Source organism: Physcomitrium patens, chromosome 9 (genome assembly GCF_059467195.1).
Source record: "Physcomitrium patens ecotype Gransden chromosome 9, ASM5946719v1, whole genome shotgun sequence".
Lineage (NCBI taxonomy): Eukaryota > Viridiplantae > Streptophyta > Bryopsida > Funariales > Funariaceae > Physcomitrium > Physcomitrium patens.
The window spans coordinates 3,964,426-4,036,514 of record NC_143418.1 but is presented as its reverse complement, the minus strand read 5'-3'; the positions used below and the strand labels follow the sequence as shown (position 1 = coordinate 4,036,514).

Below are 72,089 nucleotides of genomic sequence, written 5' to 3'. Positions count from 1 at the left end.
GTGGTATAGCTTGGAATGGGGTGACATTAACTGGCCCTTGAATATTGGTATTGGAATTGGCCCTTGTTTCTAACATCCATGGATAATTACCCACTGATTTGTTCCAAGTCGGATTTTGATATCTACCTTGAACTGGAATCATCGTGGCTCCCGCAATTAAAAATTGATCATAATGGCATTCCTTTAAAACCTTGGCTCTATTAAGGGACGTAGCCACCATAACGGTTTGAGCTTTATTTATAAATATTTTTAGCTCTGGTGGGTGCAAACCATTGATTAATATGGATAAGATAAATGCCTCCAGCATTTGGTGATTCGGCCACTTATTGAGTCTATCAGCCACTCGGCCATAGTATAATTCCACCCCCTCTCCTAGGATCATTTTGCTGTTCATTAACCTCTCTCGAAGGCGGTCCTCAAAACCAATTGGCCGAAAATGAGATAAAAATGCATTCTTCAATACTTCCCAATTCGGAAATTGACCCACTGGTTGGCAGTTGTACCATTCAAACGTCGTGTCTTTTAAGGTTGCTGGCAGCCATCGCAACCAAATATCTTCAGTTCTGCCATTATTAGCTACACATGCTATAAGAAACTGAGACAAATGTTGATCGGGATCCCCATTCAAAAATCCCCAAAAAATAGGTAGTGGCACGATACTAGTCGTACGATCGCCTATTGCACCCATTTGTATTGCAATCAAAACGGTTGGTCCTCCTAACGCCATTGAATTTCTTGTTTCACTAAACTCTATTTTAAAATAATCTCTGCTTTCCCTTATTCTAATTTCTGAGCTCTCAGTGCTATTATTTTTTGTAAATAGTTTTATTGGTTGAATTGTAAGTGAAAACGTCAGATTTTAAAATACAATATAATTATCTTTATTGGCGACCAATTTGTGCCAATCTAAAGAGCCACTATTGCTCGTTTCAGCAATACCCCCTACTGAAAAAATATCTAATGGACTACCAAATTCTTCTACGCCTCCTTCTCTTTTAGTTAACGGCCTCAAGATTTCCACTGGAATGTTAACAAAATTTCTCGAAAGTGTTCTTGGCAGTTTTTCTAATGGTACCTGCGATTGCAAAATTAACAGTCTGTCCAATTTTTGATATGTTCGGATGCGACGACAAGCTTGCAACCATGGTTTAATCTAATTCTGTCCATGCTTCCTTTTAAGATTACGTTCTTGCTCCTCTCTAAGCAAGTTCCTTCCTTGTGCTCTTCCCTGTCTTTCTCTCAACCGATTTATTTTCCTCGATGTAATGCTCTCATTCTTATTAATCATAATCTTGCTTCAAACACTATTGAAATCATCTTCTATTACTAATTTTTTCACATGCTTAGTAATTAATTCCTAAGACTCAAAGCTATTATCACTCCCCGAAAGTGGCGCCAAAATGTGATTGCTCGTTTTATTTATTCTAAACTAATCTAATGGGAATAAACCCGTATAGGGGGATTCGAACACAAAGAATGACTAGTTGCTTAAGCATTCACGTTAGGGTCACACAATCAATTACCTCTAGAATGTATCGTCTCTATTTCCAATATCTGAACACACCAGGAAACTATAATCTCCTCCTTCACCTTATCGGTCTCTTCCTTATAGTAATTCAATCATACCAATAACTGCTATTTCCACCAATATATTCACCCTCATAATCTCCAACTATAATACTGCGCCCTCACAACTTTCAGCACACAATTACCTTCATTTCAATCACTGGAATTCTTCACACAGAACTGCCATTCAAATTACGGTGTTTCACACAAACATAGACTCATTCTCTTTGCTGAACTACAATTAGATTTCAGCATTCAATCTTTCTTCTTCTCAAATAATACCAATCACATTTCCATTCCATAATTCACTTCACAATATTCAGGAACTCTCAATCCTTTTATTCAAAGAAAATAACAAACAAAAGAAAAGAGGTAGCACTAAGCTTACCCCAGCTCACACTATCATAGCGATGGCCCTCGGCTCATGACTATCACAATCTGGCCCCCTAATTAACTTCTACAACTCCTATATACTTTCTCCTGATTCTCCAGATTTTAATCGTAATTCTGTAATTAACCGCTTTTAAGAACTAAATCACTCATCCGTCCTCCTGAATTTCCTATTATATGGACTATTAATATATTTTACCAATATCTTTCAAAAACAAATTAATATCTATTCTACACTCACTCACTCACTCACTCTCACCAGTATTGAAATCATCCATGTCACACCATATTATAGAACTTGCACACAAATGTTGCAATGAGAAGCCACTAACAATCTTGGAAGAAAACTAAGAAGAATCGGAAGCAGGTCGGCAGAGCAACGATCTGCTGCAATAAACACGCACTCCAGCCCCCGAATTGGAGAGATCGAACACCACCGAATCAGGAGTCTCCAAATCGCTGATTTCCCAACAGCAGCATGCCGGATCTGGGTTTTCGACCTCATGCCAAGGTGACTTTGCTTGCTTACTTGCACGCGTCCACCAACCCTTCGTCAGGAGAGTGCAATCTTGGATTTGTAGCTTTTTTTCGCCGCTGCGCATGTTGCGTCCTGCTCACATCACCCACCGTGTCGCAGAGCGGCCATTTACAGCCTAGTTGGTGGTGGTCGTGGTGGGACAAGAGGAGGAAGAGGATGGATGGGGTTGAAGAATGGGACAAAGTAGGCCCGACTCTCAAGGCCGGACTTGTGTGCCTGTCCCATTATTTCTGGGACGCGTGGGACGAACAGTCGCTTGCGGTTACTGACAGCCAAGGAGAGATCAGGGTGGGGCGGCTCCCGCCCCCACGACAGATTCTAGGTTGTGAGTGTTTTTTGTTTTTTGTTTTTTTTTTTGCACCTTGTTCTACTCCAATTCCCGACCTCCCGAAACCGGCTGGGATTCTCACGGGGCCCAAAATTAACTGAGCTTATTTGGAATTGAAATGTGGTGTGGATGAAGATGGTTGTGGGTTTGACGAACTGGACAGGGTGGGCGAGAATATTCTGGAATCACTTTGTTCGAACTTTTCCTATAATTAGTGATGGTTGATACGAAGGAGGAAGGGGAACCAATTGTGGTGGGGAGGTGGTTGCAACTTGTGTGGATCATTACGAAGTTATGATGGCACGTTGTGTTTTTTTCTTCGACATGAGGATGCTTCGGAGTCGCATTCGCGTACAGGGCACGGAGTGTGTTGATAAAATGATACGGATGTTCTGGAACCCTGGGTGGGGCAACTCTCTGATTTTTTCGAATTTAAAAAAAACACGTTAAGTTCAAATTTAGTCACGAGCAGGAGTTAAAAACGACCAGAATTCAGGCGGTGGAAGAAGTCGTGCTCGGCATCTAGAAGAAAGTTTCAAGGTGGGTGATCTGGATTCTGAATGGGATCGTTATCGGTCTCGCTTATTCAAGTGATTTAGATCAAGTCTACCTGCTTGCGTGACTCATCTACGACGGGCGCCAATGATCGAAGACCAATATGCTCTGTCAGACTCTGACAAAGTTCAAGTTCTGCTGATTCATAGGCCTACTCAAAGTTGGTTAAATTAAACTCAACACTTTGACACTCCGTCGCCTCAACTAATACGTAACCTGCGCAAAAAATCTGACTGTGAGGAAGTGTAAATTTCGTAGGGACAGAGAAGAACCTTGGAGCTGTGACTCCCAGTTGATCTAGTTCCGGAAAGGAAGCCACTATCAGATAGTTTTGATGTGCATGGGGTATCGCAAGACTGCACGTCCCTCATGAAAAGCGGGCATCCTTCCTTGTTTGCTGGACTGTCTGTGCTTGACACGCAGTATTGCACATTCAGCTAGGCGATTACTTTTCCCCCACAAATCCGTTCGCGTGACTTCGCAATCTCAAGGTTACCGTTTTAGCTGATGCTACACCACCACCCGCAGGAATCCACAATTCAAGGTTAATGAACACTTCCCGTCCGGTGTGATGCATATGGATGGGTGCAAAGCAATGCAATTGCAGGCTGGTCCAGCATGGAATGACGAGATCGAAATTGCTAATAAACTGCGTACTAATTCTTATTATCAGGTAATGAATATTGCCTCCCATCCTGAGAGATCACACATGAGGTTAGGGTAATGAGCAGCCTATGAAGCAGAGATGTATGATCGGTGCTTCAAGATGTCCGATCACACATCTCTGCTTCATAGGCTGGGTCCTGGCTTCTTCATGTTGTCGAACTTATTTTGGATTCTCACGAATGAATGGAAAAATCCAGGACTCGAGTCTGGGTGTTTTCATTCAAGGATCCTTTGCCTAGTCCTCGGTTAAGTGGATAAATTTCAGTCAACTGCTTGATGGGGGATGAGTGCTAGTTTGTGGTCCTCTGCCTCATAATACTCGATCTCCGAACTGTCGATTGATGACGATAGCGGATCGCATCGTGTTCATGTTGTCGAACCTCGCATTGCATGATTCGGTGTCAGTAATGTGTTCGGTTGCGAAAATTTTCAATCTTTCAACACACTGTTTGTGCACGTACTGGCGTTGATGCACTTGTGAAGATTTTCAGAATCTGGATGTTGGTTGTGTGAATTCTTTGGACGTAGCTTCTCGCTGTTGGATGAGGCTGTAGAGCCCATTCTCCGTGTCTTTTCTTAGATGATGATAATTGTATTATTTATGCTGAAATAATCATTTTATAAAAAACCTTGATTACTAATTTAAAATTGTATAACATCATAAACATATATTATTTTTTTATAAATATATATATATATATATATATGATGAATAATACAATTATTTATATATAAAGAGACCATTATAAAATAGTGCAAAAAATAATTAATGTTTTAATCTTTAAGTTATTATTTTATTCTGAAGAAAAAATTGATGTAACTTTTTAAATTTCTAAACCTCCATGTATAGTCTCTAAATCATTCAAATAATTCATAATCTTATGATAATTTCATTATTATTGTGTCAGAGTTGTTTTTGTGAGTCTCATGTCTGAAAATTGAGGTAACTCAATAATTTTGAAATATCTGTGATGGCTCCTAATTACCTAAAAGTCCACATTGTTAAAGACTTTTGTATTGTCTTTTATTATACTACACAATTATTATAGGTTGTAGTATTTTCATTCTCTTTGCATTCAAATTGCAATTTAAAAATTAATAATATATTTTCTTCAACCAATATGCATTTTGGTATCATATTCTAATACAATTATTTGGTAAAAAAGTTAATAAAGATTCAAGATATAAAAAGAAAATTCATGTATATATTTTATAGAATTTTTCTAGTGCTTTAGTAGTTAAAAGATCAAGTTTTGTTGGCATGCTTATATTCTATGATAAATATAAATATAATTATTAAAAAATCTCTTAGTAGCCAAAAGATCAAAATATAAATATATTTATTAAAAATGCATATATATATATATATATATATATATATATATATAATCTTACTAAGGTGATAGGAGTTTTTTTTAGTTAGAAAACCAACTTAAAAAAATTACAAAGATATAAGTCTTTTTAGAAACAATAAACTGAGAAATACTTTCAAAAAAGTAGTTGAAGTTATGATTTTGTAAACAATTATACTTTAAAAGTAATAAACATATAATACTTAGTTTAATTTTTTTTAATAGTATGTATTTCAATTGTATTTTTTTTATTTATATAAATAAATAAAAATATCATTTAATTATTATTTTTTTTGTTACTTTAACTTTTTTATTATAAGATATATAATTGTACAAACAAAGATATACTAGAATTTAACAATTTGAAATAAATTATAATTTTTTAAATATCTAAATACCTATAGATGGAATAAAATTAAAAAATAAGCCATTTAAAGAAGATGTTAGGACCAAACTTTATACCAAATTTTAATAAAAATCAATGATTGAATTAGAAGTTTTAATTGAATTGATATGTTGAAAAATAAAAAATGATTCAATTCTATAATAATCTAATTTGTCACAAGTACAAATAAATTTGATATTACAACAAGGTAATTATATTTTATTGTTAATATAAGATTAATATTTTTTCTTGCAAAAAGTATATACATTAATCTTTTGTTGTTCTTAGGCTTCTTTTAATTGTGCTTTTATTGTCATATATAGCTTTAATAAAAGATTTTTTAATTATTTTATTACAATGTTATCAAAAGTCAAAAGTATCAAGTTGTATATGTTAAATCAAAATTAATATTTAAATTTTTTTATTGGATAGAAAGTTATATAGTATTATTATAGGCAAACTTTGTTAATAAAAAAAGAGTTGCTCAACTATCTTGATAGTAATTGATAGTACATCCAAGATATTATTCAAAAACTTAATTTATTTATTTTTTTTGTCTATTAATTCAAGATTGAAAAATCAAAGATAACTTTATGTCTATCTTTAATATATTAAAAAATATTCTCCAAAATCTTGATACAAATTGAATTCTTCTATCTAATATAATGTCTTTTGGCAATCCATGATGGTAATAAATATTGTCAAAAAAAACTTTAATTGTTTCTTCACATGTGATAGATTTTATACATGATATAAAATATGCCATCTTAGTGAAATAACCTACTATCACAAATATAATGCTATTAAAACTTAAAATAGAGATTTATAATAAAATCCATTGAAACAAAAAACCAAGGTTGTTTTCATATAAATAGTAGTTAGAAAAGTTCATAAGATCAATGATAAGGAATTTATTTTTTTCTTTTTCTTTTTTATTTTCATTTTTTAGCTTGAAAAAATATCTCATGATTGTACAAAGTCTATAATTGCCTTCCATCTTTGAAGCCACTGATTTATTTTTTGATATTAATTCAAATTTCTTATTGTATCTAATATGTCTTATGATTAGAAAATTGTAAAAAGTTTGAAAAGCATAGAATTGTCTTTCATCTTTTAGAACATATAAGTGTCTTTTAAAATAAAGAAGATATTTTTTGAACTCAAATTTGAAAGTATCATGAGATTTAGGAAAATTATTCTTAATTTTATGAATAAGAATATCTAAGGACATACTTGATCAAACTTTATTAAGAAAGATTGAATCATTAGCAAATATTGATTTCATTGCTTAAAAATAAAATTGCATTGGCTTCAAAAAAATTATTTGTTATTAATTAAAAGATGCATTTTTTTCTTTTGGTATAAGAGAAGAATGTCTAAAAAATATATTTAATAAATCTTGTTGTTTTTTTAATTGATAAATGATCTTAAAATCAAATCATAATAAAGTAATGTTTCAATGGACTTGGCAACAATTTAGAATACATGGTCATATGAAATATTTGAGGTTAATATGATTTGTATAAACAATCACTAGACTAAAAGCTCTTTCTAGATAATAGTATCATTGTAATAGAGTATAGATAAGATATTTGTATATGGATGGATAGCTAGAACGATGGAAGTTTTTAGAATTGGAGTTAGGTTAGTGGACTAGATAGAGTCTACCATAGAACCTTCTAAAAGGAGTTTAAGGCAATTATCTAAATGGGATCCACCACCTAAGAATATTTTAGAAAGCCAAGGATGGTAGAATAAAATATAAATAGGATTGGCCAAGGCTATTTGGGGCATGTAGTCAAGTATGGCTTTGGACTTTTTCTCTTAATATAATTGAATTTTTTCTCTTAATATAATTGAATTTTATATCTTCCTATTTTTTTTGGTTTTATCTTAATTTTGATTGCTCATTTTTGTCTTCTATGTTCTATTCTATTTAGTTCTATTCAGTTTTGTTCTGGTCCACTTTGTCTTACTTTGTGATGAGGTTTTATATTGTTGTGGATTACATGGGTCTTGAACACTTGAGATAGATCAGTCTTATTTCATTGGTATCAGAGCAAGTGTTAAATTATTTTTTTTTGGTAGTATATCAATAGTCATCATATAATCTAAGGCCAATTGTTATAGTGACATTGGATATTGTACTAACGCTACCACGAGCTATTATTAAAATTCAATCAAAAGATGAGAAGGCATTATAATAGTGGAGTCTAGTGAGGAAATTATAGCATGAGAGATATGGTGGAATAATCCCAAATGGAGACTCAAATACAACACCTCTTAGGCCAGATAACTACTTTGCAAGGAAAAATAGAAGACTTGAGGAAAAAAGAGTTGACATTTGCTAGGTTGAAATTGAGTAAGCTTAATACATTCTCTAAGATTTCAAGACAAGAAGATGTATGTTAATGGCTCTTCAACATGCAACAACATTTCCAACTAGCTAAAGCAAATATTACTAAAGAAATTATATATACAGCCAATTATTTGAGAGATGGAGTAGCCATTTGGTAGCAACATTGAGTTTAAAGCTATGAAGCTGAAGGTGGATTTTGTGATTGGGAGGAGTTTGAGACCAAATCTAAGAATCAATTTTGGTCCATCAATGCAAAGAAGATAGTATATGATTAATTAGTAAGTCTTACAAAATCTATATTGGTGCAAGTTTGTGTCTCTCGATTGAAGTTTCTATATTTTCAAATTCACAATATTTTAGAGGCAAAGATGATGGATCCATTTCTATGAGGTTTGAAACCTAGGATCCAGTGAGAGGTAGAGCTAAAAGATCCACAAGCATTCAAAGAGATAATTTGGATTATAGAGAAGATCAATGCTATAGATTTTAGAAATTATAGAGTACGACTTATAGCACGAAGTCCTATGTTGCTATCTAATACTAGAAGCATAACAACTAACACCAATGGAGATTGATGCCATATAAGAATCATTGACACCACAAAGATGATAAATATTAGTACAAAAGAGATTGTGTTTCTATTGTGAGGAGCTAGGCTATCAGATTAAAGGTTATCTAAGACATCAAAATTCAAGCACCAGCAAGATAAGGTGGATTCATAGTTTCAAAACTCACCAAGTCAATAATGGGACAAAGCAAGAAAATGAAGCTCTCTAATAAAAGTGTCGAAGGTCATTACTAGAGATAGCTACTATCTCTCAAAGACCAATGGTATGGCCTCGGATAACTATAAAAAGACTTAACTAGTGTATCTTACAAGACTACTAAGAGGATAGTCATGTTCAATGCTTATAGATTATGATACTACAAAAAATTATATCTTGATTAAAATTATCGATCAAATTAGGATTAAATTAAAGTAATCAAGAAAAAAAGTATATATCTTATAGATGATTGAGAGAACATATTAATTAAGACATGTAAAGAAAAAATCTTGAGGTTGGCTAATACCTACGTTTTAAGAAAGACGTTCAAAGTGACAAAGCTAAGATATGATGTTATCTTTGCTATGCCATTACTAAAGATGGAAAATAAGTAGGTTGATTGCATAGTAAGAACAATCTCTTTTGAAGACAATGGATGCAAGATAACTCTTTGTATTTTCACATCAAGTGAAGAAGAAAGACAATCTGTAATTAAATATTTACTTATATGAACGACCTTTATGAAAAAACAAATATAGCATAAGCAATCAATATATATGGTGGTTCCAAATCTTACATTAATAGTAAAAAAGATAGTCAAAGAAATAGAATAGGCAAATCAACTCATATAAAAATATCAAGATGTCTTTCCATTCAACCTACCTAATGGTATGCCTCCTAATCAAGGTGCCTCCTTTCAAATAGAACTATTGCCTAGAGCTAAATCACCAAGTCGATTAATTTATTACCTAGCACCAAAAAAACTTGATGAGTTGCGTAAGACATTGGATGAACTCTTGGCAAAAGGCCTCATTTGAAAAAAGACATCACTATGGGAAGCACATGTATTCTTTGCACCAAAGAAGGAGGGTGTCAAGGATAAGAACTCGATGAAAAAACAATTCAAACAAGTGAGTCTTTACTCAAAGAGAGGTAACAATATATATATATATATATATATATATATATATATATATATATATATATAAACAAGTATATATATTGAAAGAGAAACTAGAATGGCTATTGCCAAAAGAAAAGAAAACTAGAGACCCTTGAAACTAGACTAGAAGCAAGAAAGGAGTTGACAAGAGTGAAGAAGCCTTCACTCTTGTCTCTATATATATTATCTAACTAAAGGCTACGTGGCGACATTCTATAGGACCTCCAATATGTGTTGACTTTATAGGACACATGCCTTGACTTACAAGGCAAGTTCTTCTACATGTGGGCCACATAGTTAGCTTGATCTTCAAGCTAATAACATGTGTGGCACATGGCCAACTTGTTGACCATGTTTCTAATGCAAAAAGTCAATTAAAGATACCTATGAAGTCAAAGCAGCATCTATGAAGCTTTTAGAAAGCTTCCATATTAAATACTATAGAATTAACTTACTTTTACCTACTTTTACTTACTTCTACCTATTTGTATATGTAATTACTAGCTTACATGATTATGTCCGTGATAGAGGGTAGATTTTGCCTTTGCATTGACTATTAAGGCTTTAATAAGTTGATTATTAAAAAATGCATATCCACTTCCACACATGGATGATCTTCTTGATCAATTTTATGGTGCGACCATCTTTAGTAAATTGGATCTTTGAAGTGGATATTGGTACATACCTATTGCAATAGAGGATGTACAAAAGATGGCATTTTCTATGTACTATGGATATTTTAAATGGCTTGTTTTATCTTTTGGCATTATCAATGCTCTAGCCTCTTTTATATGTCACATGAACAAATTACTTTGGAACCTTTTGAACAAATATGTAGTTTTTTTTATTAATGATATCCTCATTTATAATAAAACTCGTGAGGAGCATGAACAACATCTATGAGAAGTGTTGCATCAACTATAAGATAGTAGCTTCTATTATAAGTAATCAAAATGTGAATTTTGGAAGTCAAAAATTATCTTTTTAGGGCATGTGGTATCCTCCAAAGGTGTGCACATAGAACATAATAAGATAAAAGTAATAGAAGATTGGCCAACCCTCAAAGATGCTTCTGAAGTCTATTCATTTTTAGGCCTTATTGGATATTATCATTATTTTGTTTGATGATTTATATACATTGTTGCTTCATTGACAAACCTATTAGAAAAAGGTGCCCCATTTGAATGGAAATTGAAGCAGCAAAGTCCCTTTGATAAGTTGAAGGAGGTACTTAGTATTATTGCAATATTGCAATTGTATGATCTCAACCTTCCTTAAACACTTGACATTGATACTTCCGACTTTGCTATTAGTAAGACTTTAATAGAGGCCTTCAACTTGTAGCATATGAATTATGCAAGCTTAGAAGAGTAGAACATAATTACTTTATATGTGATTGAGAGCAATTAGCGATTATACATACTACAAAGATGTGGCGACACTATCTGTTGAAAAAGCCAATGGTTGTTTAGACAAACCATTGACCTTTAATACATGATTTGCATCTAAAAAATATGAAATTACGACATCATTGTTGAAAAATATAGTTGCAACTTTTTGATATCTAGCTTGAGTACAAGTAAAGCAACAACATATTGTACCAAATAACTTATTATGGAGACCAAACTTGAAAGACAAATTGGGAGACAAGGTAGAAGTTGCTACTATTCGTGGAGTCATTTCAAACCTAACCTAAGAGACAGAATGGAAGAAAGCTATACATTGAGATGCTTATTTCAAGATAGTTAGTGATTGCTTGAAGGTAGGTGATATATGGTATCAAGATTATAGTCTTAGTAATGGCTTGCTCTATTTCAAGAAATAGATTTATATACTTGAAAATGTTATATTTTGAAAGCATATACTTTAAGAGAGACATGACATTCTAACATCTAGACATATGAGATGGGAGAAGACTCTAGAACAGATCTTAAGGATATGATTTTGGATAGGTTTGGATTATGATGTTTGAGCCTTTATACACTCATACAAATTATGTCAATGTAATAAAATACATAATACAATATCTCCAAAATTATTGCAATCAATTCCACTACCTATGGCATGTTGGGAGTGAATGACTATGGATCTCATTATATATTTGCTACATACACCTCATAATCATATCAAAGTTACTGTCTTTATTTATTGACTCTCAAAGCAACTTCACTTGGCCATGGTGCACTCAAATATTGATGCTTTAGTGCTTGCATGAGTTTTCTTTGATACCATTGTCAAGGTGGAGAGAATCTTTGTCAAGAAAGCATTGGGCTCCTAGCTATTACTAATTGCTCAATTAAGTCTTGAAATAAGAAAGATCAAGTTTATATATATATATATATATATATATATATATATATATATCTAAGTGTCACCTTTAAAAGAAATTATATCAAACATATAAGTCTTAAGTTTCCAAAAACATTCAAAATATGATTAAAAAAATTCTAAATTTTTATATATCTTTATGGGATATTATTTTTAAATATTAACAACTCATATCTCTCAATTGGACTGTTCAAACACACTTAAATTTTGAATGAAATATTTGTATATTGCTAAAAACTACTACAACAAATTTCAACTATAGATTCATTGTGGATCTTAAGATATTGCCAAAATCCTAACAACAGCTTAAAATCCTAATTTTTATATGCTTGCATGTAATTTTCTTCATATCTCACAAACTAAGTACTAAAATGCCACAAAATTTATATGTATAGCTTCTTAATATATTAATCTACATTTTCCAAAAAGTTTGAGCCAAAAATTTGACCAAAAATTTAAGATATGGCTCCAACCATTACTATGAACAAAATCACTCACTTACTCCTTTTGATTTGGATGTATTGACTTCAACTCTCTATAACTTCTTCATGGGAATTCAAAATATAACAATTCTTTTGTAAAAGATTTAAGTCATGAAATTATCATTTCAACCGCACCTTTCAATCTCCAAAACTATCATAAAATTCCTCATATGTTCAAAAGAGAAATAGTATATTTTAAAATGATACCTTAACTTTAAATGGCTATAACTTCTTTACCATAACTTCAAACTCATTAATTTTTGTATCCAAATTATAGTCCAAATCCTAAACCTTATAAGCCTAGCTTCTAATTTTCAAATGCTTCTTTTGAAGTCACCAAAATCCTTCTTATGAGTGTAGATTGCTTGCTAAATGGCCATTGGGCATGGCCTTCGACCAATAGGGATAAAGATCTTTACTTTTTGCTTTCATCCGACCATGCCTTGATTTCATCCCTCTCTATAAGCCTCCTAGTAGTTTAGATTTTTATCTTTAGGCTTTTACCTTCTCTTAAAGCTCTATACTACTAAACATCTAAATCTTATATAATTTAAATATTATAATAAAAATAGATAAAATTCAAAATAAAGTTTCTTATATCTACTCTCTTTAAATTAATTATTAATACACATCAAGACTTATGAATATAAAATATATTTTAACTAATTTTTACATATTATAAGCATTTAAAATATGACATTATCTTTTGTTACCATAGATTATCTCATGCCATTGTTTCAGATTGAGATCCATGCTTCATAGGAAGTTTTTGGCAAGTCTTGTTTAAGCTATTAGGCATAGAACTTGCCATGTCTACACCCTTCTATTCCAAATAGATGTCACAGATATACTCATGTAAGCTAGTAATTACATATATAAATAGGTAGAAGTAAGTAAAAGTAGATAAAAATAAGTTAATTCTGTAGTATTTGATATGGAAGCTTCTTAGAAGCTTCATAGACTACTTTGACTTTATAAGTGTCTTTAATTGAATTTTTGGATTAGAAACGTGGTCAATAAGTTGGCCATGTGCCACACATGTTGTTAGCTTGAAGACCAAGCTAACAATGTGGTCCACACGTAGAAAAACTTGCCTTATAAGTCAAGGCATGTGTCCTACAAAGTCAACACATATTGGAGGTCCTATAGAACGTTGCTATGTAGCCCCTAGTTAGATAGTATATATAGAGACAAGAGTGAAGCCTTCTTCACTCTTGTCAACTCCTTTCTTGCTTCTAGTCTAGTTTCAAGAGTCTTCATGTTTTCTAGTCTTTGGCAATAGCCATTTCAGTTTCTCTTTCAATATACATACTTGTTTATTCATATTTTGTTACCTTTCTTTAAATGAAGGTTTACTTATATGAATTACTTTTTCATGGAGTTCTTGTCCTTGACAGAATCATAAGAGTACACTTACAATATCAGAGCTTTGTCTTTTCTTGATTAAGAGTGGATTACCACTTTTTCTTGATAAGACATAAGCGTATTAAGAATTACAAATTACCCTCTTTTAAACTGATATTATTTTTAGTATTTTCTTTGTTCTCGAATCCATTCTCTTACTTGTCTTGAGCAATATTAGATATTTTTTTTCTAGGTATTATCATGGCAGAGCTTATTGAATTAAAGAGTGCAATGATACAAGTGCAAGAACAACTAAAACAATTAATGCTTGTGATGCATCAACTTAATTTACCATCAGAAGGAGGAACAAGAATAACAGAAAGTGGAGATGTAGAGATGGTTAGAACTGCCTCAACATCTATATCGAATCATGTCCCTTCTTTCATGGTGAAACACCATTCAAATGCTAGAGAACCAAGAATTACCTTATCCGAGAAATTTGATAGTAAGAGATCAAAATTTCAAGGATTCATCAATCAAATACAATTGACAATCAAACTTCAATTCCAAAGCTATCCAACTCTAGAATCACAAGTCAAGTTTATTAGAACACTACTTTTCGGTTCTGCATTATCATGGTTTTCATCTTTTCTTGAACAACAAGATCCAATATTGGATAATTTAGAAGCTTTTTTAGTAGAATTTTGATCTATGTATGGAGAACATGATATAATTCGTGTTGCAACAAATAAGATCTGTATCTTGCGACAAGAAAATCGATCTGTAATAACATATGCTTCACAATTTTGACAACTTATCATTGATACCAAGAGGGATGATGTTGCACTCATTAGTCAATTCCTTTATGGATTACAATATGAGGTAAAAAATTGATGCTAAATTTATCCAATCCTCAAACATTGAGTCAAGTAATTAATTTTGTTGATAAATATGACAATTAATTTTTTGAATTTTGATCTGAGAGTCACATAAGTAGGCCTCAATATTATTACAATTCAATGGCAATACCTATGTCTTCTCAATATATATCTTCAAAAGTAAAAGATATGCAAATTGATGCAATACGTTTTAAACCTCTTACTGAATAAGAAAAGACTCATCGTTATCAAGAAAGATTATGTTTATATTGTAGAAAATCCTCTCCTTATTTTACATTAAATATTATTTTAGGACCTAAATATTATAAAGCCTCTGCCTTATTAGATTCAGGAGCCTCACCGTATTTCTTAAATGAAGAATTTACTAAAAGATATAGCATATCTTTAGTAAAGAAAACTAAACCTGTTCATGTAGACGTCATAGATGGTCGTCTATTGTCTTTTGGAGATATTACTCACGAAATCCTTCCTATAGAAGTAATAATCAATGGTCATAATAGCTTTATAGTATTTAATATCATTAGATCTTCCTCTAACCTAGTCATTTTAGATTTAATGTGGTTAGAAAAATACAATCTTCAGATAGATTAGATTTCTCAAACTCTTACTTTCTCTAAAAGTGTAACTACCAGTGTAGTTAATCAAGTAGAGAGTCATAAGTCTAGTTTAATTAAACTCGTGTTTATAGGTACAAAAGCTTTCTTGTATGCTGCTATGAAAGAATCACCATATATTATTTATGTCACATCCGTTTTTAATGGTGCAAAGACTTCACGTAGCATTCCAAGTCAATATCAAGAATTTCAAGATATATTTGAAAAAAAAAATGCGGATACACTCCTGGAACATTGTCCCTATGATTGCTTAATTGACCTTCAAGAAGGAGCACAATCGCCATTTGGATCAATCTATAGTTTATCACAAAATGAGTTGACTGAACTCAACGAGTATATTGAAGAAAATCTAGCCAAGAATTTCATACGCCATTCTAAATCTCCGACAGGAGCTCTGTAGAATAGGTAAATAAACTTTGTGGTAAATTATTGGTTGGTTATTGATAACCTTGAGAATTAGACTTATGATTAGGCAATTTAGTTTGTAACAGTAGATTGTTATTGGAATAAATGATTAAAAATTCAAAGGATCATAATCTTTCAAATCCGTTGGCCGACGGATCATCTTTATTGAAGAAATACAATAAGCAAGATAGAAGTAAGTAGAAATTAGCAAGGTTAGATACAAGATAAGTTTGGAATGAGATGCCTCTCACTTCCAACACTCTTTACTTATAGGTAGAGGTTACATCCATTTTGGCTAATATTCATCTTACTTTCATCCAACTAAACCCTAGATTCTTCTTAACTTGGCCGTCACTTTATACCCTAGTTGCCATCTATAATCCTAGCCACCATCTATAATCCTAGCCGCCACTTAAAATCCTAGCCACCACCTTAGTAACTTTCCTTCATCCTTTTGCTGCCCTTTGACCATTAGCAACTTATCTAAGATAATATCTTTTATCTTCTAACTTATCTTCCATTTACTTTAATACTCCCACTTTGCTATTAGTCAAAGGCTAATAAACCTAATCCCTTTATCAATTTATAATGTCTATCCTTCACCAATACTTTTGTGAATAAATCAGCAAGCATGTCTTCTATTACATAATATTTCATATCAATTACTCTCATTTCAATCTTCTCTCGTATGAAGTGATGTTGAATGTCAATGTGTTTTGTCCTTGAATGATGCTTTGGATTCTTGACAAAAGCAAGGCATCTTTGATTGTCACACTTCATTGGAGTTGCTTCCAATTACACAACTCCAATGTCTTCTAAAACTTGTCTTAGCCATATTGCCTCCATTGCACCATGACTTGCTGCCATATATTCCGCCTCCATTGTAGATCTTGCAATTATTGGTTGTCTCTTACAATTCTATGAGATTACTTCCACTTCAACAAAGAATACATATCCCATTGTTGATCTTCTATTATTTGTATCTCCAGTCCAATCCTCATTACAATATCCATGCAATATAATACTATCACCTCTAAGATACAATTTGAAGTTCAAAGTGTCTTTTAAGTACCTCAAGATCCTCTTAATGGTTGTCCAATGAGTTGGTCTAGCCTTTGACATGTATTGACTCACAACACTCACCGCATTTATAAGATCCACCTTTATACCAACCATTGCATACATAAGTGAGCCTACTACTACCTTGTATGGAAGATCTTTCATTTCTTCTTCAACTTCAGCAAATTCCTCATTCGTGAGCTTCATCAACTTCAAATTTGCCTCCAAAGGTGTTCCAATGGACTTGCACTCTTTCATGTTGAACAGTTTCAACACTTCTTCAATGTACTTCTTTTGGCTCAATGTAATGATCTTCTTAGCTCGATCTCTCACAAATTCCACTCCTAAGTAATAGTGGAGCTCTCTCAAATGACTCATTTCAAATTCTTTTCCTAACTTTGCCTTCAACCAATCCATCTTTTTCAAAGTATTGATCAAAATGATCAAATCATCAACATAAAGAATAACAATCAGCAAGAAGGCTTTTAATTGCATGACATATATAGAATGATCAGCCTCACTCCTCACAAATCCTTCATTCACAAAGAAGGTGTCAATACATTGGTACCATATCCTTGATGATTGCTTAAGCCCATACAAGGATTTCTTCAACTTACACACAAGGTGTTGTTTGCCTTCTTCAACAAATCCTTGAGGTTGATCCATGTAGATGTCTTCTTCCAATTCTCCATTCAAGAAAGCCGTCTTTACATCCATTTGGTGCATCTCCAAGTCCATTGTTGCCCCAATTGCCACAATGGTTCTAATGGTGTAGAATTTGGCCACGGGAGCAAATGTCTCATTGAAATCAACACCAAAAACTTGTGAGTAGCCTTTGGCAACCAATCTTGCCTTATACCTCACCATATTACCCATTGCATCCTTTTTGATTCTAAACACCCACTTACAACCAATTGAAGCTCAATTTGGTGGAAGTTGAGTCAATTCCCATGTTCCATTGTCCATGAGTGATTTGTATTCTTCTTCCATAGCATTCTTCTATTTCTTAGCATCCATGGACTTCATTGCATCACATAAACTCAATAGATCAGCAAGAAGTGCAACATTGGCATGTTCTTTACTTACTTGAGAAAAAATATGGTCCTTCTATGATTCACCACATTTTTTTCTATTTCTCAAAGGATATCTCCTTTCATTTGAAGAAGATTCAACTTGTTGCACTCCATGGCCACCTCCAACCTTCTTTTCTTTTGAAGATAATCTTTTCTCACTCAAAGGTTCATAATCCTCATCACCATGATCATCAACATCTTCATGCTCTTCATTACTGGTCTTAGCAATTGTAGAGGCCTTCCTGTCTACCTTCTTTGCCTCTTCATCTTCATTTCCACCTTTACAACCATTATTGTCTTTGTCTTCTTCCTTCTTTGTTGAATTTGAAGATGTATCCATAAACACACCATTACTCCTACTTGGACACATCTTTAAGTGCTCACAATCATTCTTAAGCTCCAAAAACTCAACATCACGACTTTTGATGATCTTTTTAGTCTCCAAATACATGAGCCTATAAGCCTTTGTACCTTCACAATATCCAACAAACACACATTTTGTACCTTTTGCATCAAATTTTGTTCTCATACAATCTAGTATCTTTGCATATGCTATGCATGCAAAGGTCCTCATGTGAGAATTACAAGGTTTTTTCTTACTCCAAGCTTCTTCTGATGTCATTGATGTAAATGCACTTATAGGACACCTATTTCTTGTCTACACTGCATTCACCACTGCTTCCGTCTAAAACTCATGTCCAAGGTGTTATGCATGAAGCATACTCCTTGCAATCTCCACAATGGTCTGATTTGCTCTTTCAGCAACTCCATTTTGTTGTGGAGTATAAGGAGTGGAGGTTTGTCTTGCAATATCATGCATCTTTAAGAAATCATTGAATTGCTTTGACATATACTCACCTCGATTATCTGTATGCAATACCTTGATATTGCATTCACATTGCTTCTCTACAAGTGCCTTAAACTCCTTAAACCTTATGAAACACTCACTCTTTGCTTTGAAGATGAAAATCCATACTTTCCTTGAAAAGTCATCAATGAATGTAACAAAATATCTTGCACCTTCTATTGATGGCATGCTCATAGGTCCACAAACATCAGAATGGACAATCTCCAATAACTTGGTTGCATGTGTTACAACTCCACTTGAAAATGAGGTCCTTTGTTGTTTGCCTTTAATATAACCTTAACAAGCAAGTGTCATAGCATTGTGGCTTATATGACCAAGATCTAAGCCACTTACCATGGATTTGAGCTCCTATATGCTCTTGGCATTCAAATGACCAAGGCATTGATGCCAAATGCAAAACTTGTCTTGATCTTGAGGAAATTCAACAAATGCTGCCACTTCAACTCCATTCACCTTCTTACACTTGATGAAGTAGAGGTTGCCATCTCTAAAGCCCTTTGCAATATGATCTCCTTTCAATGTCTTCACAAAACATCCATTCTTATCAAATTACACTTTACAACCATGTGAAACAAGTTTACTCACCGAGAGCAGGTTTTTCTTCATCTTTGGCACAAGTAAGACATCCTTCAATCTGATCCTCTTGGTTTGGCCTTTCACAAAAATCTCTATAACAATGGAGCCCATTCCAATAGCTTATACTATGCCATTGTCTCCCATGAGCATATTTGCTATTGAAATTTCTTTATAAGTGTCAAATGAACACTTGTATGGAGTCATGTATTTGGTGGTACCAAAATCAATGATCCACTTAGACATGGCAACCATGGAAGTGCCTTTACTTGCCATGAATGCATAATCATCACCTCCATATTCATCACGAGCATTGTTTGTACTTTCTATATCTCCTTTCTTAGCGTTGTAGCAATTTCGAGCAAAGTGACCTAGTTTTTCACAAATGAAGCAAGTTCTCACATTGCCACATTGGTTAGGATGACTCCCCTTGCCTTGCCTTGAAAAGAGAGCCGAATCCTCACTTTGGGGCTTTTTTTCTTTTCTCTTAGTCACTTCATGGACAAGTCTTGCCGTCACATAATCCATTGTGAGTTCTTTTATTTTGATGGATTCCAATGCCACAATGAAGTAGTTGTAGGACTCGGGAAGGCTCATAAGCAAGGTCATGATAATATCACTCTCTTCTAAAGGCTTGTCAATAATAGCAAGTTGATTAGCAAGGGCCTTTACCTTATTGACATGAGCGATGAGGTCTTCACCTTCCTCCATCTTGCAAGTAAAGAATTTCCTCCTTGTAAAGATGATATTAGATAAGTTCTTGCTTTCATATATGTTGCAAAGAGTCTTCCATGCTTCTGCTAGTCCTTTACAAGAGATGATGTGAGAAAAGTTGGCTTCATCTAAATTAGTGGCAATCATGCCAAAAGCCTTCTTTTCACATCTTGTGAAGTCCTTCCTCTCTTTGGCATGAGCATGCATGCTTGGAGGCTCTTCACTTTCATCTACAATGTCCCAAAGATCCAAAGATGCTAACAAAAGCTCCATTTTGACCTTCCAATGGTAGAAATTGTCACCTCTAAACTTCTCAATGACTCTCAAACCTTCACCCTCACTTGAAGCCATGTCTTAGAAGAGGTCTATCAAAAAATATCAAGAAAAAGAGTCTCTATGTGCTTAAAATCACTAAAACAAGTTTATACTAGCAAAATCTCAAAATGCCTTCTTGTGAACAAATAAATGTTAGTTCACTCCAAACACTCCCAAATCAACTTTTGAAGCTTCTAATAAGTATGTGAACTCTAATCAACTTCATGATCTAGTTCTTCCACTCATAAAACTCACTTTCTCACCACAAAATCAAAGACACTATCAAGGTCTTTGTATAAGGTCTTAATCACTCAATCCTAGGAGATAAGAACCTTCAAACTGATGTAAGAGATCTATTAAGCCCAAATCAGAACCTCCACAAGTCAAAATACTAGATTAGATCATACAATCTCTAACATCAGCAAACACCATAAGATCTATTCCACACAAGAACAACAACCAATAAATGACTTCAACTTACTTCAATAGCACAACAAAGTGTGTGAGGGCCCATAACCTATTGAAGAAATACAATAAGCAAGACACAAGTATGTAGAAATCAGCAAGGTTAGATACAAGAAAAGTGTGGAATGAGATGCCTCTCACTTCTAACATCCTTTACTTATAGATAGAGGTTACATCCATTTTGGCTAATATCCATCTTACTTTCATCCAACTAAACCCTAGATTCTTCATAATCTAGTCGCCACAATACACCCTAGCCACCACCTATAATCTTAGCCGCCATCTGTAATCCTAGTCGCCACTTAAAATCCTAGCCACCACCTTGGTAACTTTCCTTCATCCTTTGACCATTAGCAACTTATCTAAGATAATATCTTTTACCTTCTAACTTATCCTCTATTTACTTTAACAATCTTTTGGATAGGATAAAAAAGTTGAGAAAAGAGAGATCGAGAGCCAAACTGTGAGAGTCGTAAGCCGAGAGCAAAATTATGAGAGTCGTAAGCCGAGAGCCAAATTGTGAGAGTCATAAGCCGAGAGCCAAACTGTGAGAGTCGTAAGCCAAGAGTCAAACTGAGAGTTGTAAGTCCAGAGTCAGACTGTGAGAGTCATAAGTCGAGAGCCACACTGTGAGAGTCATAAGTTGTGAGCTAGACTGAGAGTCGTAAGTCAAGATATTGAATTATATGTGATGAATTGAAAAACTAAATACAAGAGAATAAGCTAGAGATCAATAATTGAATATATATAAACCGCTGTCGTAATATGTGAAGTCTTGCTTAAGAATGCTCCGGGTACCTAGCTATGGAAGGAAGAATGGAAATTACAATAAAAAAATCCTAATTCTAATAGAATACTAATAATGTTCTAATTAGACTATAATAATGCTAAACAAGCTTAATCAAATTCAAAAAACCTCAAAGAAATTTCAAACAAATAATAGAAATTTTTAAAGAAACATTAGAAAGAATACAAATATAATTCAAATACATCTCAATTCAATCTTAATTTAACTCTAGTTAAAATCCTATTGAACTTCATTCAAACTTTAGGCCAAAACTAATTGAATCTTAAATCCTAATAAAATCCTAAATCGTAAATCAAATCCCAACCAAATCCTAACCAAATCGTAACCAAATCCTAAACCAAATCCTAAACCCTAAATCAAACCCTTACCAAACCCTAATCCAAATCCTAAACCCTAAATCAAACCTTAATCCAAACCCTAAAGCCCAAACCAAATCCTAACCAAACCCTAAACCAAATCCTAATAATTCCTATAACAGATTTAAACCTCAATAAATAATGAATAAACGGTTGATCTTAACTCAAATTTTGCACACTTCTTAAAAATTAAGTTCAAAACAAGCAAAAAAAAATTGAAAAGGATCGGAGATACCAAATTGACGATAACCTCAAAAATGTGCTCGGATATTGGTCGGCCTCCTTCTCCAATCTTGATGCCAATCTTCCAGAGCCAATATCTCTCTTTTGCACCATTCGATTGATCTCAAAATTCTCATATACATAGAAAAATAAGTCTAATATCCTCTCACATAAGTTTTACTCCAATCCAACCAATAGATTGCAAGAAATCTCAAAAAACCCCACTAGACTTAAAATTCTACTTTCTGAGACCTTGATCCACTTAATCCTCAATATTCCTCAATTCAACCGTTAGATCAAGCTCAAATTCACGAAACATATTAAACACAACTATAACCATAAATAAAAAAAAATTCACTTATAGATCTATCACAAAACTCTTGAAATCACCCAAAATGTAAACCCTATTTTATTTCATAAAACCCAAGTCATCCAAAACAAACCTTGACTTTGCAAAGCTCTTACAAAGCCATAACAACTCCAAATCATCCAAAATCAATGCCCATAGAAACCCTATTCAATCTTCTATCAAAACTTGCTCTCTGATCTGCCAAAGAAACTTGGAGTCAACATCGAGACTCGGTTTTGTGCCTCAGGGTCTGATTTTGACCTTGGTTCATAACCAGTCCTCTCCGGGTATCAACATCTAGTTTTTTTTGAATAATTTTTACTAGAATTTACTCTTAACTTCCTTCTAAAGATGTCTATATTATTTATTTTTCCAATCTACCTTATTTTGCCTTATTTTTGGCCCTACAAGGCAAGTAGAAGCTATTTTTTCTAAAAGGGCAGCATTACTACTAAAGGTTTTACTACCTTTCTATCTTGTATCCATATTTTTCTACCTTTTCTTTTAACTTGGCTCTTCTATAATAAGATCCATATTATCATCTTTCACCATATAGTCATGTTACAACACAACACCGCAAAGAGAATAAGCGGGAGATGAACAGATAAGAATATGAAAGTATTGTTGAATTGTTAGTCGTAGAATGGATTATGTATTGAATTAAGATGGAAGTAGTAAGCCTTGGTGTTTTGTAGTTTGATAATTGATATAAGATAGCAAGAGTACAATCAATTATGATACTAATAGATCCAATTCATATAATCAGTCTTTTCCTGTGTTTGAACCCACCTCTATTAGTTCAATTGCTTTGGTATACTAAAGCTTAAACACAACGAGAACAATATTTTGGCACCGCTACCGGGGAAATGATAACAATATGAAATATTAGAAATTGATTGTATGGGAGATGAAATTATATGTTGAATGAGAACATGAAAAGAACTAATTTTAGAATTACAAATATGTGAGTTATAATTCAAGGCAGTATTGATTTTGTAAAGAAGAATGAAAGATTATGAGTAATAATCATGGGGGGGGGGGAGATTATCAAAGAATTAATCGACAAGTCAAAAGAAAGACAAGAGCAATTATGCATAAGAAATCTCCTACGGAAACGACAAAAAGAATTTGTAGGTCCAAGTAAAATCAAAGGAAGAAAAATTTAAATTCAAATAGCAAGGAGACCAATAATAACATCAATGGCCGCGGGAGTGTCAGTACTACCAATTGCAATACAAATGGGAGCAGTAGGAGACCAAACTATAAGTGTGGCACTATTACCTACTTTTAGTGGTGGGTCGAGCTCTGATTCCAATCACCATATATCTCAATTTTTGACAGCCTACGTGGCTAATAATGGTAGAACTAAAGACATTTGGTTGAGATTGTTGCTAGCAACTTTAAAAGATACAGCTTTTGAATGGTATATTCGGCAACCAATGGTTAGATTTTCCAATTGGGAGGCCTAAAGGAATGCCTTCCTAATCCATTTTAGACCAATTGGATTTGAAGATCGACTTTGAAAAAGTTTTATGAATAGCAGGATGTTTGCAAGAAAATCAATAGAGTCCTATTATGGCTGGATCGTGGATATTCTTCGTGAATGGTTAAATAATCAAATGCCAGAGGCATTTATATTGTCAATATTAATCAATAGTTTGCATCCACCAAAATTAAAAATATTTGTAAAAGAGGCTCGACTAGCTATGGTAGAGGCATCGTTGACACGAGCAAAGGTGTGGAAAGAATGTCATTATTACCAATTATTAACAGTGGGAGCCACGATGATTCTAAGTTCAGGAAGCCAACAAATACAACCGAGAAATGTGTCGATGGATAATTATCCACAAATAGCTGCCTCCAATGTAAAGAATATTATGTTGCAACAACTAATTAATGCTACACCATTCTAAGCAATAGTGCCAATTACAATGATACCTTATTTTATATTGCAGGAGTTCTTCACAAATGTGACTGTTAAAGATTCAAATGAAGCCTTATTATTAAATCTAAGAAAGAAAATGGAAGAATTGGCTATCTATATAGCAAAGGATAAAGAGAAGAGATAAAAGCCTACCGATACTAAGACCAATGTTTGGTGCAATAATTGTAAAAGATAAGATCATTTTGATACGGAATGTCCATTACCCAGATAAATGGGTGTTCAATGTACTTTTTGCTGACTTCTTGTAAGGATTGCACGTTACCCAAAACTGCTGGCGTTTACAAAGGCAACAACAATTCAATAATCAGACCATGATCCCACTAACTCAATGGAAAGTCAATCAAATTCAAGTGAAAAATATGTATGGATGGAATAGAAATCGATCTAATTGACATAATCAAACATTCAATAAATTTCAAAGTTCCAATTTTAATGAGGAATTTGCATCAAATCCTCAGAACTACGGCAAAGAACAACAGAGGTATCAGCAATATGCTCCATCGACGTCATTGAATCAAATACGCTTTGTACCAATGGGACAACTAGGATCATTTTTTAACCCTACATGGAACAAGCTTAGTAGGTATATACCAATGGAGACACCCAATATGTCGGATGGAAGTGAAAGAAGACCACTTCGTTGTTTTCGTTGCAGACAAATTAGTCATTATGCCAGTGAATATTCTAATCCCAAAGCCAATAACGATTATGTACCAATGTGTGTGAATTGCAAGCAGTTGGGACATACTTATTAGCAATGTAATGCTCCGTTCAATTTCAATAATCGAGATCAGCAGATCCAAAGCCAAGGAAAAATGAAGGAGATAAATCAAGGTCCTCAAGTTTTACCAATTCATCGTATATAAGTAGTCTAAGCTATCCTTACAAGAAGTCAGCAAAAAGAAAAATGACCAATTCAACATATGGATAAACCTAAAGTCAAGTGCCAATTGGACCCAATTATGGGGCCATCCAATCCACGTCCTGACATGGGTCCTTTACTCAGTTTAAAACCTGAATCGGTTGTGTATTCCAATGAGGTCCCGATTATGGAAGCTTTAGTTCTCTATCAAGTTGTTTCATTCTCTACACAGTTTTGAGAAACATCCTTTTTGTTGAAAGATCCTCTAAGAGGCGTGAATTCTAAGGAACTAATATCAATCCAATTGGGAGAACAATCTTATCCGTTGAAAGAACCAATTTTCTAGGCTCCGTCAAATTTAGTTCCAGTAGCTTTACCAATTTTCAATATGGAGAAAACCAATTTATCTACGTTGGTGTCTAGGACTAGAAAGAAGAAACGGATATTAGAAATTAACACTAATATAGAACTATATGATATTTTAAAAGATTTAGGCACCATATAGTCCACAATCTCTATGAAGCAACTATTAGCAATAGCACCTAAGTGCCTAAGTACCTTGAATTCCTCATTAATTTGTCGCAGATCTCGAAATAAAGAAATCCGAGAAATAAGTTTGAATCCTGATCCGAATGCATCAACGATAGATGTCTCAATTGATGGAGTGTTATTATTGGGAGTGCAAGTAGATAGAGGATCTAGTATAAATCTTATGAATGCCACTACAATGGAGGAGCTGGATTTGGATCACTTATTATCTACTACAGTGGTTTTAAAAATGGCTAACTTCAATCGAGTTAAATCTATGGATATTTTACGAAGTATTGATACAATAATTACGGGGATTATTTACAAAATTGATTATATTATTTTCTGATTGCAAAGCTCTATATTGTCATACCCAATTTTATTAGAGCGATTGTGATTGTATCAAGCTAAAGCTCGAAATGATTGGGACCTTGGTACATTGACAATAGGGAATGGTAATGATAAAATTGTGCTTCAAATGTACCATGTCCAATATCATGAAGAAACTCAAGTTGCAAGTTTAGAATTCACGTCAGATTGTGAAGATGAGTCTACAGAAGAAGAATTTGGTGCACTTGACCTAATTTATGTTGATTCAAGGCAAGTTATGAAGTACACTAGAATGAACTACCAATGTATGGGACTAGGAGAGTACTTAGTTCTTTCAGATGTTATTGACGATTCTGATCATATGATTGCATATTGGATGAATAGACGAGATGTTAATCACGTTAGTACTATGGAACTAGAGTTGAAAAGTTCAAATATGTCAGATTTTATGAAAGATTTTGGTATTGAGTAGAACATTATTCCAGAGACTCTTCAAATTCTACGATGTCAACCAATTAATTTAGGTACAGGGGAGACTCTCCAAATCATTTAAAGTTTACGATGATGTATATGACAAGGATGGAGTTGTGCAATGGTGTATTTATCAAAATGAAGTGAGTACTATATTAGAAGGTTGCCACTTGGACAGTTGTAGTGGACATTTTGTGGGGGACAACACGGCTCATAAAGCTTTACAAACTGGATATTGGTGGCCAACAATGTTTGCAGACGCCCACCAATTCATCCGTCATTGTAACCCATGTCAGAGAACGGTGTCGTATGGCATGATATGCTATCTGGGAATACACTGAGTATCTAGCCATAGAGAGTGTACCTTAAAACTTTATATGATTCTTTTCTTGGCTTCCAAAACTCCTTTATTTTTGTATAAAACTCCAAATATAACAAAATCCCTTCAAAACATATTTTTCCCACGAAGGATTTTCTCGCCCCAAACTTTAAAAAATCATAACTATTGATCTAACCGTTCAATTTGTTTCAAACTTATAAGATAGGTAGAATTTACCCATAACTTGTACTTCAAAAAAAACCAACTGCAATTTCACTCCCAATCTTTTGGCATCTAAGAAACCCTAGCAGACATTCCAAACCCTAATTTATAAGCACCCAAAAAACTATTTTCCTTATATCTCAAAAATCCGAACTCCAAATGTCATAAAACTTATGTACAAAGTTTACTAACATGAAATTACACATTCCTTGAAATTTTGAGCCAAAACCTTGTCAAATTGTTCAAGATATAGCTCAAGAGACAAACACTAGTAAATCGGTTTACTTACTACCCTTAGATTGCATGTGCTGACTTCAAAATCCAATAACTTCTTCATGCCAACTTAGAATCCAGTAAGTAGTATGCAAAAAGTATAGCCGTAAAAGTGTTCTCTCCAGTTGCGGTTGCCTATCCTCAATTGCCATCTGTACGCGTGCGTTATGCCCAAAAGAGTGACAGTAGGTCCAAAACTAACACCTTAACTTTGAGCGCCTATAACTTCTTCATAAAAATCCCAAATGACACAAAACTTGCACCAAAACCTTAACCAAAAACCTTAACCTTTTGACCCTAGCCTTCAATGTTCGAAAGGCTCGAGAAACTAACCCTAATCTCTAATATGGCCTCGGGCACCCTCCTCAAAGCCCATTGGTCATGATTTTTGATCAATTGGAATGGAGATTTTTATTTTTTATCTCCATTCATCTATATTGGTTCCCTAATTACTCCCTTTACTACCAAAATCCTTCTTCAATCCTTTTTCTTATAAGATTTACATAATGTATGCTCTAAACACCAAATAAAAGAACCAAAATAAGTTTTCAAATATCACCAATGTCTAACAAAGGTGACCCTAAATATTTAGAAGTTACTATCAACCAAAACCAATCTTAAAAGCCACTATCAAAAGGAAATTAAAGTTATACAAATTCTATAGTAATCGTTTTAAACAACCTCTTCTCAAAGTAATAATCAAATTATATTCTATAATCAACTAAAATCTACTAACATGGCTTTCACCATGTTACTTAATAAATTATATATTAAGTACATAATTATATTATTTTCATATAGTAGCCGAACCACAACACGACAACGGATCAACCTATTGGAACTTCAACAATGCCATTGGTACCAATTTTGGCTCAAGCGCCTTTTGAAAAATGGAGAATTGATTTTGTGGGACCAATTGCACCAACCTCGAGAAATGGATAAAAATGGTATATACTAGCAGCAACAGATTACATAACAAAATGGATTGAAATTGTAGCTACAAAAATCGATAGTGTAAGTACAGTAGCAATCTTTTTGTATGAAAATATTATTTTACGATTTGATTGTCCATGAGAATTGGTTAGTGATTGACGAACTCATTTTATAAATAATAAAATCGAAGCACTTATGGCTAAATATGAGATAAAACATCGAAAGTCTACACAGTATCACCCTAGAGCCAATGAAAAAATAGAAAAGACTAATAGAATTTTATGTAAAATCTTAACAAAAATAGTTTCAGGAGTGAGAACAGATTGGAACACTAAGTTGTTCGCAGCTTTATAGGCATACCATACTGAGTATAAAGTTACTACCAATGCTACCTCTTTTCAATTGGTTTATGGCTAGGAAGCAATATTACCTATTGAATTGGAAGTCTAAAGTTTACGAATTGTTATAGATAATAGATTAGAAGATCAGGATTCATTATAGCACTGTTTAGAACAATTAGAAAAATTGGATGAAACTAGAGCCAATGCATTAATGATCATGGAAACTACCCAAAAATGAAGGAAGACTTATTATGATAGTAAGCTTAGACCAAAGACTTTTATGCCAAATGATTTGGTATTTCTTTATGATAGTCGATTTAAAAAATTTTCAGGAAAATTTCAAGTTCGATGACATGGGCCATATTGAGTTATTGACTGATTTCCAAATGGTTCAATATAATTGGAAGATTTTATGGGTACTAAATTTACGACACAGATCAATAGCAATCGGCTTAAACTTTACTATACATAAACCCGAGACGGATTTTTTGTTACAAAAGGACGAGTCGATCCAATTGATTGAACCATAATAAGAAGTAAGAGGGGGACTCATGACAAGCATCGTATTTTCTTTTGTGGATAAGAAGAAGTGGATGGACAAAAAAGAAAAGATAGCGAATATGGTGTCTGAAAAATCAAGGTTGGAGATCGATTGGAAGGAACGGCAAGAGTGGTTGCAAGTAGAGGTTACGATGTTATAGGCTAAACTAGCCGCATTAGAGAAGGAGGCCAATAATTGAGTGCAGACCAATACGCTAGTTTCAACGACAACACCTTTGGAGATACCTTTGAAACTAATAGAAGAATGGCAAAAGATATTGAAGGAGTGCGATAATTAAATAGAATGACGTGAGTCTCAAGTATGGGAATTGGGTTTGTTAAATGAAGATCTGACAGTGCGTTTGGATGGAGAACCATCCAATACTAAGGTAGATGACGAAGATGTAAAGAAGAGAAGGTCACCAATTCAAAGAGTGATAAGCCAACGCTATTGACTAAAGAAGCCAATGCTGCTATGTCTTTATAAATTGAAGCTAAATCATCATTAAGCTCTTACTTTTTTTGGGATCTTCCAATCTATAATAGTTTGAACTTTCTTAGGATCCATTATAAGTCCATCATTTGAAATGATATAACCGAAGAAATCGACTTGAGTAGTGTAGAATATACACTTTTCTATCTTGGCATAGAGTCCCCCATCTCTTAATTTTTGTAACACATGATAAACATGAAGTTCATGTTTCTCTGGATTCTTAGAATAGATCAAGATGTTGTTTAGATAACAAACCACAAAATCGTCTAAAAATTCTTGAAAAATATCATTCATTAGATGTTGAAAAGCTGCTGGTGCATTTGTAAGTTCAAAAGGCATGACATTGTATTCAAAATATCCATATCTAATTCAAAATATAGTCTTCCATTCATCTCCTTCTTTGATGCGTACTAGATTGTATGCTCCCCGGAGATCTATTTTTGTATAGATTTTAGCTTGATTCAACTGATCGGATGTCCAATGCTTTTTGGAATTTGCCAACTACTATCGGATCTTTATCAAAGACTTCTCTCGAGTTGCAGCTCCACTTACACATTTGACTTGTAAAGACAAACTTCAATTGAATCAAGAAGAGGAAGTTGCTTTTGAATCTTTGTAGACAACGTTTATTTTTGCACCAATCTTCTATCGTGTTGATTTTTTCAAAACATTCTTTATGGAAACAAATACATCAGACTTTGCTTTGAGTGTAATTTTATCACAAATGAGAAGAGATGATAAACTTCATTTAGTAGCCTTTTATTCAAGAAAATTCTCAATAGTAGAAATCAATTATGAGATCCATGACAAAGAACTTCTTGTAATTGTAGATTCTTTTCAAGAATGGCATCATTATCTATAAGGTGCTTCTAGTCTAGTCACCATGTATACAGATCACAAGAACCTCGAGTATTTCATGTCAGCACGCATATTAAATCATCGTCAAGCTCGTTGGAGCATGTCTTTATCAAAATTTGAGTTCATCATCACTTATCGGCCAGAAAAACAACAAGGTTTGTTAGATGCCTTGTCTAGACATTCTTATCTTACACCAAAAGAATAAGATGTAGCTTTTGAATAACAAAGAACAGTTTTCTTGAATCCAAAGTAATTTCATCTTTGAGCAATAAAATCAACATTGACTGTTGATTTAACTTTTCTCAAGCAAGTCCAGTTAAGTATGTCTTCAAACCCTCTTATTCATGATATTAAGAATAATTCTTCTAAATCTCATGATCCCTCTAAATTCGAGTTCAAGAACAACCTATTCTATTTTGAAGGACGCCTATATGTTCCAAAAGGAGAAGCACATTTACGTGTTCTTCAAGTTCATCAAGACTTTCTAGCAGCAAGACATTTTGGATATAATAAGACTTTGGAGCTGATATCTAAGGATTTTTGGTGGCCTCAAATGTGGAAGGCAGTCAAAGATTTTGTACAATCATGTGATATTTGCTCAAGATCAAAAACTTCTTGTCATCGACCTTTTAGACTTCTTCAGCCATTACCCATTCCAAAATAACCATGGTCTTCTGTTTCTATGGATTTCATTACGGATCTTCAAATCTTAGGTTCTTATGACTCTATATTTGTGATAGTAGATCATTTTACCAAGATAGCTCATTTTATACCATGTACAAAATCTATCACAGGTGAAGAAATAGCTAAGCTCTTTCTTGATAATATCTATTCTTATTATGGATTATCCAAGGATATTATATCAAATAGGAGAATTCAATTTGTATCAAGATTTTAGCAAACTCTTTTCAAGATTCTAAAAGTGGATATAAAACTATCTTCGGTATTCCATCCTCAAACTGATGGATAAACGGAGCGTGTTAATCAAGTTTTGGAGCAATATTTAAGATGTACCATTAACTACCAACAAGTTGATTAGACAACTCTTTCGTCATTGGCAGAGTTTGCTTACAATAACACAATACATTTTTCTATAAAATAAATATCTTTCTTTATTAATTATGGTTATCATCCACGACTTGATACTTTTGACTTTTCAAAAGTTGATAATCCTGCTGCGAAAGATTTGACAATTCATTTGTCAAAGCTACATGCAACGATGAAGGCATAGTTAAAAGAAGCTCAGGAATAACAAAAGGTCAATGTGGATGTCTATCGACAAGAACAACCACCATTCCACATGGGTGATAAGGTATGGCTACTTTGTCGTAATATCAAGACCACTCGTCCTTGTGATAAGTTGGACTATCAAAGGTTTGGACCATTTTCTATTTCTGTACAAATCAATCCAGTTGCATATCGTTTACATCTACAGGAGTCAATGAAAATCCATCCAGTATTCCACGTGTCTCTTCTTGAACTATACAAGATAGTGGACATACTAAGAAGATAACAAGTTCCATCTCTTCCTATAGAAGTGGACAATAATGAAGACTTTGAAGTAGAAGAAGTCTTAGATTCAAGGCGAGACCAAAATAAATTGAAATATCTTGTCCATTGGCACGGATATGATATTAGTGAATGCACATGGAAGCCAATAAAGAATCTTTTAAATATAGCAAAGGTGGTGGAGGCTTTTCATCAACGACATCCATCAAAATCAAGATAAAAATCTTTTTTATAAAAAAAACAATATCTAGACAAGATAACATTTTACTTTCAATCCTTGTTTGTAGCTTCTTTGTAGTTGTGACACTCAGGAGATGGAGAACCAAAAACCAATGGATTCGACTCAAGAGCCTTCATTTGTTGACATGTCGGACGAGACATTATGATTGTCACAACCTTCAAGACGACGCAATTGAGATGAAGATCTTCAAGAACGACATGTTCTTTTTCAAATAGATGGCAAGATACAATACATTTGGTATTACTACTTGGGAAGGGACTCCCAATGTTTGGTGATTTTACTAGAGGTAGGAACAACTCTTGATGGTGTACCAAATGTTCTATTCGAAGGAAGTTATAAAGGCCTCAACAATGATCAAATAACTAGGTAGTCTTCTCGCCATGATATGGGATACTACCAATGGTTGAGAGGCCCTATCAATCATCTTCGAAGAGAACAAAGATTAGAATATTTGGTGAATACAATTCGTCACATCATAGATTTCTTCAACAAATGATGACCGCTCCTCATAGAACTTGTCCCTAGAAGGGAGGGTAATGTCACGGACATACTCATGTAAGCCAATGATTACATATATAAATAGGTAGAAATAAGTAAAAGAAAATAAAAGTTAGTTAATTCTATAGTATTTGATATGAAAGCTTTCTAGAAGCTTCATAGACTGCTTTGACTTTATAAGTGTCTTTAATTGACTTTTTGGATTAGAAACGTGGTCAACAAATTGGCCATATGCCACACATGTTGTTAGCTTGAAGACCAAGCTAACAATATGGCTCACACATAGAAAAACTTCTCTTGTAAGTTAAGGCATGTATCCTACAAAGTCAACACATATTGGAGGTCCTATAGAACATCGCCACATAGTTCCTAGTTAGATATTATATATAGAGACAAGAGTGAAGCCTTCTTCACTCTTGTCAACTCTTTTTTTGCTTTCAGTCTAATTTCAAGAGTCTTCATGTTTTCTAGTCTTTGGCAATAGCCATTCTAATTTCTCTTTCAATATACATACTTATTTATTTATATTTTGTTACCTTTCTTTGAGTGAAGGCTCACTTGTCTAAATTACTTTTTCATTGAGTTCTTGTCCTTGACAATAGATTAGCAAACAGAGCGTGTAAATTGGATCTTGAATGATATACTGTAGGTATTTGTAGTGGTTTATCATAATGATTGAGATGAATACTTGATGCCCTTAGAGTTTACTTATAATGATAGTATTTAAGCAAGTACTGATCATTCACCATTTTTTTTAAATATCACTCAGCATTTGATTATGCCAATGACTCTTAATTATTCTATCGATACCAACAACTCAATAATGGAGGAATTTATACAATAGCTTACAACAGCCTTATAAGAAAGATAGTACCGCCTCTTTACTGTACAAAATCAATAAAAATAATATGTGGATAACCACCAGCAGCATAAGACCTTTCGGGAAGGTGATCATGTATTACTCTTCAACGCCAACTTTCTACTTGCTACATTAACTCAAATTTATAAACTAACATCTCAGTAGCTTGGACCTTTCTACATTTTTGTAGTGATTTTTGATATTGCATACCACCTTCAGCTTCTGCCACATATTCGAGTCCACCCAATCTTCCATGTTTTGCAACTAAAGAAATTTTATATTGAGCCAAAGCACTTTCGAGATCAACATCAACTACCACCATTACTTGTTGTATTTGATGATCAACAAGAATATGAAATAGATAGCATTTTGGAGCATCACTACCTTTGTTGTGGCAGTAGACGTCCAAAACTTTAGTACAAAGTTCTTCGAAAAGATTATCCCATATATGATGCAATGTAGAAACCTACACAAAACCTCACTCTTTGCCATGAGACAATTTGGAGATACCATCAAGAGTGAAATAAGGAAGTTTTCTATTAATAGAAAGGAATTAATTATAATATGATATAAATAAGATATTTGTATAAGAATAGATAGTTAGAACCATAGAAGTTTTTAGAATTGGAGTTAGATTAGTGGATTAGATAGGATCCATTTTAGAACATTCTAAAAAGATTTTAAGATATTTATCTAGGTGGGATTTACCATGGAATCTTCTAAAAAAGGCTTAGGATGGTTATTTAGGTAAGATCTATCATAAAATCTTTTAAAAGGAATTTAAGGTGGTTATCTAAGTAGGATTCACTACCTAAGAATATTCTAGAAAGTCCAAGGTAGTAAAACAAATTATAAATAGGAATGGCCATGGCCTTTTAGAGCATCTGGTCAAGTATGGCTTTAGATCTTTTTTCTTAATATAATTGGATTTTATATCCTCTTATTTTATTCTATTTTGTCTTGATTTTGATTGCTCAATTTTGTCTTCTATGTCCCATTCTATTTAATTTTTTTCAATTTTGTTTTAGTCCAATTTTTCCTACCTCATAATGAGATTTTATTTTATTGTGGATTAGATAGATCTTAGACACTTGAGATAAACTAGTCATGTTTTAGTCATTTTAAAAATGAATCCACAATTATAATTTATTTTTCATAGATCTTATAATTTATCTCAATTATTAAAAAAAAAATTAAATAAAAATATATTTGCTAAATTTTGTCATCTACTCCTATTTGTAATAATACTGCATCAGAAGGTCTACTATGTTTGATTCTATAAAAAAATACTTAAAAAAATTAATAAAATATAAGATTGATGTTGTATTAAATTTTAATTATACTAGCATTTGAAGTATTATAGTTAAAATTTGATATAGCATTTTTTGAAGTAGTATAGTTAAAATTTTGAATGGTGTCTAAAATTTTTGGCTAAATTTTCATCAATATATTTCCTAAATTTAGCTAATTTTTTTTGTGATAAGCTATAGATTGGTTCAAATAGTGGTTGAACTTGTTTTTAAAGATCAATTAAGTACTTATATAGATGATGTTATAAAAAAATAATTAAATTTTTTTAAAGACATCTTAATAATTTTTATATTAACTTAGTATATTATTTGAAGTTTTTTTATCATGAAAAATAGATGTGGCATTAATAGCAAAAGATAACTCTTCTTTTGCAACATGTATAAAAATTATTGTACCTTCTAATAAAAATCTGATAATTTTAAGTAGTATATATAGATTTTCTAAAATATAAGATAAATTCTTCTTGATTATATTGAATCTTTTTATATTCAATAAAATGTATAAAAAGTATCATATTATTTTTTTAGATTTTTGCTTTGATGGATAAATTTTTTAAAACTTAAAAGTTATTGTCATAACTTTACTTATTCTTTTTCAATCAAAATATTTTTTAGCAACTTTTGAAAAATCAATTATTGCATGTAATAGCTTAAAAAATAATTTTTTTAATGAATTTGTTTTTGATATTATTAATAATGAATATTTCACATTATTTTTTAATTCATATAAAAACTAATTAATAAATATTTAATTATTCCAATCTAAAATTCAGTAGCATATTTGGTAGCTAATTGTGATCTTTTTTGTAAAGATAAGAATATTGTCTTTCTTATTTTTTTTTCAATCACTCTCTCTAATTATTATCAAAAATATTTTTAAGAATAAATTTCAATCATATAAGAATTATAAATAACTTTCCATCAAAAGTACAAATAATGAAAGAGTACTTTTAGATAGAAGTATGCTTATGTATCCAACTTCAATAAATTCATGAAGATATTAGAAATGATGTAACCTTACATAGTGTCAAGGACATGAATTGAAAGAAGATGCATAAACCTAGTGATTCCATATCAAAAGAAAAGTGACAATAAAAATAAAGAAGTATGTATATTAAAAAGCAATTGGAATGACTATTGCCAAAAGACAAGGAAACTAGAGACTCTTAAATCTACATTAGAAGCAAAAAAAAAAATTAATAAGAGTGAAGAAAGCTTCAATCTTGCCTCTATATATACTATCTATTAGGATCTATGTGGCAATGATCTATAAGACCTCCAAAAATGTATTGAATTTGTATGACATATATCTTGACTGGCAAGGCAAGTTTTCTATATGAATGCCATATAATTAGCTTGTTTTACAAGCTACCAATATATGTGGCATATTAATAGTTTATTAACCAAGTTTCTAATCTATCAATGAACTATAAACATATATAAAGTTAAAATAATATCTAGGAAGCTTCTAGGAAGCTTTTCTAAAAGCTATTATGAAATTAATCTATTTTCATCTAATTCTACCTATTCATATTATCTAAATAACAATTATAAAAGATATATATATATATATCTGTGATATAACCTTCCTTTCTAGGAACAAGTTCTATGAGAAGTGGTAATCATATGTTGAAGAAGTCTAAGATGTAGCAAATTGTATTTGCTATATACTCTAATCTTTGTTCCCTTTAGAGGTAGTTGATAGGTCCTCTCAACCCTCAATAATTTCCCATTCTAGGATGAGAAGACCACCTTGTGATTTTATCATCATTGAAACCTTCATAACTTCCTTCAAACAAAATATTTATAACACCATCGGGAATTGTGCCTATATCCATTAAAATTACAAAACATCAAGAGTTTTTTCATAAGTCGTGATACCAATTTTTTTGTATTTTGCCATCTATTTGAGGGAGAACATGTCATTTTTAAAGATCTTCATTTCTATTACGTCATCTTAAAAGCTATGATAATTGCAATTTTTTTTCTATTAAGTCAACAAATGATGGCTTTTGAATTGAATCTCCTGATTGTTGGTTCTCCATCTCCTAAACATCACAATTATATAGAAATTATAAACAAGCATAGAAAATAGAATATAATCTTTCTTGATTTGTGTTTCTTTTATAGCAAGGATTTGCCATCCTTCATCTTAGTTTTGATGGATATTGTTGATGAAAAGCCTCTATTGTCTTTACTACATTTGTAAGATTCTTTGCTGGCTCGTATGTACATTCACTAATATCATATCTATATCAATCAACAGGATATTTTAACTTATTTTGGCACAACCTTGAATCTAAAACTTCTTCTACTTCAAATTCTTTACGATTGTCTCCTTCTATAAGAAGTGGTAGAACTTATCTTTTTCTTGATATATTCACAGTCTTATATGGTTCAAAAAAAAAAAGTGGAATATATGATGGATCTTCATTGACTTTGATAGCTATAATTGATGCACAACTGAATTGATTTGTCCACAAATAGGAAAAGGTCCAAGCTTGCGGTAGTCCAATTTATAATAAGGATGAGTAGTCTTGATATTATGACAAAGTAACCACATCTTGCCACCTACATTGAATTGTGGTTATTTCTTATGATAGGCATTTGAATTGATCTTTTGTCATTCTTGAGCTTCTTTTAATTGCACTTCATTGTTATATATAGCTGTAATAAAAAAAATTCCAAATCTTCTACTATAAGATTATTAACTTTTAAAAAGTCAAGAATATTAAATCGTGGATAGTAACCATAATTAATAAAAAAATATGTTTGTTGTATAGAAAAAATGTATTGTATTATTATAAGAAAACTTTGGCAATGGCAAGAGGGTTCTTTAATCATCTTGTTGATAATTGATGGTAAACCTTAAGTATTATTTCAAAACTTGGTTTACATGCTCTATCTATCTATCAGTTTGAGGATGAAAGGTCAAAGAAAGCTTTATATCGATCTTTAAAATTTTAAAAATGATTCTCCAAAATCTTGATACAAATTTAGTTTTCCTATACAATATAATAGCTTTTGGTAATCTATGATATCAATAGATATTATCAAGAAAAAGCTTGGCAATTTCTTCACTTGTGATAGATTTTGTGCATAATATAAAATGTGCCATTTTAGTAAAATAATCTACTATCACAAATATAGAATCATACATACCTAAGATTAGAAGATTTGTAATAAAATCCATAGAAATAGAAGACCATGGTTGTTTTTGAATAAGTAATAGCTGAAGAAGTCTATAAGTTTGATAATGAAGAGTTTTTGATGTTAAAAAATGTCACATGATTGAATAAAGTCTTTTATAGCCTTCCACATTTGTAGCCACCAAAAATCTTTAGATATTACCTTCAATGTCTTGTTGTATCTAAAATATTATATTGTTAGAAAGTCATGATGTACTTGAAAAACATATAAATGTGCTTCTTCTTTAGAACATATAGGCATCTTTTGAAATAAAATAGGTTGTTCTTGAACTCAAACTTAAAAGTATCAAAAGAATTATTCTTGATATCATGAATAAGAGGATCTAAGGACATACTTGATTGAATTTTCTTGAAAAAAATTGAATCAATAGTCAATGTTGATTTTAGTGCTCGAAGATGAAATTATTTTGGTTTCAATGAAATTGTCCTTCATTGATCAAAAGTTGCATGTCTTTCTTTTGATGTACGATAAGAACATCTAAAAAAGACATTGAACAAACCTTGTTGTTTTTTTAGCTGATAAGTGATATTGAACTTAAATCTTAATAAAAACATGCTCCAACAAGCTTGATGATGATTCAAAACACGTATAGATATGAAATATTTGAGGTTATTATGATTTATATATATGGTGATTGGATTAGAAGTGCCTTCTAGGTAATGACACCATTCTTAACAAAAATCTATGATTGCAAGAAGTTCTTTGTTGTAGATTTCATAATTAATCATGAATGTTGAGAATTTTTTAGAATAAAAAGTTATTCAGTGGAACTTATCATCTTCTCTTATTTGTAACAAATAAATACCCATAGCAAAATCTGATGCATCTATTTCTTTAAAAAATATCTTATAAAAATTGATGCAATACAAGATTAGTATAGAAATAAATACCGACTTGAAGGCTTCAAAAGATGCTTCAACTTCTTTGTTCCAATCAAGTTTGTCTTTGCATATAAGACATATAAGAGGAGCCGTAATTTGAAAAAAAATCTTAATAAAGGTCCAATAGTAATTGGCAAAGCTCAAAAAATATTCCATATCTCTTAATGTTTTTAAAATCTTCCAATCTATAATAGTTTGAACCTTCTTTAGATCTATTATAAGTCATTTATTAGAAATGATATATCCTAGGAAGTCAACTTGAGTAGTGAGGAATACATACTTTTTCAACTTGGCATACAATCTCATATCTCTAAATTTTTGTAACATACAATGAATATAAATTTTATGTTCTTCTGTATTTGTAGAATATATTAAAATGTTGTCCAAGTAATAGACAAAAAAATCATCTAGAAACTCACAAAAAATACCATTTATAAAATATTGAAAAGCAATTGGTGCATTTGTGAGTCCAAAAGACATGACATTATATTCAAAGTGCTTATATCTTGTTCAAAATATAGTCTTCCATTCATCTCTCTTTTTAATGTAGACCAAGTTATACATTCTTTATAGATCTATTTTTGTATAGATCTTAACTTGATTTAGTTGATTAAGAAGTCTAAATATCAGGGATAAAGGATACCTATTATTGATGGTAATCTTCTTGATTCTTCGATACTCTACATACATTTGCAGTGATCCATCTTTTTTCTTCACAAATAAGATAGGAATTCTTACAAGATATTTTAAATGGCTTATGAAATTCTTGGCCAAGTTCTCATCAATGTACTTCTTAAATTTAGCTAATTTATTTTGTGATAAATTATAGATTAGACCAAATGGTAGTTAATTTCTCTTTTTAAGGTCAATTAAGCAATTATATGGATCATACTCTAGAAAAATATCTACTTTCTCCTTCTTAAAATATCTTGAAAATCTTGATATTGACTTGATATGCCACTTGAAGTCTTTTCATCATTAAAAATAGATGTCGCATAAATAACAAAAAGAAATCTTTCTTTTGCAACATACAATAAAGCTTTTGTACATAAAAGTTTGGATTTGACTATACTAATGTCATGGCTTTCCATAAAACTCTTAGTGATGCTTTGAAAAAAATCGAATTTATGAAAAATCTAATCAATCAGACGATTATATTTTTTTAGCTATAGTAAATCTAAATGATCGAATTAAAAAAAGAACTAACTATATTAAAAATTACACAACTATTATGATCATTTAATGCTATTTCTATAAGAAGTATTTTATTACCATCTATGACTTCTACATATACAGATTTAGTTTTTTGTACTCACAATATTCTATGGCTTTTAACAAACTCTTAATCTAAGAAACAAGCTGAGATTCTTGAATCTATGAAGGTAGAGGCTTTGTGATTATTAGGTCCTAAATGCACATCTATTATAAAATAAAGAGAGGGTTTTGAAGAGAGAATAGGACCTTCATTTATGCAAGATTCTAGCTAGACAATGCCATATTATAAATACTTATAGTATGTAAAAATTAGTTAAAATATATTATATGTTAATAAATCTAAATGTATAATAGAGTGGTTAGTAGATTAAATTAAAAGGAGTTGATATAAGAAACTTTATTTTGTTTTTTTTTTTTTACTTCTTTTGATTTTGGCATTAAAAAAAATATAGGACCTAAATATTTAGTATAAAGTCTTGAAAGAAGGTGGAGGCATAAGAATGAAAATCTAAACTAATAGGACGCTTATTGGAAGGGATGAAAGCAAGGTATGGTTGGATGAAGGCAAGGAATGGAGATCTTCATCCCTATTGGTCGAAAGCCATGCCCAATGGACTTCAAGGAAGCTGCCCAAGGCCTTATTAGGAATCAGGGTTTTTTTTTCAAGGTCATTTGAGCTTTGGAGGCTAGGATCAATAAGTTTAGGTTTTTGAATATGGATTGGGTGTAAATTTTGTGTGATTTGGAATTTTTATGAAGGAGTTATTGATACTCAAAGGTATCAAATTCATATCTATTGTCACTCTTTGAGGCATAACATATGTTAATGCAGAGCAACAAAGGATTGACAATTACAATTACAGAGAACACTTTATCAACAATACTTTTCATATTATTTGATGAATTTGGAATTTGGATGAAGAAGTTATAGAGAGTTGAAGTTAGCATATCTAAATCAAAGGCAGTAAGTAAGTGATTTTATTCATAGTAATGGTCAGAGCCATATCTTAAATTTTTGGATGAATTTTTGACTCAAATCTTTTAGAAATGATAGATTATTGAGTTAAAAAGTTATAAATATAAATTTTGTGGAATTTTAATACTTAATTTGTTAGATATGAAGAAAATTGCATGTGAGTGTATAAAAACTAGGATTTAAAGCTAATGTTAGAATTTTGATGATATCTTAAGATCTGTAATAAATATGCAGTTGAAACTTGTTATAGTAATTTTTAGAAGTACATTACTACTTCATGTAAAATTTGACAGTGTTTGAAGGGTCCAATTGAAAGATATGAGTTGTTGAAGTTTAGGAATAATATCCTATAAGGATATATAAGGATTTAGAATTTTTTTATCATATTTTGGATGTTTTTGGAAATTTAAGACTTATGTATTTGGTGTAATTATTCAAAAAAGAAAAAATTATATATAAACTTAGAGCTTCCTTATTTTGAAGCCTGATTGAACAATTAGTGACAGTCAAAAGCCCAGCGTTTTCTTGAGGCAAATTCTCTCTACTCCAATAGTAGTCCCTATTGTAGCTAGACAAATTTTTTTTCCGACATTTTTTCATCTTTGTCAATTGTATTCTTTATTTTATAATTTTATTATTTCTTTAGATAATATTGAACACTTTGCTTAACTTCTCTACAATATAAATACAGTCCTTCTTGACAACGACAAGTCTTTTCTTGTTCAGTAAGAAGTTTAAAATATACCACATCTATTTTCATGTCTTTTACTTTCAAATGTTTAGATTGAGAGGTCATTGAGATTTTCATTGAATTGTAATAATGTGGAGGTTCTCTTCTATAATTTTTAGATTAAAACTCAAAAAGTCAATTGACACACTTTACAACAAAGTTAATTGCTTCACTTAATGTTTGAGGATCAAATAACTTGATTATCAATTTCTTTACCTCATACTATAATTTGTAGAAAAATTGGTTGATATGGATAGCATCATCTTATTTGACATCACTTCCTAGTTGTTGAAATTATAAAATATATGATGTCATTGATTGATTGTATTATCACAAGACATGAATCTTATCAGTTGCAATATATATTGCATTATATTTTTCATACATAGATCAAAATTTCACCAAAAAAGCCTCCAAATTATCCAATATTGAATCTTGTCATTCAAAAAAAGAAAAAAACTATAATAATACCAAACCTAAAAGAAGTGTACCTATAAATTCAACTTGTGATCCTCACGTTGAATAGCTTTAGAATTGAAGTTCAATCACAAATTATATTTGATTGATAAATCCTCAAAATTTGGATCTTGTACCATCAAACTTCTTGAGTAAGACAACTTTGGATTATCTAATACTGGAAGAATATTCTATTATAAGAAAAGGGATATAATTTGGTATAGATGTTGAAGCCGCTTCAATCATGTCTATATTTTCACTTCCTGCCATTTATGTTGCTCTTAGTAGCGATAAACTCAGTAGATGTATTGTAAATATCAACTCTCTGAATTACTCTTACATTTATGCCATTGCACTTTTCATTTCAAAAAGCTCTGCCATGATAATACTTTAAAAAAAAAATATCTAATATTGCTCAAGACAAGCAAAAGAGAGGACTTAAGAACAAAGAAAATACTAAGAAAAATATTAGTTTAGAAGAGGGTAATTGAAAACTTCTAATACACTTATGTCTTATCAAGAAAAAGAGATAATTTACTCTTAATTAAGAGAAGACAAAACTTTAATATTATAAGTGCACTCTTGTCAATTTTTCAAGGACACAAATTGAAAGAAGATGCATAAACTTAAGAAATCCATATAAAAAAAAAATAACAATAGAAATAAAGAAGTATGTATATTAAAAAGAAACTAGAATGGCTATTGAGAAAAGACAAAGAAACTAGAAACTCTTGAATCTAGATTAGAAGCAAGAAAAGAATTGAAAAGAATGAAGAAGGCTTCACTCTTGCCTCTATATATACTATCTACCTAAGATCTATGCGGCAATGTTCTATGGGACCTTCAAAAACGTGTTGAATTTGCATAACATGTATCTTGACTTGTAAGGCAAGTTTTCTATTTGGGTGCCATATAGTTAATTTTTTTCACAAGCTACCAACTCATATGGCATATGGATAGCTTGATGAATAAGTTTCTAACCTATCAATTAACTACAAATATACGTAAAGTCAAAACATCATTTGGAAAGCTTCTAAGAAGGTTTTCTAGAAGGTGTTATGAAATTAATCTATTTTTACCTAATTCTATCTATTCATATTATCTAAGTAATAATTATAATTGATATATATATATATATATATATATATATATATATATATATATATATATATATATATATATATATATATATAATTGTGACACATAGAGCTTGAATTATTGTACAAATCCTTAAAATTTTAATCTTATTCTATCAAACTGTCAGGGACAAGAACTCGATGAAAGCTAAAGAGTAAGTGAGACTTTTCTCAAAAAGAAATAGGACAAAATAGAAATATGTATATTAAGAAAGAAACTGGAATGGCTATTGCCAAAATACAAGAAAACTAGAGACCCTTGAAACTAGACTAGAAGCAAGAAAGGAGTTGACAAGAGTGAAGAGGGCTTCACTCTTGCCTCTATATATACTATCTAACTAGAAGCCACGTGGCGATGTTCTATAAGACCTCCAATATATGTTGACTTTCTAGGCCACATGCCTTTGCTTGCAAGGCAAGTTTTCTATGGATGGACCACGTAGTTAGCTTGTTCTTTAAGCTTCCAACATGCGTGGCACATGGCTAACTTGTTGACCAAGTTTCTAACCTAAAAGTCAACTATAGACTCCTATAAAGTCAAAGCAGTGTCTATGAAGCTTCTAAGAAGCTTCTCTAGAAGATATTACACAATTAACCTACTTTTACATACTTTTATCTATTCATATAGGTAATTATATGTATGTCCGTGACATTACCCCCCCTTCTAGGGACGAGTTCCACGAGGAGCGGTGATTATATATTGAGAAAATCTAATATGCGGCGAATTGTATTTGCTACATACTCTGATCTTTGTTCTCTTCGAAGATAGTTGATGGGTCCTCTTAGCCATCGATAGTGTCCCATTCCAGGGCGAGAAGACCACCCTGTTATTTGATCACTGTTGAGGCCTTCATAACTTCCTTCAAATAATACATTTGAAACACCATCAGGAGTCGTTCCTATCTCCAATAATATCACCAAACATCGAGAATCTCTTCCAAGGTCGTGATACCAAACGCGTTGTATCTCACCATCTATTTGAGGAAGAACATGTCGTTCTTGAGGGTCTTCATCTCGGTTGCGTCGTCTTGAAGGTTGTGACAATCGCAATGTCTCATCCGGTAAGTCAGCAAACGAAGGTTCTTGAGTTGAATTCGCTGGTTGTTGGCTCTCCATCTAATTAGCGTCACAAAATGTAAAGAAGTTATAAACAAGGATAGGAAATTGAATGTTATCTTGCCTCAATCTTGTCTCTTTTATAAGAGAGGTTTTCATCTTGGTTTTGATGGATGTCGTTGATGAAAAACTTTGACTTTAGCTGATGCATTTGCTAGATTCCTGGATGGCTCCCATGTGCGCTCACTAATATCATATCCGCACCAATGAACAAGATATTCCAGCTTATTTTGGCGCCGCGTTGAGTCTAATATCTCTTCCACCTCAAATTCTTCATTATTATCTACTTCTATAGGAGGCGGTGGCATTTGTCTTCTTCCTTGTATATCCACTGTCTTATATAGTTCAAGAAGAGACACGTGGAATACAGGATGGATCTTCATTGACTCCGGTAGATGTAACCGATATGCAACTGGGTTGATCTGTTCAGAAAACAGAAAAGGGGCCAAGCCTACGATAGTCCAATTTGTCACAAGGTCGAGTGGTCTTGATATTGCGACGAAGTAGCCATACCTTATCACCCACGTTGAGTTGTGGTTGCTCTTTACGATATACATCTGCATTTATCTTTTGTCGTTCTTGAGCTTTCTTCAACTGCGCCTTCATTATTGCATGTAACTCTGACAACCGATTTGCCATATCTTCTGCTGCAGGATTATCAACTTTTGAAAAATCAAAAGTATCAAGTCGTGGATGATAGCCATAATTGGCAAAGAAAGGTGTTTGTTGCGTGGAGGAATGTACTGTATTATTATAAGCAAACTCTGCCAATGGCAGAAGGTTTGTCCAATCATCTTGTTGGTAGTTGATGGTACACCTTAAATACTGTTCCAAGACTTGGTTTACGCGCTCTGTTTGTCCATCAGTTTGAGGATGGAAAGCTGAAGATAGCTTTATGTCCACTTTTAAAATCTTGAAAAGAGTCCTCCAAAATCTCGACACAAATTGAGTTCCCCTATCCGATATGATATCTTTAGGTAATCCATGATAGCGATAGATATTATCAATGAAAAGCTTAGCTGTTTCTTCACCTGTGATAGATTTTGTACATGGCACAAAATGTGCCATCTTGGTGAAACGACCTACTATCACAAATATAGAATCATAAGATCTTGAGCTTGGAAGATCTGTGATGAAATCCATAGAAACAGAAGACCATGGTTGTTCTGGTATAGGTAATGGCTGAAGAAGTCCGTAAGGTCGATGTCGAGGAATTTTTGATCTTGAACAAATATCACATGATTGTACAAAGTCTTTGACTGACTTCCACATTTGTGGCCACCAAAAATCTCTTGATATGAGTTCCAGAGTCTTATTATATCCAAAGTGCCCTGCTGCTGGAAAGTCATGACGTGCTTGAAGAACACGCAAACGTGCTTTTCCTTCTGGAACATATAGGTGTCCTTCAAAATATAATAGATTATTCTTGAACTCGAACTTAGAAGAATCATGAGACTTGGAAGAATTATTCTCGATATCATGAACAAGAGGGTCTGAGGACATACTGGACTGGATTTGCTTGAGAAATGTTGATTTCACTGCTCGGAGATGAAATTGCTCCGGTTTCAAGAGGACCGTTCTTTGTTGCTCAAAAGCTGCATCTCCTTCTTTTGGTGCAAAATAAGAACGTCTAGACAGGGCATCGGACAAACCTTGTTGTTTTCCTGGCCGATAAGTGATAATGAAGTCGAATCTTGACAAAGACATACTCCAACGAACTTGACGACGATTCAACACGCGTGCTGACATGAAATACTCGAGGTTCTTGTGATCTGTATACATAGTGACTGGACTAGAAGCACCTTCTAGATAATGATGCCATTCTTGAAAGGAATCCACGATTGCAAGAAGTTCTTTATCGTGGATCTCATAATTGATCTCGGCTGCTGAGAATTTTCTTGAATGAAAAGCTATCGGATGAAGTTTGTCATCTGTTCCCATTTGTGATAAAACTGCACCCAAGGCAAAATCCGATGCGTCTGTTTCCATAAAAAATGCCTTGGAAAAATCAACACGATATAAGACTGGTGCAGAGACAAACGATGTCTTCAAGGCTTCAAATGCTGCTTCCGCTTCTTGATTCCATTGGAATTTATCTTTACTAGTCAAGCGTGTAAGTGGAGCTGCAACTCGTGAGAAGTCTTTGATGAAGATCCGATAGTAATTGGTAAATCCCAAGAAACATTGGACATCTCTCACAGTCTTTGGAATCTTCCAATCCATGATTGTTTGGACTTTCTTAGAATCTATCATAAGACCATCATTTGAAATGATGTATCCTAAAAAGTCAACTTGAGTAGTGTGAAATACACACTTTTCCATCTTGGCGTACAATCCTGCATCTCTGAGTTTTTGTAATACTTGACGAACATGTATTTCATGTTCTTCAACATTCTTAGAATAAATTAGGATATCGTCTAGGTAGCAGACGACAAAATTGTCTAAGAATTCATGAAATACATCATTCATGAGATGTTGAAAAGCAGCTGGTGCATTCGTGAGTCCAAAAGGCATGACATTATATTCAAAATGCCCGTACCTGGTTCGAAACGCAGTCTTCCATTCATCTCCTTCTTTGATCCGTACTAGATTATATGCTCCTCTTAGATCTATTTTTGTATAGATCTTAGCTTGATTTAACTGGTCAAGGAGTCCTGATATCAAAGGTAATGGATACCTGTTCTTGATTGTGATCTTGTTGAGTCCTCGATAGTCAACACACATTCGTAAAGATCCATCCTTTTTCTTTACGAATAAAATTGGAGCTCCTGCTGGAGATTTTGAATGGCGTATGAAATTCTTCGCTAAATTCTCGTCAATATATGTCTTGAGTTCAGCCAACTCATCTTGCGATAAACTGTAAATTGGTCCAAATGGTGGCTGAGTTCCTTCCTTGAGATCGATTGAACAATCGTATGGGCGATGCTCAGGAAGAATATCTGCATTCTTTTTCTCAAAAACGTCTTGATAATCCTGATATTGACTTGGAATGCCACTTGAAGTCTTTACGCTTTCAGAAATAGGTGCAGCATAAATAGCAAAAGTTGATCCTTCTTTTGCTGCGTGTATAAATGCTTTTGCACCTATAGGTGTGAGTTTTACTATACTAGACCCATGGTTTTTTACTTGGTTAATAGAACTGTTACTAATGCTCTGAGGAAAATCAAGTTTACGAGAAATCCAATCTATTCGAGGATTATACTTTTCTAACCATGATAAGCCTAAAATTACTGGATTAGAAAGAGATCTAATTATATTAAAAATTACGCAACTACTATGACCATTTATTACTACATCTACAGGAAGTGTTTCGTGAGTTACATCTCCAGAAGACAACGGACGACCATCTATGACTTCTACGTGTACAGGTTTAGTTTTTTGTATTAATGATATTCTATGACATCTAGCAAATTCTTCATCTAAAAAACAAGATGAGGCTCCTGAATCTACCAAGGTAGAGGCTTTTTAATTATTAGGTCCTAAACGCACATCTATTATAAAACAAGGAGATGGTTTTGAGGAGAGGATAGGACCTTTATTAGAAGTTGTACAAGATTCCAGCCGCACGGTCCCTATTGTAGCTGGACGTACTCGTTTTCCGACATACTGTCTTCTTTGACAGCCGTACTCCTCATTTTGTAGTTACGTCGCTTCTTTGAACAATGTTGAGCAGTGTGCTTAGGTTCTCCACAATATAAGCACAATCCTTCTTGTCAACGACGAGACTTTTCTTGCTCAGTAAGAGGTTTGAAACGTACCGCATCAATTTGCATATCCTCTACTTCCGAAGGTATGTGTTGAGGAGACGTCGGTGTTGCCATTGAATTGTAGTAACGTTGAGGCCCACTTGTGCGACTCTCGGATCGAAATTCAAAAAGTCGATTGTCGCACTTCACAGCAAAGTCAATTGCTTGACTCAATGTTTGAGGATCAGGTAAATTAAGCATCAATTTCTTTACCTCATATTGTAATCCGTAGAGAAATTGACTCACAAGTGCGGCATCATCCCACTTGATATCAATTGCAAGTTGTCGAAATTGCGAAGCATATAATGTTACTGATCGATTGCCTTGTCGCAAAATACGGATCTTGTTGGTTGCAACACGAATTACATCATGTTCTCCAAACATGGATCAAAACTCCGCCAAAAAAGCCTCCAGATTATCCAATATTGGATCTCGTCGTTCAAGAAAAGATGAAAACCATGACAATGCTGAACCTGAAAGAAGTGTACCAATGAATCTAACTTGTGACCCTGGAGTTGGATAGCTCTGGGGTTGAAGTTCAATCACTAGTTGGACCTGATTGATGAATCCTCGAAACTTGGATCTGGTACCATCAAACTTCTCAGGCAAGGCCACTCTCGGTTCTCTAACACTCGAAGGGTGTTCCATTCTGGGAGAAGGGACATGGTTTGGTGCAGATGTTGAAGCAGCCCCAATCATCTCTATATCTTCACTTCCTACCATTCTTGTTGCTCCTTGTGGTGGTAAATTGAGTTGATGCATCGCAAGCATTAACTCCCTCAATTGTTCTTGCATCTGTGCCATTGCACTCTTCATTTCAACAAGCTCTGCCATAGTAGCACTTAGAAAAGAGAAGATGTCTAACAACGCTCAAAACAAATAGAAGAGAGGAATTGATAACAAAGAAAATACTAAGAACAATATCAGTTTAAAAGAGGGTAATCCGCAACTTCTTATGCGCTTATGTCTTATCAAGAAAAAGGGGTAATCCACTCTTAATCAAGAAAAGACAAAGCTCTGATATTGTAAGTGTACTCTTGTCAATCTGTCAGGGACAAGAACTCGATGAAAGCTAAAGAGTAAGTGAGACTTTTCTCAAAAAGAAATAGGACAAAATAGAAATATGTATATTAAAAAAGAAACTGGAATGGCTATTGCCAAAATACAAGAAAACTAGAGACCCTTGAAACTAGACTAGAAGCAAGAAAGGAGTTGACAAGAGTGAAGAGGGCTTCACTCTTGCCTCTATATATACTATCTAACTAGAAGCCACGTGGCGATGTTCTATAAGACCTCCAATATATGTTGACTTTCTAGGCCACATGCCTTTGCTTGCAAGGCAAGTTTTCTATGGATGGACCACGTAGTTAGCTTGTTCTTTAAGCTTCCAACATGCGTGGCACATGGCTAACTTGTTGACCAAGTTTCTAACCTAAAAGTCAACTATAGACTCCTATAAAGTCAAAGCAGCGTCTATGAAGCTTCTAAGAAGCTTCTCTAGAAGATATTACACAATTAACCTACTTTTACATACTTTTATCTATTCATATAGGTAATTATATGTATGTCCGTGACACAAACTTCTCTAATATTTTAATATTTTTTTATATATTTATAATAATAAGATTTTTTGAATTCAATTATAAAAATGATCTATCTGCTTCTTTCAACTGCAAAATATTTTAGCATAGATATTAAATTTTATTGTTGATTTCTTTTATAGATATACGGATAATATCTCTATGGTTGATATTCATAATATATAAATTTTTCATCCTAATAGTATTAACAAGTTTGTAAAGATTTATAATAGTTTCAAATATATTCTCACTTTTATTAAGTATAACATCCATAATTATTTCTTCTATCTCTACAATAGACAACTTTAACAAATATGCAAGTCAAATTAGAAGAAGATAATCTACAACCTTTAGTATCAAATAAAAATTTCTTTAAAGAAAGATAGTCCACTCTTTTTAATAAAAAAACAAATGTTAGAAAACAAAATGTTAGTTTAAACATAGATAGTCTACAATCTTTGAGATTAAAAAAAAAAAAAAAAATTGTATCATCCTCTCATTTATTTATTTATTTTTAATAGTAAAATAGTATTTTTTTCAAATAATTAAAGATAATAATTACAAAAAATCAAAAGATCAATACACTCTTTTGTTATTAAAAAAGGATAAGAAATTATTAAAAGATAATATAATATTAAAATTAGAATGGCTATTGCCAAAGACAAGAAGACTAAAGGCTGTTGAAACAAGACTAAGAATAAGAAAGGTGTTGACAAGAATGAAGAAAGCTTCATTCTTGTCTTTATATATACTATCTAACTAAGAGTTATGTAGCAATATTCAATAGGACCTCTGACAAGTATTCTACTTGTAAGACATGTGTCTCACTTAAAAGAAAAGTTTTTATATGTGTGCCATATGACCAACTTATACCATGAATAGTAAACATGTATGACATGCAATCAACTTGTTGGCCAAATTTTCAACCTATCAATTACTTATGGATACATATAAAGTCAAATCTACATCTTTGAAGCTTCTCTATAATATATTATATAATTTATCTATTTTTATTAACTCTTATTTAACTACACTTATATAAGTAAGTAATACTATTGGATATGTTTGTGATACATTATGATATATAATTAAATAAACCTATATAATATGCTAATCTTTTTAAGAAATCATTTTCCCTTTACTACATTATTGTGGTTTTTTATAGATTAGAATGGATTGAAATAAATTTAAAGATATGTATTTTTGTAGTATAAGAATTAATTTGGGCCTTTGAACATCTATTAATTCTTCTAAATATGCTTCAATTATATTGTATTTTTTTTTTATTTTTTCTTTTTGCAACAATATATTACAAGAATAATTTTTTTAACAACTTTATTACCACTTATTTTTTATTTTACTATAATATTTTAGAACTTCTTATTGTTGATCTAATGTGATTTTAAAATGTAATCTTGTGTAATTATTAAATTTTAGAATTGTATCCCAATTCAGTATGAATTGTTATGAGTTTAGAACTCACAAAGCTTTATAATCTTATCTCTTACAATTTATAATCTTATCTCTTACAATTTATAATTAGATATCTAATAAAAAGATAGTTGTAATTAATTAAAACCAACTTTTGTCTTTAAATCACATAATTAGGAATCAAGAATTTTATTTTTTAAATAAAAATACAAAATAATTTGTTCTATGAAGAATGATTTTAAGAATTAAATCAAGAATCTTTTCTTATCAAATTTCTACTTCTAAAATAAATTTTTGGAACTTGTCTTGAACAAATATAAAATCATCATATATTTCCTTAAAAACATATCTTTGGTCAAACAAACTCACCATCAATTTTAATGATGCAAAGATTAGTTCTCACCAAAAAAACCAATATTATTTTCTTATTACTATTATTTCTCAATTCAATAAATCACTATTTTCTTATTACTATTATTATTCAATTCAATAAATCACTTCTTAGATGCATATTATTTTTGCAAAATTCTTTTTTGATTGCCACATCTTGAGTATTTTAACCATGTCCAATAAGAATTCCTCAATTAATCTAAAATGCATCTTGGTGGATCCTAAGTTGCATCAAGGTTGTATTCTCAAGCCAATTCCAAGAATTTTCTATTCAAGTCCCCCCTCTCAAAATCATAATAAAGATTGTTGAATATTCTTTCACTTTCTAAGAAATATGACAAAATGCCATGATAAAATCATATGACGCAATACAACATTTGATTATAAACTTTTAGTTATACAACAACATGTACCTAAAAAACATAACATTACTCAAAATTTGAAGATCTTCAACAACAGTTCTGAAGTATGGCCAAGAAGACGTAACAAGAAAAATGGATGGCTGAGTGACATGAAAACTCACATGCGATTAACCACTACAAGAACAGGCTTGGCCTGATACCAAATGCAAGACTGCTACTGAAATAATGATTCTAAAACTGGTGAACATGCCAGTTAAACGGATTTAAAAGAGATCACCGTTAAACGATATAATGATCTCCCGGCCGCGGATCAGCACAAGGTTGGAAACCGGTGTGCCACTCGAACTGAAGGGCATGAATCGGAAAATATCAGAGAGAATTCGTTAAAAGAACCTCTTTTCATACACACAGTTACAACCAAAGGAAGATGATCATTGTTTTTGTCCAAAGGAAGAAGACCCTGAAGCGCAGCAACAATATTCCACAACCAACAATCCCATACCGCGGCAACTCTATAACAAAACAAAGCAGCTGCGCACCACAACAAAATGTGCCGAATTGATTCTAGAAGCAGAAAGAGGGAAGAGATTCACTACAATAACACCACAACAAAACTACCGTCGGATCGTCGACCCCTCAATTAGGCAGTCTGGAAAACGTTTTACGTCCAGGTAAAACTCATGCTCAGAAACAAAATCATCTGAGGAACATCCGAGATTTTGAGTAAAAACTACTGTTCTAAATGAAAAATACACTACAGCTTGGTTGTAGGACGTGCAAGGCCCATGCCAGTCCCACTTCCTACATGTTTAAAAGCCTTGGCCTCCAGATTCTCATCATGCCCAGCGAAGCCTGTTCCTCCTTTCTCCAATGTGATCAAATTTTTGGGTTTGCAGGGATTGTTACAGGCTAAACATATCTTGTCTGGTGCAACAAATTTGTCGGCACATTTTTTGCAGAAGACATGGCCGCAAGTACTAACAGCAACGAGTGTAAGCGTATCCGTCAGGGTCACGGAGCATGAGGGACACATGTATTTGAAACTGTCAAGATCAACTTCCTTCTTCTCTCTGTTTCTCACTTCGGTGAAGACAACTGGAAACAAGCCTTTCAGTTTCAGCTTCTCCTTGCCCTCTGGGCAGACAGTGTCTGTAGACGGAGCTTGAACTCGTTCTACGGCACCAGGAGTTGCTGATGGCAACCAAAAAGCCTTCATTGTGCGAAGTGCTTCTTCCTCATATGAAGTAACTCTCACGCTGTTAGCCCCATGGAATACGTGACGATCACCGGAACTACCAGCGATTTGCTGGTGTGGCACAGCAGAATTGTTTTGTCGGTCAAATGCATCAAGTTCTTGCTGCTTCTCGGCGGTAACTTTGTCTATTTCCTCTTCTTTATCGCTCTTCTGTTGCTGTATGAAAGCAGCCAACTTCCTGAAATCCATTGATCAAAACTCTCATCACAATGTGTTGACCGAACTGGCCAGAGTGAAACCTTTTCCCGAATCAAAGACTCAACATAATACACAGATTAATTCTATAAGTGTCCAAGATATCCACCACAAAGTTATTCACAGAACTTGATCGTGCCATAAATTGACAACCACAAGTGATTAAACACGTGAACTCTGTGCAAATGATTGGCTTGCTCGTTTCATCGACATGGTCAACCTTTCTCTGCTCTAATAATTACCGCAGATGTATTTGAGCCCATGGAAAAATCAATACTTCTGTTGCCTGGAGGCAAAACAACAATACCTAACTTAACACCTAATTAAAATCCATATGAGCCACCTTGAAGTGTTTTCCCGAGGCTAAATGTACTTCCAAAGCCATCTGATCGGAAACATCTGAAACTTAAGTTGGATGCATAAACATAAACAATTGCAGACTGCAAGCCTAACGATTCAATGTAGAGACAATCCAGTTTTCAAATTATAGTTTTCCAGGCTCTACGTACACTCGGTAGCTTATCCATAATCGTAATGACGAACATACTAACGTGAGAAGGGAAAATCAACTCACCTCTTGATGTCCTTCTTCTGAGCCACCAAACACTCAATAATACACTCTTTACAAAACAAATGGCCTTTCATACAGCTCATAGGATCGATTATAGGCTGCAAACATATGCAGCACGCATCAAAGGGCTTTATGGAGTCTTTCCCCAACCGCTCCTTTTGCGTGCCATATCCTAATTTCTTTCTCTCATCATACGTGAAAAACGCGAGATCATTATTATTCTTCGAATGACGCTGCGGCATTCTGCTTACTTAGATATTTAAAATTTGTTATTCTGAAGTTGCGATCACCTAAACTGACCAGAAAGATCCCCAGAATCCAGCCCTAATTTCCACAAGAACTAAAAGCAGTGCAGTAAGCAAAGTAGGAAGTAGACCGTAATACGACAGCCAAGGATCCCCTAAAACCCCATACAAAAACTCAACACAACGGCCACAAAAATACGATCTCAACGATAATCCAATATCAACAAAGAAGACTACCAAATTCAGAAAAATATAGGCCGAAGCAAGAACCCTAATAACCGGAAGATGTGATGGAAACCGTAAGACAGTCTAACGGTGACCATATCCAACAGCGAGTGAAAGCGTTCGCAGCGACGAGCTAGTTGGTTTGCATGATTCTCAACACGAAATTCCCTCTCTCAACTCTCACAAAATGCCCTGCGAAACCCGCTTCACGATCGAATTGTATGCTACGCAACAGCCTGGACCCTGCAACTCCCCAAAGCCACCCTCGATAACAAAATCCGCTAATTCCCCATTCTATCCCAAAAATAAAAATAAAAAGAAATCAAGCAAATTCGAGATTCCTGTAATAAACGGAACGAACTTCAAATTTTCAGTAGAGTTCCGCCAATCCAAACCCCACCACCTCTCACTCAAAACCCTATAAACCCTAAACTGAAACAGCTGGCAGCAAACTACACCAATAAAATCACCAAAAACAAGCGGAATAAGAGCCACTCTCTCTAGGGTCCCGCTATGAACAGCAACACAACCAGTGACACAGTAATCCAGTGACACAGTAATCCAGTGACACAGTAATCCAGTGACACAGTAATCCAGTGACTGGTTTCAGACCCAGAGAGCAATTGCAAGAGCGTCGACGAGGGAGGAACAAAGCAACATGCGAAGAAAGCAGCACCATTGTTTCGGGTCGCTTGGAAGGTAGGTCGTTAGGTAGGTAGGAACATGTGGGCGGTATTGTGGCCAAGTAAAGTTTATATGTTTTATCTTTATTGAATTTTTGTCCAAATGTATGTAAATATGCGAATATATATATATATATATATATATATAATCATCATTTTGCAATAAATATGGTGATATTTTTTTATACAATTTTAATTATAATACTGTTTCTTTTGTTTTCAAATATCATTAATATTCAAAAGGATTTATTTCTTTTACAACTTATTGTACATGCATATATAGATATACAGATATATATATATATATATATATATATATATATTATTTTTTTATATTTTTTTCATGCTTCATTAATTTTAGACATTATCTCGTACATAAGTAAAAAATATATTTTATTTTATTCCATTTAATTACTTTTTAAAATTTTCTAAAATTATATTTAATTTTTTTAATAAACTACATGATTAACTTGTGCAATAAATCATTAGAAACTTCTACAAAAAGAAACGTATAGTTTTGTAATTGATATAAGTGAATTAAGTTCATACTAAATTTAATCTTATCAAACTATTTATAAAGAATTGTATAACTTATAGCAACAAAATTTTGATGTATATTGGTCTTACTATTTAACTATTGTGTTACATTATAGTGTACTCAATGTACACAATTATACTTTGTTATAACTTCTAATATATATATATATATATATATATATATATTTGTTTAACAATCTTTGTTCCAAACAATTTAAAGAAATTTACAAGGGTTTTGAATCTACAAGCCTACATTGTAAAGCCATAGTATAAAAACCTTACTAAGGAGTCTTCTTGTCAAGGACATGAACTCGAAGAAGATGCATAAACTTGGAAAATCTATATCAAAAGAAAAGTGATAAAATAGAAATAAAGTAGTATGTATATTAAAAGGCAACTGGAATAGCTATTGCCAAATGACAAGGAAACTAAAGACTCTTAAATCTAGACTAAAAACAAGAAAGGAATTCATAAGAGTGAAGAAGGCTTCACTCTAATCTCTATATATACTATCTAACTAGGAGCTATTTGGCCATGTTCTATAGGACCTCTAATATATGTTGACTTTGCATGACATATGCCTTAGCTTACAGGGCAAGTTTTCTACGTGTAGGCCACATAATTAACTTGTTCTTCAAGCTACCAACATATATGGCACATGGCCAACTTGTTGACTATGTCTTTAACCTTAAAAGTCAATTAAAGACACCTATAAAGTCAAAGTAGCATCAATAAAGCTTCTAGGAAGCTTCTATACAAGATATTATGAAATTAACCTACTTTTATGTACTATTATCTAAATCATATAGGTAATCATTGGTTTACATGTGTACATCCATGACATTATCCTCTCTTCTAAGTACGAGTTCCACAAGGAGAGGTCTTCATATGTTGAGGAAATCTAAGACACGACAAATTATATTTATCACATAATCCAATCGTTGTTCTCTTTGAAGATAGTAGATAGGTTCTCTGAGCCATTGATAGTGTCCCATTCTAAGGCAGGAAGACCACCCTGTTATTTGGTCGTTGTTAAGGCCTTTATAACTTTCTTCAAAGAAAACATTTGGAACACCATCAGGAGTTGTTTCTACCTCTAATAAAATCACCAAACATCAAGAGTCCCTTCTAAGGTCGTGATACCAAACATATTATATCCTGCCATCTATTCAAGGACGTATCATTCTTAAGGATCTTCATCTGGACTGCATCATCTTCAAGGTTGTGACAATTGTAATTTCTCATCCAATAAGTTCGCAAATGATAGCTCTTAAGTTTAATGTGCTAGTATCACGGACATATACATTTAGGTAGAAGTAATTATTACGTAGAAGTAGATAAATATAGATTAATTTCATAAAGGTTTTTAGTCAAGCTTCTTAAAAGCTTCATAAACATGGTTTTGACTTCACATGTGTTTCTAGGTTGGAAACTTGGCCAATAAGTTAACCACATGTTGGTAGCTTGTGGAATAAGTCAACTTTGTATAATAGCTTGTGGAATAAGTTAACTTTGTATAATAGCTTGTAGAACAAGCTAATCATGTGGTCTTGTCACATTGTAATATGACTGTATGGTGAAAGATGATAATATGGATCTTATTATAGAAGAGCCAAGTTAAAAGAAAAGGTAGAAAAATATGGATAAAAGATAGGAAAGTAATAAAACTTTCAGTAGTAATGTTGCCTTTTTAGAAAAAATAGCTTCTACTTACTTTGTAGGGCCAAAAATAAGGCAAAATAAGGTAGATTGGAAAAATAAATAATATAGACATCTTTAGAAGGAAGTTAAGAGTAAATTATAGTAAAAATTATTTAAAAAAAAAAAAATAGATGTTGATACCCGGAGAGGGCCAGTTATGACCCAGGATCGAAATCAGACCTTGAGGCACAAAACCGAGTTTCGACGACGATTTCGAGACTCTTTGGCAAATCAGAGAGTTAGGTCTGATAGAAGATTGGATAGGGTTTCTATGAGCATTGATTTTGGATGATTTGGAGTTGATATGACTTTGTGAGAGCTTTGCAAAGTCAAGGTTTGTTTCGGATGACTTGGATTTTATGAAATAAAATAGGGTTTATGTTTTGGATGATTTCAAGAGTTTTGTAATAGATCTATAGGTGAAATTTTGTGGGTTTATGTTTATAGTTGTGTTTAATATGTGTCGTGAATTTGAGCTCGATCTAATGGTAGAAGTGAGGAATATTGAGGTTTAAGTGGGTCAAGTTCTCAGAAAGTAGAAATTTAGATCTTGTAGGGATTTTTAAGATTTCTTGTAATCTACTAATTGGATTGGAGTAAAACTTACGTGAAAAGATATAAGACTTGTTTTTTTTATGTGTGTGAGAATTTTGAAACCAATCGAACGGTGCAAAGGAGAGATATTAGCTCTGAAAGATTGGCATTAAGATTGGATTAGGAGGCCTGGCAATACCCGAGCACATTTTTGAGGATATCGTCAATTTGGTAACTACGATCCTTTTTAATTTTTTTGTACTTTTTTTCAACTTATTTTTTAAGAAGTTTACAAAATTTGAATTAAGATCAACGGTTTATTCATTAGTTATTGAGGTTTAAATTGTTATAGGAATTATTAGGGTTTGGTTTAGGATTTGGTTAGGGTTTGGTTTGGGATTTGATTAGGATTTGATTTAGGGTTTAGGATTTGGATTAGGGTTCAATTTAGGGTTTAGATTTTTATTAGGATTTGGTTTAGGATTTAGGATTTGGATTAGGATTTGGTTTAGGGGTTAGAATTTGGTTTAGAATTTGATTAGGGTTTTATTTATAGTTTAGGATTTGGTTAGGATTTGATTTAGGATTTAGGGTTTTAATTAGGATTTGGTTTAGGATTTAAGATTTGGATGAGGACTTTGTTAGTATTTGATTTAGGGTTTAGGATTTGGTTTAAGGTTTGGATGGATTTGATTTAGGATTTGGTTGAGGTTTGATTTAAGGTTTATTTAGGGTTTGATTTAGGATTTAAGATTTTATTAGGATTTAAGTTTTAATTATTTTTGGCCTAAAGTTTGAATGAAGTTCAATAGGATTTTAACTAGAACTAAATTAAGATTAAATTGAGATGTATTTGAGTGATATTTATAAACTTTCTAATATTTCTTTAAGAATTCTTATTGTTTGTTTGAAATTTCTTTGAGGTTTTTTTTGAATTTGATTAAGCTTGCTTAGTATTATTATGGTTTCATTAGAGCATTGTTAGTATTCTATTAGAATTAAGATTTTGTTATTATAATTTCCATTCTTCCTTCCACAGCCAGGTACTCAGAGCATACTCAAGGAAGACTTCACGTATTATGACAACGCATACATGGATAACTTACTTTGTAAGTTAAAACATGTCGCTAGCAAAGTCAACATGTTTTGGAGATCCTACAAGACATCGCTACGTAGCTCATAGTTAAAAATATATATATAGAAGTAAAAATGAAGCTTTCTTCACTCCTGTCAATGCCATTCTAAACTTTAGTCTTGTTTTAAGACTTTCTAGTCTTCTTGTTTTTGGCAATAGCCATTCTAGTTAATATTACATTACCTTTGGAGTAACTTTCTAGTTTTCTTCAGTGACACGAGAGTATATCAAGGATTCTTTTTTTTTGACATTTATATCTTTGACAATTTGACAAGAGTGCTAAAATACTATTTTTATCTTATTTTAGAAGTAAGTGGATTATTTTACTTCTATTGTTATATTTTAAAGGATACAAACTACCCACCTTATAAACAAAAAAGTCTTATTTTTTAATATTGATCTTTTCTTAAAGAGAGTGGATTATCCCTCTTTATGGAAATTTTTATTAAAGGTTGTGAATTATCCTCCTTCAATTTAAATTTTTTGGATTTTTATGAGTTGCCTAAGGAAGAAAAAATTATGGATGCTACTCCTAGCATAAGTGAGACAAGATTTGCAACTATTGCAGATCTTCATGAGCTTATCAATACTCTTAGAGTGGAAATCTCACGTATTTCTAACATGAATCAAGAAAGTACTATGCTTATATCTATGGAAGAAATTCAGAGTTTGCAATAAGAAGTTGTGCAATTAAAGGAAGCAAGTAGATCAACCTTACAACCAAATCCACAGAGTTTTGCTTCAACAAATATGACGAGAGCAAGGATTACTATGCTTGAGAAGTTTGATGGAACAAGATCAAAATTTTGAGGATTCTTGCAAGAAATCAAGTTCTATTTAAGCTTGCACTTTTTCCAATATCTTGATGGATTTACTCAATTTGGATTCATAAGTACACTTCTATCAGGAAGTGTTCTCTCTTGGTTTACACATTTAATAGAAAAAGATTTGCAACTCATTTATGATTTGAATTCATTACTAAAAATGTTTATGGCCATATTTGGAGAAAGTGATTGAGAACGAGTAGCATAAACCAAACTCTTATTTTTACGACAAGGATCACAATCAACTACTACATATGTCACTAAATTCTAAAATCTAGTTTGTAATATGGACTGGAATGATAAAGCACTTATTAATCAACTTCAATATGGATTGAAAGATAGTGTCAAAAATTTATTATTAACAATGTCGAAAGAAAAATCTTTAGAACAATTTATTGCTCAAGCCATTACATGCAATAATTGATTATTTGAAAGATGTCAAAAATAAAGACTTGGCTTGAGAGGAACAAGTCAAGTAATGGTAGCAATTTCTAATTTTTTTGAAATGTATTCATCAAGACCAGAACGAATGCAAATTGATACAATATGTTTTAAATCTCTCACAGAGTAGGAAAAGTTTTAATATTGATAAGAGGATTTGTGTTTATATTGTAGAGAAGCTAAGTACACTTCTCAATATTATCTAAAGAAGCAATGCAATCACAAAATGAGGAGCACAATTACCAAAGAAGATAATGTCTCAAAAAATAAGTTTTTTCAAATATGATAGGGATTGTGCGATTGGAATCATATGCAACACCTAGTAAAGGCCCTATTCTCTCCTCAAACCTCTCACCTTGTTTTATAATAGATGTATGTTTAGAACCTAAAAATCACAAAGACTTTGCCTTAATAGATTCAAGACCCTCAGCTTCTTTTATAGACAAAGATTTTGTCAAAAATCAAAAAATACCTTTAGTCAAAAAAATAAATCCGTACATATAGAAATCATAGATGGTCATTCATTGTTTTCTGAAAATATTACCTATGAGACTGTTCTTTTAGATGTAACAATTAAAGATCATAATAGTGTAGTAGTATTTAATATAATAAGATCTCTATCCAATCTTGTTATCTTAGGATTATTGTGGCTAAAAAAATATAATCCTCAAATAAATTAAATTTCTTGTAACTTTAACTTTTCTAGTAGTATAAACCAAGATCGAGTTAGTGAAGTAGAAGCACAAAAGTCTAGTACATCCAAATCTTCACTAATAGGTATGAGAGCTTTCATGCATGCTGTAAAAGAAGGATCATCTTTTGCTCTATATACTACATCCATTTCTGATGGTGAAGAAACATTAAGTGGTATTTCTAGTCAATATCAAGAATTCCAAGATGTTTTTGAAAAAAAATATAGATAATCTTCCAAAGCATCAACTTCATGATTGTTCAATTGATTTGTAAGAAAGAGCTCGAGTACCATTCAAATCAATCTATAGCTTATTACAAAATGAGTTGGTTGCATTAAAAGAATACATTGATGAAAATTAAGCAAAGAACTTCATGCGCCATTGTAAATCTCTAGTTGAGGCTCCTATCTTATTTGTGAGGAAGAAAGATGGATCTCTATGAATGTTTGTGGATTATTGAGGTTTCAATAAGATCACCATCAAGAATAAGTATCCTCTGCCTTAAATTTTAGGACTTCTTGATCAACTCAATTAAACAAAGATCTATATGAAAATAAATCTATGAGGAGCATACAACTTAGTTTGTATCAAAGAAGGAGATGAATAAAAGACTACTTTTTGAAGTAGGTATGGATATTTTGAATATAATGTCATGCTTTTTGGATTCATAAATGCATTAGCCACTTTTTAACATCTTATGAATGATATTTTTTGTAAGTTTCTACATGATTTTGTCATTTACTATTTAGACGACATTCTAATCTACTCTAAGAATACAAAAGAACATAAACTTCATGTTTGTCATATATTACAAAAACTTAGAAATATAAGATTATATGCCAAGCTGAAAAAGTGTGTATTCTACATTACTCAAGTTGACTTTTTAAGATACATCATTTCCAACAAATGCCTTATGATAAATCCCACAAAGGTCCAAACTATCATAGATTGGAAGATTCCAAGAACAATACAAGATGTGTAATATTTTTTAGGCTTTGCTAATTACTACCAAATCTTCATCAAGAACTTTTTTCAAGTTGTAGCTCCATTTATACGTTTGACTTGTAAAGATAAGCTCAAGTAGAATAAAAAAACACAACATCATTTGATACTTTAAAGAAGGAGTTTACTTCTATACCAATCTTACATTACAACAATTTTTTCAAGATATTTTTTATAGAAATAGACGCATTAGACTTTGTTGTGGGTGCCATGTTGTTACAAATGGAAACAGATGACAAACTCCACCCAGTAGCATTCCATTTCAAGAAATTTTCAGTAGTCAAGATTAATTATGAGATCCATGACAAAGAACTCCTTGCAATTGTGGATTCATCTCAAAAATAGGATCATTATCTAAAAGGTGCCTCAAGTCCAATCACCATATATATGGATCATAAGAACCTTGAGTACTTCATGTTAGCACATATTTTGAATCATCGTCAAGCTTGTTGGAACATGTCTTTATCCAAATTCAATTTCAAGATGACGTATCAACTCAAAAAACAACAAAGTCTATCAAACATTCTTTCTAGATGTTCTTATCTTATACCAAAAGAAGGAGACGCTTCTTTTGATTAACAAAGAACAATCCTCTTGAAGCCCGAGTATTTTCATCTTTAAGCAATAAAATCAATACTAACTGTTGATTCAATCTTTGTCAAGCAAATTCAATCAAGTATATTCTTTGATTTTCTTGTTTATGATATCAAGAATACTTCCTCTAAATCCTATCTCACTTCAAAGTTTGAATTCAAGAACAACCTTCTATATTTCAAAGATCACTTACATATTTGAGAAGGCGAGGCAAAATTACGTGTCTTTCAAGCTCGTCATGATTTTTTAGCAATTGAACATTTTGGATACAATAAGAATTTGGAGCTAATATCAAAAGATTTTTGGTGGCCTCAAATGTAGAAGGCAATCAAATACTTTGTACAATCATGCAATACTTGTTCAAGATCCAAAACTCCTCGCCATCAATCTTATGGACTGCTTCAATTGTTACCTATTCCAGAACAACTATGGTCTTTTGTTTCTATGGATTTTATGATGGATCTCTCAGTCTCAAGTTCATATGATTCCATATTTGTAACCATAGATTGCTTCACCATAATGGCACATTTTGTACCATATACAAAATCTATTTCAAGTGAAGAAACAACTAAGCTTTTTATCAACAATATCTGTCGCTATCATGGATTGCCCAAGGATATTATATCTGATAGGAAGACTCAATTTATATTAAGATTTTAGAGAACCTTATTCAAGATTCTAAAAGTGGATATAAAGCTCTCTTTATCTTTCTATCATGAAACTGATGGACAAACGAAATGGGCGAATCAAATTTTGGAACAATATTTGAAGTATACCATCAACTATCATTAAGATGATTGGACAACTCTTTTGCCATTGGCAGAGTTTGCATACAATAATTCAATACATTCTTCTATTCAAAAAATACTTTTTTTTTCTAATTATTGTTATCATTCATGACTTGATACTTTTGAATTTTTAAAAGCTAATAATCCTACGGCCAAAGATTTAACAAATCATTTATCAGAGCTACATGCAACAATGAAGATACAATTAAAAGAAGCTCAAGGATGACAAAAGATCAATGCAGATGCCTATTGCAAGGAATAACCACAATTCAACATAGATGATAAGGTATGGTTACTTCATCACAATATCAAGGCTACTTATCCTTGTAATAAGGTGGACTATCGTAGGCTGCAAATTTTTTTTTATTTGTGAACAAATCAATCATCTTACTTATCGATTACATCTATTGGAGTCTATGAAGATCTACCCTATATTTCACGTATCCTTCTTTGAGTCATATAAGATAGTGAATATTTTGGAAAGAAGACAAATGCCACCTCTTCCTATAAAAATGGATAATAATCAACAGTTCGAGGTGGAAGAAGTTTTAGACTCAAGGCAGTACTGAAATAGGTTGAAATATCTTGTTCATTGGCGTGGATATGATATTAGTGAATAATAGGAGCCATCAAAGAAACTTGTAAATGTAGTAAAGAAAGCTGAAGCTTTTTATCAACGAAATCTATGAAAATCAAGATAAAGAATAGCAAATCTTTGCTATAAAAGAAATAAGATCAAAAGAAGATAGCATTCTACTTTCTATCTTTCTTTATAGCTTATGTATATTTGTGATGTTAAGAAGATGGAGAACCAATAACTAGCAGATTTAACTTAAGAGCTTTCATTTGTAAACTTATCAGATGAGACATTGTAATTGTTCCAACCTTCAAGACGATGAAATCAAAATGAAGATCTCCAAGAACGACATGTCTTTCTTCGATTAGATGGTGAGATACAACATGTTTGGTATCACGACCTTGGAAGAGACTTCCACAGTTAGGTGATTTTATTAGAGATAGGAATAACTTTTGACGGTATTCCAAATGTTTTATTTGAACGAAGTTAAGAAGGCCTCAATAATGACCAAATAACAAGGTAGTCTTCTCGCCCTGGTATGGAAGACTATTGATGGCTGAGACAGCCTATCAACCAACTTCAAAGAAAGCAAAGATTGGAATTTGTGGCAAATATAATTCGCCGCATCTTGGACTTCTTCAACATATGAAGACCACTCCTTATAGAACTCGTTCCTAGGAGGGGGGATAATGTCACGAACATACATATTTACTTCAATAATTACTTATATGATTAGATAGAAATAGATAAATATAGATTAATTTCATAAAATCTTTTAGTCTAGCTTTCTAGAAGCTTCATAAATATGGTTTTGATTTTAGATGTGTTTGTAGGTTGGAAACTTGGCTAATAAGTTAACCACGTGTTGGTAGCTTGTGGAACAAGTTAACTCCATATAATAGCTCATTAATCAAATTAACTATGTGGCACATATATAGATAATTTGCCTTGCAAGTTAAGACATGTGGCTAGCAAAGTCAATATGTTTTGGAGGTCCTATAAGACATCGCTACATAGCTCCTAGTTAACAATATATATGGAGGTAAGAGGAAAGTCTTCTTCTCTCTTGTCAATACTGTTCTAGTCTTTAGTCTTGTTTCATGACTTTCTAGTCTTCTTGTTTTTGGCAATAGCCATTCTAATTAATATTACATTACCTTTGGAATGACTTTCTAGTTCTCTTTGGTGACATAAGAGTATATCAAGGATTCTCTTTCTTTGAGAATCATGCCCTTGACATTTGGTTGTTGATCTTCCATCTCTTTAGCATCACAAATATACAAAAGCTAGAAAGAAAGATAGTGTCATGGACATACATTGGAAGATTCTTCGAATATTCTTCTAGAATATTCTCTAAAGATTCTCTAAAGATTCCTTTAGAAGGTTCTAGAAGATTCTTAGAATATTTCCTAAAGATTCTCTTAGAAGGTTCTAAAATATTCTTAGAAGGTTCTAGAATATTCTGATAGATTCTAGGAAGTTGCTCGAGAAGTTTCCTAATTAGTAGAAGTTGTTGGAGAAGCGTCCTAGTTAGCGGAAGTAGCTCGAGAAGCTTCCTATTCAGTAGTATATATAGGAGTCGAGGCTGAAGGGTTCTTCAGTCTCGACAACACATCTCTTGGAGTTCTAGCTCACCTTTCTGGTGTTGTTCTTGTACTCATCTGATTAATCCAGTTCTTCTTGAACTTCTTGTCTAGTTTTCTTGTCTGTATTTTGTATCCGTGACAGTTTGTCGAGACTACATTTTCACTGGTATCAGAGCTAGTTCCTTCTTGTTAAAGAGTGGATTACCCCTCTTCTTGAAGGTGTGCTAGTGTTTTAGAGGTTGCGGATTACCCTCCTCTAAACTGATATCTCTTCTTTCTCAATATTGGAGCCTTATTCTTCTTGGAGAGAGTGGATTACCCCTCATCTTGGAGTCTTAAGGCGTTTTAGAGGTTGCAGAGTACTCTCCTCTGAACCAATATTGTCCTCTTGTCAAAACTCTTTTTTCTTCTTTCTGAAGGTTAGCCGAAGGTTAAGACGTTAAAATGGCTGAAAGTTTGGAATCCAAACTAGACGCCATCATAAATGCTCTTGCCTCGTTGTCACATAGGACAACAGAGATCGAAGGAGTCATGGTAGGACTCCATAACAATGGAGCATCTGGGATAGCGCCATCTAAAGCATATCAGCCTCAAACTTCTGTACCAGAAGAAGCAGTTCTACCTCCATTTCAACAAGATCGAGTAGTCCTACAACGAAAGGAGCCTCGAATTAGTCTTCCGGATAAGTTTGATGGAACTCGTTCCAAGTTTCGAGGTTTTGTCAACCAAATCAGGTTGATAACAATTTTACAGCCCGAACGTTATCCGACGGAGGAAGCGCGTGTTGGGCTTGTTGGAACCTTGCTTACAGCACAAGCTCTGTCTTGGTTTACTCCCTTGTTTGAGAAGCGATCGCCAATCCTGAGCAACTTTGAAATGTTCTTGGAGGCGTTTGCAGAAGCATTTGGCGAGCATGATAAAGTTCGATGGGCTACAACAAAGATCCGATCGCTACGACAAGGAACACGCTCTGCATCAGTCTATGCCTCGGATTTCAGTCAATTGGCAAGTGACATTAATTGGGGTGAAGAGGCGTTGGTGAGTCAGTTTTATTGGGGCTTGAAGGATGATGTGAAGGACTTGCTGTTATCTCTTCCTGATCTTCAAACGCTCAACGAAGCTATTAGCCAAGCTGTAAAGTGTGACAACCGCCTATTCCAGCGTCGCCAAGACCAACGTCCAAGACACCAAATGACTCGTTACGATGTGACTATGTCTGCAAATAGCTTAAACTCACATTCGGAGGCAACAGACATGCAAATCGACATGGCACGTGTCCGATCTCTTACTCCAACAGAGAAGAAACGGCGTATGGAGGAAGGGTTATGTTTGTACTGTGGAGAAGAAGGTCACAAGGTTGGAAATTGCCCAAAGAAGCAAAATTGGCACCCTGTCAAGACTAGAAGTGCGATGATTCCGGAAAACGACGACGCCCAGCCACAGTAGGAACCGTGCGGCTGGACAATCTAATATCACGACAACAATCAGGTTCCTCCTTCTCTGTCCAACCTGCCCGTTGTTTTACAATTCCTTTGTTTTTAGGCCCTCAAAAACAAAAAACTTTAGCTTTATTGGATTCGGGGGCATCTACTTGTTTTTTAGATGAAGAGTTTGCTAAACGCCACAAGATCCGTTTAGTATAGAAGTCCAAACCTGTTCACGTAGAGGTGATAGATGGACGACCCTTATTGTCAGGCAACGTTACCCACGAATCAGAACCTGTAGAAGTGGTGTTTAAGGACCATAGTAGTCACGTTATTTTTAATATTATTAGAACCCCATCAAGCCCTGTTATCCTTGGTCTTTCTTGGTTAGAAGATCATAATCCGTCCATTGATTGGAGGCTACGAAGGATAACATTTCCTGAAAAAAATAATAATAAACCTGTTGGTAGAACCTACATGAAGAAATCCATGTTTATTGGAGCGAGAGCGTTCTTAAGATCGTCCAAGGAAGGCGCACCATTTGTCATTTATGCAGCTCCAACTAGCGGCGAGAATATCTCAACATCGAATATACCAGAGCAATATAAGGATTTTGAAGACGTGTTTCAGAAGAAGAACGCCGATATACTGCCGGAACATCGACCATATGATTGCGCCATAGACTTAGAGGAAGGAGCGCAACCACCTTTTGGTCCAATATACAACCTATCACAGACAGAGTTGGCAAAATTGCGGAAGTACATCGATGAGAATCTAGCCAAGAATTTTATTCGACATTCAAAGTCGCCAGCTGGAGCACCAATCCTATTCGTGAAGAAAAAGGATGGCTCACTGCGGATGTGCGTGGACTACCGAGGACTCAACAAGGTGACCAAGAAAAATCGCTATCCCTTACCTTTGATCTCCGGCCTCTTAGATCAACTTGGACTTGCAAGAATTTTTACAAAGATTGATTTAAGAGGAGCCTACAACCTTGTGCGAATCAAAGAAGGAGATGAATGGAAGACAGCCTTTCGTACAAGGTATGGCCATTTTGAGTACAATGTCATGCCTTTTGGTCTTACCAATGCTCCAACGGTCTTTCAGCATATGATGAACGACATCTTTCGGGAGTACCTCGATGACTTTGTTGTCATCTATCTGGATGATATTTTGATATTTTCCAAGAATGAAGAAGAACATGAGAAGCACGTTTGTTTGGTTCTTGAAAAACTACGTGAACGAGGACTCTACGCCAAGTTGGAGAAGTGTCAATTTCACCAGAATGAGATGGAATTTTTGGGCTTCATTGCGACTACAGAGGGCTTGAAGATGGATCCAAAAAAGGTGGAAGCAATTATATCTTGGGAAGTTCCGAAGACGGTTAGAGATGTTCAGTGTTTTCTTGGATTTGCTAACTTCTATCGGATCTTCATGAAGAATTATTCACAAGTTGCTGCACCACTCACGCGTCTAACAAGCAAAGACAAGCTCGAATGGGGATCACAAGCAGCAAAAGTATTTCAAGATCTCAAGACGGCATTCACTACGGCTCCAATCTTGGTACACCCTGACTTTGCAAAGGCTTTCTATTTAGAGACCGATGCTTCAGATTTTGCTTTGGGAGCTGTGCTTTCACAGATGGGCATAGACAAGAAGCTTCACCCAGTTGCGTTCTATTCACGAAAGTTCTCTGCTGCTGAGATCAACTACGAGATCCACGACAAAGAGCTGCTTGCTATAGTGGATGCCTTCCAAGAGTGGCGTCACTTCCTCGAAGGAACTGCACATCCAGTGACTGTTTATACGGACCACAAGAATTTGGAGTATTTCATGACAGCTCGAATTTTGAATTGTCGTCAAGCTCGATGGAATATGTCTCTATCACGATTTGACTTTATTATCACCTACCGCCCTGGAAAACAGCAAGGATTATCTGACGCATTATCGAGGAGATCGTATCTTGCGCCAAAGGCTGGAGAAGCAGCGTTTGATCAACAATGTACAACATTGTTGAAACCAGAAAAATTCAGGATTTTTGCTACTGTTGCAACTATCGATGACGGCTTCCTCAACGAGGTACGTACTGCGACCATTGAGGATTCTATAGCTCTTGACATCAAACAACGTGTCGATAATGACAAGTTTAAGGTGGAGGGAGATCTTCTGTATTTTGAGGAGCGGTTGTATATCCCAAAAGGACCAACTCGACTCCGAGTACTTCAATCTCGCCACGACTTTCCAGCTGCGGGACATTTTGGATTCAACAAGACTTTGGAGCTCATTTCACGAGATTTTTGGTGGCCCCAAATGTGGAAGGATGTGAAGGAATTTGTCCTTTCTTGTGATGTTTGTTCAAGATCCAAGATCCCTCGACACCGTCCATATGGACTTCTCCAGCCATTGCCTATTCCGCACCGACCATGGTCTTCAGTTTCTATGGACTTCATTACGGACCTACCGCCATCGAATTCATTTGACAGCATCTTTGTTGTGGTGGATCGATTTACAAAGATGGCGCATTTCGTGCCTTGCAAGAAAACATCGTCAAGTAAAGACACCGCAAGACTCTTTCTTGATAACATATATCGTTATCATGGCCTACCAGATGATATCGTGTCAGATCGAGGTACTCAGTTTGTATCCAAGTTTTGGAGGTCCCTCTTTGAGATATTGAAGGTAGATATTAAGCTCTCTTCGGCTTTTCATCCTCAAACTGACGGTCAAACGGAGCGGGTGAATCAAGTTTTGGAGCAATATTTACGATGCACCATCAACTATCAACAAGATGATTGGACTGCATATCTACCGCTTGCTGAGTTCGCATACAACAACACTCTTCATGCGTCAACTCAACAAACACCATTCTTCTCCAACTACGGATACCACCCCAAGCTCGATTTATTGAGTTCTTCAGCAAATAACAACCCAGCAGCTGAAGGATTTGTGAAGCAACTATCGGAGCTTCAAGCGACGTTGAAGCTTCAATTGCAATCTGCCCAAAAGAGTTACAAGGCATCTGCAGATAAATATCGAAATGAGGCGCCTACTTTTAAAGTTGGAAGTAAAGTATGGCTTCTTCGACGGAATATCAAGACCAAGCGGCCATGTGACAAATTCGACTATCGGAGATTAGGGCCATTTGTTATCGGGAAGCAGATCAATCCGGTGGCATATCGTCTGGAGTTACCAGCTACTATGAAAGTACATCCAGTCTTTCACGTGTCTTTGTTGGAACCTTATCGAGAGTCAGCTTTTCCCCAAAGAGTACAAAGTCCGCCACCAAGTATCGAAATTGAAAACCATGAGGAATACGAGGTGGAAAAGGTACTAGATTCACGGCGTAATAGAAGAAAATTGGAGTATTTAGTGCATTGGAGTGGATACGACATCAATGAACGAACGTGGGAGCGTGCCAAAAATCTTGCCAATGCGCCAAAAAAGGTACAAGAATTTCATCAACGATATCCTCATAAACCTAAGCCGATTCAACGATAGCTTCTTGCTGAAGCTTGCTCATCAAGTAGCATAAAAAGGGAGGAGGGCACCTCCAAAACCCATAGTTCGATAGTGTAGAACTTTGTTAGCAACTATAGTTTGCTCTCATCATTTTAGCCTTTAGACATGGATAGTCAAGATACTACACTTGTTATGTCATCTCAAGCGACTAGCTCACGAAGACGATCGCGAGATGAAGAACCGCCTGCACCACGACGACGTCGGAGGATACCGAGCAACAGATCGCTAGTAATTGTATTTGAGGTCGAGCCTGCCTACGACAGTCAGCCAGAAGGTGTGTTTGGAGGACAGTTTCACAATGAAGACACAGAAGTCCACGCTTGGTCAGAGGTTGAAGGTGTTGGTCACTACCGTTGGCTCCAAGGGCCGATGAATCATTTGCCTCGCGAACAACAATTGGAATTCATAGCGGATGTGATGCGACAGATTTTCATTTTCTTGCGTTGGTATTAATTGATAACAACATTGCTTCTCGGAGACCTCGAAGCTAGAAGAGGAGGTGATGTCATGGACATACATTGGAAGATTCTTCGAATATTCTTCTAGAATATTCTCTAAAGATTCTCTAAAGATTTCTTTAGAAGGTTCTAGAAGATTCTTAGAATATTTCCTAAAGATTCTCTTAGAAGGTTCTAGAATATTCTTAGAAGGTTCTAGAATATTCTGATAGATTCTAGGAAGTTGCTCGAGAAGTTTCCTAATTAGTAGAAGTTGTTGGAGAAGCGTCCTAGTTAGCGGAAGTAGCTTGAGAAGCTTCCTATTCAGTAGTATATATAGGAGTCGAGGCTGAAGGGTTCTTCAGTCTCGACAACACATCTCTTGGAGTTCTAGCTCACCTTTCTGGTGTTGTTCTTGTACTCATCTGATTAATCCAGTTCTTCTTGAACTTCTTGTCTAGTTTTCTTGTCTGTATTTTGTATCCGTGACAGATAGAAGGTAGAATGCAATCTTTCCTTAATCTTGTGTCTTTTATAGCAAAGACTTATTATTCTTTATCTTAATTTAGATAGATATTATTGATAAAAAGCCTCTACCACTTTTATTGCATTTGCAAGATTTTTTACTAGCTCTCATAGGCAT

At 33.4% G+C, this 72,089-nt stretch overlaps 1 protein-coding gene across 1 annotated transcript; it reads right to left on the bottom strand.

Moving 5' to 3' along the window:
• Nucleotides 1–53,096: 53,096 nt before the first annotated feature.
• Nucleotides 53,097–55,630, bottom strand: LOC112287116 (E3 ubiquitin-protein ligase CSU1). Its single transcript, XM_024529819.3, has 2 exons — nt 54,506–55,630; nt 53,097–53,914 (listed from the first exon to the last, which is right to left on the bottom strand). Exons 1-2 carry the CDS (start codon nt 54,742–54,744, stop codon nt 53,236–53,238), a joined length of 918 nt encoding a protein of 305 aa, XP_024385587.1. The 5' UTR covers nt 54,745–55,630; the 3' UTR covers nt 53,097–53,235.
• Nucleotides 55,631–72,089: the final 16,459 nt, after the last annotated feature.

What these genes read in the sequence shown, in the direction of transcription:
- LOC112287116 (XM_024529819.3), bottom strand. Translation starts at nt 54,744, where the DNA reads ATGCCGCAGCGTCATTCGAAGAATAATAATGATCTCGCGTTTTTCACG. An exon ending in CAGAAGAAGGACATCAAGAG is followed by an intron (nt 53,915 to 54,505) that starts GTGAGTTGATTT and finishes AATGGATTTCAG; the next exon opens with GAAGTTGGCTGCTTTCATAC.